The 72,089-nt window shown below is 47.6% G+C and overlaps 6 protein-coding genes across 6 annotated transcripts; 2 read left to right on the plus strand and 4 right to left on the minus strand.

The window, feature by feature from the left end:
* The first annotated feature begins 18,782 nt into the window (after positions 1-18,782).
* LOC141164282 (histone H3) lies at positions 18,783-19,216 on the plus strand. Its single transcript, XM_073649418.1, has one exon. It carries the CDS (start codon positions 18,806-18,808, stop codon positions 19,214-19,216), a length of 411 nt encoding a protein of 136 aa, XP_073505519.1. The 5' UTR covers positions 18,783-18,805.
* Positions 19,217-26,238: 7,022 nt separating this feature from the next.
* Positions 26,239-26,768, minus strand: LOC141164283 (histone H2A.J). Its single transcript, XM_073649419.1, has one exon. It carries the CDS (start codon positions 26,766-26,768, stop codon positions 26,364-26,366), a length of 405 nt encoding a protein of 134 aa, XP_073505520.1. The 3' UTR covers positions 26,239-26,363.
* A 303-nt stretch (positions 26,769-27,071) lies between these two features.
* Positions 27,072-28,510, plus strand: LOC141164284 (histone H2B-like). The gene has a single exon (XM_073649420.1). The coding sequence runs from the start codon at positions 27,101-27,103 to the stop codon at positions 27,479-27,481; it is 381 nt and encodes a 126-aa protein (XP_073505521.1). The 5' UTR covers positions 27,072-27,100; the 3' UTR covers positions 27,482-28,510.
* A 4,064-nt stretch (positions 28,511-32,574) lies between these two features.
* LOC141164285 (histone H4-like) lies at positions 32,575-33,254 on the minus strand. Its single transcript, XM_073649421.1, has one exon. It carries the CDS (start codon positions 33,149-33,151, stop codon positions 32,642-32,644), a length of 510 nt encoding a protein of 169 aa, XP_073505522.1. The 5' UTR covers positions 33,152-33,254; the 3' UTR covers positions 32,575-32,641.
* An 885-nt stretch (positions 33,255-34,139) lies between these two features.
* LOC141164286 (histone H2B 1.1-like) lies at positions 34,140-34,547 on the minus strand. The gene has a single exon (XM_073649423.1). It carries the CDS (start codon positions 34,518-34,520, stop codon positions 34,140-34,142), a length of 381 nt encoding a protein of 126 aa, XP_073505524.1. The 5' UTR covers positions 34,521-34,547.
* Positions 34,548-36,494: 1,947 nt separating this feature from the next.
* On the minus strand, positions 36,495-36,963 carry LOC141164287 (histone H3). Its single transcript, XM_073649424.1, has one exon. It carries the CDS (start codon positions 36,955-36,957, stop codon positions 36,547-36,549), a length of 411 nt encoding a protein of 136 aa, XP_073505525.1. The 5' UTR covers positions 36,958-36,963; the 3' UTR covers positions 36,495-36,546.
* Between the last annotated feature and the right edge of the window lie 35,126 nt (positions 36,964-72,089).

Below are 72,089 nucleotides of genomic sequence, written 5' to 3' on the forward strand. Positions count from 1 at the left end.
TCAGGGGCGGGGCGTGTCCTGGGCTTCGCGCGCTTCTAGCGGTTACGCCTCTCCGATTCCCGCGGTTACGCCCCTCTTCTTCCCGCGCGGCGACAGGAAAATGGAGGACAATGGCGGGAAATCACAGGAATGGCGGGAAACCTTCACCACAGTGAGTATTACAGTCTTTTAAGGTGCACAGTAACCGGTGGCAGCGGGCACGCAATCCTGTTCGTGACGCCAAAACTTGACTCGCACCCTGGGCCGTGGGGTACTCGGCAGCCGGGCCTCTGGTTGCTGGGGGGGATATCACGGTGGGTGGCCCGCTCCGTGACCCAGGGAGGTCAGTAAAAGGGGAATAGTTTATAGGGGATTTGGGAAAGTTCGGGACGCCACCTGTGGGATGCGGCCAAGGGGGCTGCTGCTGCGGAGCAGTCCTCTGGTGCTGGTGTTACGGCAGCAGGGATGGTGTGGCTCTCCACAGGTAAAGCTAGCTCCAGGGCACCGTGGGGGGTAATGAATGGTGGTGCAGGGGTGAGACGGCAGGACGGTCCCGGAGGAAAGACGGACACACACACGGGGGCAAGCTTCATTACCTTTACTAGTGATGTTGCAGGCACGATCCAGGGTACTCCAGGTGAAGGGCGCACTTTTGGACTCTCCCCAGTGAGCGTGTATAGGGCCTCTTGATCCGTGGCTTTACTCACTAAGCTTCTGGCCTGCCTGGAACTAGGCCTAGCTTGGTTACTGTCTCTCTTTGCACCTGCTGACCTGGTGGTAGTCAGGTAGTCAGCGTTTGGCAAACCTGGGACCTGTAGTCCTCCAGGGGTTCCTGTGGTTCCTCCTGGGTGTAAAGAGTCCCTGTAGGCATGGACCCGGTGTCCGGTATATATATCGGGGTGAGCCTGGTATGCTCCTCTGCCCCCTTGCTACTTCTTCCTTCTCCTCTCGCCTTCGGCCACACTCAGGCCCTCACTAGGCTTCCACACGTGCTGTAGGCCTTGGCTCACCTAAGCACAGCAGCCAGCTTGCTGCTCTCTTCACTGCTCTCTGAGCGTCAGCACGCTCTATGCTCAACTCTGAGCTGTGTTCCTCTCTGCCTCTGCAGGAACTCACTTCTCTCTTAACACTAAACTGAAACTTAACTGAGCTGCCTGGCTCCACCCTCCCTATATATATCCCTAACGGGCTCCCTCTGCTGGTCTGAGGTGGTAGGGTGGAGGTGTGTGAATGTGTGAGGGCCTCTTGTGGAAAAGTCCATCCATGCACCCTTCTGGGTTCTGTGGCACCAATGCGCAGCAGGGCGCCACAACATCGAGTTGGAGGGGGCGTAGATAAGCACACAGTGCACCTCAAAAGAGGGGAGAGTGACGGAGGGTGGCAGTGGGATTTGTCAGTTATCTGACACGAGAAAACCTCCTCCACCATGCTTGCCACTGGTACAGGGTGTGTGGGAAAGGTGCAATCTGCCGTACGAAAGTGCAGCTGGAGAGGCTGTGTCAGGTTTCGGTGATGCCGAGAAAGGAAAGTCAGTAATTTAAAAGATCATGGATGTAGGAAAGATTGTTGCAGACGGAGCGAGAGTTCCATAGAGCTCCTGTTAGAGGGACTGGGGAAGCGGGGGCTGGGTGAATGGGTATAAGGTTAGAAAGGTTGTGCGAGTTTGTTTGTGAGATCGTGTATGAGAGGTAGAAGTGACTGTAGGGATGTGGTGAGGAGGACCAGGATTTTGAGAGATATAGCTGGCAGTGAGGAGGAGCAGGGAAAGTGTTAGCACAGGTGAGAGCAGGACAAGGCATGAGGTGGCTGTCTGTGTTGGAGAGACAGGATTGTATGTTGAGGAATAGTTCTGGGGAGGAGGTGAGATGAATGGGGAGGATGGAGGGAGAGATGAAGAGTTCATTACTAGGTGTAGGGATTAAGGGGTTAGTAGAAATTGGAGGATTATTGGGGAGAGAGTGGAAACAAACAGAATTATTGTTTACTTTGCCTGGTTATCCAGTTTCCTTCTGTTCCCATTCCACATTATGTACATAAACTTCATGGGTGCCAATAACTATGAGCAGGACAGTAGTTGTTTTGTGTCTGAGAATCAGGAGGATTGGGTTACTTACTTACCTCTAGCTGAATTTGCAATGAATAACTGTTGTCATGAGTCTACTGGTTAGTCCCTGTTCTTCGGGGCTTACGGATTTCATCCTCAGTTCAGCTCTTTTAATAGGAATTGTTCTTCAGAAATACCTGAAGAGGAACGGTTTTCATCTTCTATTACTTTTGTTTGGTAAAGGGCTCTTAATAATTTGAAGAAGATGGGGTCCAAATATAAGTGTGTGGCTGATCGGAGACATTTGGTGGGTCCGGACCAGTGTGTTGGTGATTTAGTGTGTTTGTCCTCGAGGAACATTAAGTTGAAGGTTCCTTCTTGGAAACTGGGACCTAGGTTCATCGATTATTATAAGACTAGATGGTAGCCCGATTCTAATGCATCGGGTAATCTAGAATATGCATGCGGCCGACCGGGCGCGACTAAGCAGCGAAGCAGTGTTTAAATGGGTTGTGTACTACTTTAAATTAACTTCACAATGTATCCCCTCGGTGCCCCTAATGAATTTTGTCATTATGTCATGTTGTTAATCCTGCTTGTGACAACATCGATGACGACGCACAGCCAGCACGTAATTCTCCCGCCTGCAGCCGGATCTTGCTTCCGCTTACATCACGACTATTTGCGGCTGCAGCCAGGGGTCTGCTGTTCCGCGCACCACAGTGAATGACGGGCTGTGGCCGGGGTTATCCCTCATCGTGTCACATCCAGCATCCACAGCGCGGTCTGTCAATGTGGTTTGTATGGCTGCGTCATTCCTCTAATCCTGGTTTGTATGGCTCCCTTATCTTGGATTGTACGGCTTCCTCATCTTAGCTTGTATGGCCCCCTTATCCTGGTTTTGTATGACCTACTCATTCCCCCATCTCTACTGCACAGTTCAAAAACTAAACCCTAATCCTCCCCTTGTTTCCTTTCTCTGCTCCAGCGCTGTCTGTCCTGTTTTCAGCAGCTTCTCGCAGGATGTGAGGCACAGCGCGCGCTCTCAGATACTGCTGTGATTAGCTGCTGTCTGTAGATTCGCTGCTTTCCACGCCGGGACTGAGTGCGTGGAGAGGCACAAATCTGCATTCACTTTAGTAGCAGATGCTGCAGATGCCGCTATGAAGATTTAACAATAATACAATGAATACACAAAATAATACTTTATTAACTATTATTGGTTATAGAACTTAATACAACTGAACAAAATTATTAAACAGATGATCGAAATATATAAACTATTCCATGAATATCTAAATATATTTTAAAATAAATCATCGGACAAAAGAAGTACGACCCTAGAATATATTTCTTAACAATATCAACCTAAAATATTTTTGTACACAACATTTTTGGTGAATACTTTTGGACTATCTGTAAGCAACTTTCCTTGTAAATGGGTATCCAAAACTTGCACCTTGACATTGGATCTAATTTTAACTCTTGAAAATGCAACATAGAGTTGTCCATGACCAAAAACGGGCTCCGGTAAATATATGCCAACACGGTGTAGAGTTTGACCTTGTGACTTGTTTATTGTCATGGCAAATGCTGGTTTTACTGGAAACTGTCGACGTCGAAGCCTAAATGGAAGACCGGTGTCTGAAGGACATAAATCAATGCGTGGAATGAACACTTCCTCTCCTTTTGCAGATCCAGTGATCACTGTTGCTTGAATTATGTGGGAATGGAGTCCAGTAACAATAAGGCGAGTTCCATTACATAGACCATTTCTTGTATTTAGATTCCGAAGCAACATTACGATTGCTCCAACTTTAAGTTGTAGTCTGTGGGATGGCATTCCTGATGGCGTAACACTATTTAAAAATTCAACTGGATAATGCTCTCGTTCATCTTCATTGTCGACATCCACCGAATCATCACTTTTGTACAATTTATACTCTCCAGGCATTCTATCCATCACACGGGAATTTAGCAGAGCTACGTCATCGTTCTTGGGACAGAGAATTGCATAGGAAGAGGCCCTCTCAACACTGCTTTGGTCGTTCACATCTATTTCAACGCGTTGTCCAAAAACATCACTTACGATGCAGTCAGTGCACAACATGTCTTTTGGCATTTCAATAATGTCTTCTCCAAGGTTATATTGATTGCTAAGTTCACCATTACCAAGTTTAAGAAGCCAGTTCCTGTACTCTGGGTCAGAAGATCGCATGTTGTTAATTAGTTGCAGTTTATTAAACTCTTTCCAAAGGTCTGACATTTTTAAGGTTGACTCGATAATATTTGTTCTTGTTCCATTTGGTACAACTGGAAGGCATTGCCTAAAATCTCTGCCAAGGACAAAAACTTTACCTCCAAAAGGAATTTCATTTTTTTCAGCAATATTTGTAGTCATAACTTCATGCAGAAGTCTGTCAATTAAGCTCAAAGCATATTTGGGCACCATGGTGCACTCATCAAGTATCAAAAGATTTGCACTGTTCAACTGTTTTCCTGCAAATGTGTCTTGTTTGATTGTGGAAACGGAGATTTCATTGACCGGAACTGGTATCCCAAAGAGTGAATGCATAGTGCGACCTCCTCTTAAAAGGTTTGCTGCAATATCTGTTGTAGCCGATGGCAATACGACTTTTCCTAACCCTCTAACGTGATGCATTAAAACTTCATAGAGGTATGTTTTACCGCTGCCTCCAGGACCGTCAATAAAGAAACATTTTGCCGTTGGATCGGCTTGGTTTTCTACAGCGCTCACAATAGTGTCATATGCAATCCGCTGTTCTTTATTTAAGGAGTTTTTCTTCTCTGTTGCCAGCAATAATTCATAAGCTTCGTCATACTCTTGAATTTGTGCAACTTGACTTGCAGGCTGTGGCAAATTAAAGTCTGAAAACGTTTTTCCATGCAGTTGTAGGATATTTTGGACATCTTGCATGGCATAAGATTCGCAATTGTGACAATTTCCACTTTTGTTGTGAAGACGTAAGCAGTAATCTTCAATTATATGTTCTTTGAAATTTGTCCAAAGTTGATCCGGATTTGTAGGCGGTCCAAAGACACAAATGTAGGCAAACAATTCACGAAGTTTCTTAGGCATATGTAGGGTAACTGCGTCTTCTAAAGTAAGTGTCCACATAGTATCATCCAATAGAAGTCCTAAAGCCAAAGCTGCAGCTTTAAATGTATCGTGCAATACTCCATTAACTGTTTTCAAATCTTCGTAACTTCTAGCTCCTTTGACATGCAGTAGTAACAGCCGAAGGCAATATCTTTCTTGATCCTTGACACTAACAGTATACATGCGTCCAATTATTCTGCTAAGTCCTCGTTGTCTTGGCTTCCAAGTTTTATTCCAAACGTAATGCTCTGGAATCCCTCGATACAAATACTGCCTTGCGTTTTCGTCACGTTGGTTCAGCAAAAACCATTCCATTAATGTTGACGTTGTGCTTAAATTTTTGGAGACATCTTCGACTTGAGCATTTTCAAAGAATTAAAGCTGCTGTTGATTTGGTAAATGAATAGCTAAACATATAATGGCATGGGACTGTGAATGCATTGGAAATGCAAATATTCTCCAAGCAGCTTCTGGAGCACTGACATATCTTGAGTCAACAAATCGTGATGATTCATCGTGATTGACTGTTTTTTGTTGGATTTCGATGTTACCTTTGTCATGCCCCTTGTAGATGTACTTGAAAAGATATTTAACACTTTTTATTGAAGTGCAGATTTCCACGTTGATGTGACAGTTGTAGCGTTTTAATAAGTACGGGTTGTATGGAACTATCCATGAGTTATTTAGAATCTTTTTGTTGTGTACAATGTTATCAATCAGTTGTCTCCGGTAGGATGGGTAGCCTTCCAAATCTTTAACAGTGTGCTGTTTCAACTGCTTTGGAAACCCTTTTGTACACTTTCCGTTTTCCATGCATGGACTTTTTGGATTTGCTACACCGCATGGGCCATGAACCATATTACAGATTACAATATTATACAATTCAGGATACTTTTCTTGGTTAGGAATTTCAGCCCACACTATGTTGTCAATTTCGTCCTCCGTGCGAAACTTGGAATTCGCGTCTAAAATAATTAGTATATGCGCATGTGGGAGACCTCGTTTCTGAAACTCTATGACGTGTACCATTGCTACGACTGTTCCAAAAAGTCCTTTTGTGATGTCTTTAAAAAGGCTGCTGAGTTTTAATCGAAATACGCATGCAACTAAGTCCGGCCTGTGTTCAACTTGCTGCCAGGGTTGTAGATTTTCTGTAATTTCCGGCCATTTAGGATTACAGGTCATTATTAAAAAAATGTCAGGTCTCCATATGTGTTACTATTGCCATTGCATCTTGATAACGCTGTTGCATGCTGCGGGGGCTACCTTCAAAGGACGACGGGAGAATTACTGTTTTTCCAATTGGAATTCCTTTTTGAATGGATTGTTTTTGCAAATGTTCTTGAAGAACGCAGTAGTCTTCAACTTTAAGTTGTTTTTGGTTCCTTCGTATGAAATTGAGCCGATTTGCTTCAATTTTAACTTATGCGTCTACTAAGTACTGTTGTGTCAGTTTCCCACCGTTTAAAATAGGATTGAAGTAATTTCACACAGACAGAAGAAAACTGTAGTACTGTAGTTGTGTAATTCTTCTTGAAGTTCCTTGCTGGTGTAGGTTTTCATGCCACCCTTGATCACCACTTGGAAAGAATAGCAGATACAGAAGAGCATCAAGGTTGCTGTGCAAAATGCTAATCCGTTGTGTTTTAGGAACGAAAGGGTTGTTTTTGTCTGGCTTAAGATGGACTAATATATCTCTTTGAAAAGGAGGCTCTCCATCATCGTTTTGAAAAACAACTGCGACCTCACTTACACGTGGTTTGTTGTAACATCGGGGATCTTGTTGACATTCTTGTTTAATGGCCATGATAATAGAAGGCATTTCCGTCCCATTTTGTATAGCTCTCTGTTCCTCCTCAGCTTCAACGTCTTTTAGCATGCGATATGCGGCAGCAAATGGGCTGATTGTTTGTAAATGTACGGCAATTAGGTTCATCAGTTCGGCATTACACTTTTCATTTTCTTTTCGGTTCATCCTTTGTTCTGTAGCCTCATTTGGATCAAAGATGTATAATTGTGCAAATGTTGGTGGTTGTCCTAGTTCTGGGTGAAGTGTTCCAGTGCGGTGGTAGATCTGGCCATGAATTTGAAAACAATACGGTCCGAATCCAGGGGGCGGTGCAATGTTGGCACCAAATGAAGCAAACGCATGAGAACTGTTGATACTTCTGATATTTTCCATAAAATTTCTACTGTGTTCATGCGTTCCTTTCATCAACTGCTCAAACAGATCTGAGTAGTGACATCTTGGTAGCATCACTTTTCCTTTTTGGCTGCATTGAGTAAACTGATTGTCAGATGGTTTTTCCTCAATAAAATTCATAGATTCGCATTTGGAACAAACTACATTCATCTTCCCACAGTAGTGTTGAATAATGATAGTTTCATTGTCTGTTACGTAACGTGCAAGTTGTTGAATGTTCTGCTGGGTTTGCCTTAGTTGGTAGAGCATTCGGTTTTGATAAATTTGTCGATCGTGTTGTTCTCGGTTTGTCCTGGATTCTGGAGATTCATTCAGACGACATTGTCTATGGGATTCCGCATCGTGTTCCTGTCTAGCCGCAGTGTGTTGCGGTGTTTCCCGTTCCCGACGTTGTCTGTGAGATTCCGCATCCTGTGCTTGTCTGGCAGCAGTGTCTTGTGGTGTCTCCTGTTTCCGACGTTGTCTGTGTGATTCTGCATCCTGGGCTTGTCTGGCGGCAGTGTGTTGTGGTGTCTCTTGTTCCCAACGTTGTCTGTGACATTCGGCATCCTGGGCTTGTCTGGCGACAGTGTGTTGTGGTGTCTCCTGTTCCCGATGTTTTCTGTGAGATTCCGCATCCTGGGCTTGTCTGCCGGCAGTGTGTCGTGGTGTCTCCTGCTTCCGAATTTTTCTGTGAGCTTCCGCATCCTGGACTTGTCTGCTGGCAGTGTGTTGTGGTGTCTCCTGTTCCCGGCGTTTTTGGTGAGATTCCGAATCCTGGGCTTCTCTGGCGACAGTGTGTTGCGGTGTGTCCAGCTCCCGTCGTTTCTTGCGATATTCTGCATCCTTGGCTTGTCTGACGGCAGTGTGTTGCGGTGTCTCCTGTTCTCGGCGTTTTTGGTGAGATTCCGCATCCTGGGCTTGTCTGGCGACAGTGTGTTTCGGTTTCTCCTGTTCCCTGCGTTTTTGGTGAGCTTCCGCATCCTGGGCTTGTCTGGCGACAGTGTGTTTCGGTGTCTCCTGTTCCCGGCGTTTTTTTTGAGCTTCCGCATCCTGGGCTTGTATTGCAGTGTCTCCTGTTCCCGGCGTTTTTGGTGAGATTCGGCATCCTGGGCTTGTCTGGCGGCAGTGTGTTGCGGTGTCTCCTGTTCCCGGCGTTTTTTGTGGGATTCCGCATCCTGGGCTTGTCTGGCGGCAGTGTGTAGCGGTGTCTCCTGTTCCCGGCGTTTTTTGTGAGCTTCCGCATCCTGGGCTTGTCTGGCGGCAGTATGTTGTGCTGTCTGTTGCTCTCGACGTTATTGTTGTCTTGCTGCTTCTGCAGCTTTTCGGTCTTCCTCCGTGGCGTATTTTCGCTTACGACCCATTACAGGAAACGTAAAGAAGTATCTCTTCAGCGCGCTGTCACTGGCAGAACGTATTCAGTAAACCTGACAGAAGTCCCTCGCACAGTGTGAGTGAAGTCCCTCGCACAGTGTGAGTGAAGTCCCTCGCACAGTGTGACAGAAGTCCCTCGCACAGTGTGACAGAAGTCCCTCTCACAGTGTGACAGAAGTCCCTCGCACAGTCTGACTGAAGTCCCTCGCACAGTCTGACTGAAGTCCCTCGCACAGTGTGACAGAAGTCCCTCGCACAGTGTGACAGAAGTCCCTCGCACAGTGTGACAGAAGTCCCTCGCACAGTGTGACTGAGAAAACCTGCTCAGTACATTATGAGCATTTTGTGAGTCACATGACCACATGGGCGGAGTTAGCCGTGCTATCTCCCGAAGGTGGCGTAGATATTTGAAATGTTGCAGTAATTGGCCGGAGAGCATGTTTAAATTTGGCGCGAAAATCTGTGATTGGTCGCGGGCGGCGTCCGCGACCAATCAGAGAAGCGGGTTTTAAATCTCGCGCGCCGTGTTACTAAGCAGCGGACAGTGTGTTTGAATTCAGCGTTAAAATCTCTGATTGGTCGCGTCAGGAGGGCGCGACAAATCAGCGTATCGTATTGGTGAGGACCGGGGAGTGGCTGCCTGTGCGGCTACTTCCGCTCCGAGAAGCCGGAACATGAGCGACTGCTCGCAGCAGAAGTATCCGGACCCGCAGAGCCGCTCCCCGGTGCTCTCTTGACACCCTAGCAGCATGGATGTCAGCGCCGCTCCCCGGTCCTCCCTTCACACCCTAGCCGCATGGATGTCCTCACAGTATCCGCATGGTGTTACAAAGGTCCGGACATTTGTGATAAAAACCGCTGATTGGTCGCAGGCGCAGGCCGCGACCAATCACCGATCTTGGCGCCACATTTAAACACCGCTGTGCTGATTGGTCGCCGACGCTGGGTGCGACCAATCACCGATTTGGGCGCAACATTTAAATATCGGCCGCGACCAATCAAGGATCTTGGCTCCACATTTAAACACCGCTGTGCTGATTGGTCGCGGACGCTATTTAAATGTGGCGCCAAAATCGGTGATTGGTCGCGCCCAGCGTCGGCGACCAATCAGCACAGCGGTGTTTAAATGTGTAGCCAAGATCGGTGATTGGTCGCGGGCGATATTTAAATGTGGCGCCCAAATCGGTGATTGGTCGCGGGCAGCGTCCGCGACCAATCAGCGAACCGTGTTAGTGAGGAATGGAGAGCGTGTTTAAATTTGGCACCAATCAGCAGAGCGACCAATCAGCAGAGCGATGCAGAGCGGGGTTTAAATTTGGCGCCAAAATCGCTGATTGGTCGCCGGCCACGACCAATCAGCAGAGCGGTGTTTAAATTTGGCGCCAAAATCGCTGATTAGTCGCAGCTGACGGCCACGACCAATCAGTAGAGCGGTGTTTAAATTTAGCGCCAAAATCGCTGATTAGTCGCGGCTGACGGCCGCGACCAATCAGCAGAGCGTTGTTTCAATTTTGCGCCAATACTGCTGATTGATCGCGGCCAGCGACCGCGATCAATCAGTAGAGCGTTGTTTAAATTTGGCGCCAATCTCGCTGATTGGACGCGTCTGGCGTCCGCGACCAATCAGCAGAGCGTTGTTTAAATTTGGCGCCAAGCTCGCTGATTGGTCGCGGCTGGCGTCCGCGACCAATTAGCACAGCAGTGTTTAAAGGTGGTGACAAGATCGGTGATTGGTCGCGGCCGCTATTTAAATGTGGCGCCCAAATCGGTATTTGGTCGCGGGCAGCGCGACCAATCAGCGAATCGTATTGGTGAGGAGCGGGGAGCGGAATCGTATTAGTAAGGACCGGGGAGCGCCGCTGCCTGTGCGGCTACTTCCGCTGCGAGAACCCGGGACATGAGTGGGCGCTCGCAGCAGAAGTATCCCGACCCGCAGCGCCGCTCCCTGGTCCTCCCTTGACACCCTAGCCGCTGATGTCCCCACAGTATCCGCATGGTGTTACAAAGGTCCGGACATTTGTGTTAAAAATCGCTGATTGGTCGCTGGCGCTGCCCGCGACCAATCACCAATTTGGGCGCCAAATTTAATTATCGGACGCGACCAATCACCGATCTTGGCTCCAGATTTAAACACCGCTGTGCTGATTGGTCGCGGCCGATATTTAAATTTGGGGCCCAAATCGGTGATTGGTCGTGGGCAGCGCCAGCGACCAATCAGCGATTTTTAACACAAATGTCCAGATCTTTGTAACACCATGCAGATACTGTGGGGACATCAGCGGCTAGGGTGTGAAGGGAGGACCGGGGAGCGGCGCTGCGGGTCGGGATACTTCTGCTGCGAGCAGTCGCTCATCTCCAGGCTTCTCGCAGTGGAAGTATCCGCACAGACAAAGGCGCTCCCCGCTCCTCACCTATATGATTCGCTGATTGGTCGCGTGCGGAGAGCGCGACCAATCAGTGATCTTGGCGCTAAAGTTAAATACCGCTCTGCTGATTGGTCGCGGCCGCTGCCCGCGACCAATCACCGATTTGGGCGTCACATTTAAATAGCGGCCGCGACCAATCAGTACAGCGGTGTTTAAATGTGGAGCCAAGATCGGTGATTGGTCGCGGCCGATATTTAAATTTGGCGCCCAAATCGGTGATTGGTCGCGGGCACCGCCAGCGACCAATCAGTGATTTTTAACACAAATGTCCGGATCTTTGTAACACCATGCTGATACTGTGGGGACATCAGCGGCTAGGGTGTGAAGGGAGGACCGGGGAGCGGCGCTGCTGGTCCGGATACTTCTGCAGCGAGCGCCCGCTCCTGTCCCGGGTTCTCGCAGCGGAACTATCCGCACAGGCAGCGCCGCTGACATCCATGCGGCTAGGGCGTGAAGGGAGGACCGGGGAGCGGCGCTGACATCCAATTGGTCGCGGCCTCTATTTAAATGTGCCGCACAAATCGGTGATTGGTCGCGGTCATGGCCCGCGACCAATCACTGATCTTGTGGCTAAAGATAACCACTACTGTGCTGATTGGTCGCGGCCGATATTTAAATTTGGCGCCCAAATCGGTGATTGGTCGCGGGCAGCGTCCGCGACCAATCAGCACAGCGGTATTTAACTTTTGCGCTAAGATCAGTGATTGGTCGGGTCCGAAGACCGCGACCAATCATCGAATCGTCTTGGTGAGGACCGGGGAGCGGCAATGCCGGTGCGGCTACTTCCGCTGCGAGAACCCGGGACATGAGCGGGCGCTCGCAGCAGAAGTATCCCGACCCGCAGCGCCGCTCCCCGGTCCTCCCTTCCGCATGGATGTCAGCGACGCCGGCGGTCCTTCCGCTGCTACCGGCCCGGACATGAGCGCCTCGCGCCGCTCATCTTCCGGCTGCAACACCGCTGAGCTCCGTCCCGCAGATGAGCCGCTAACGGCCGCCATCTTTTTTCTGAATTCCCGCGGCGCTGATTGGCCACTGCCGGACCAATGAGCGACGCGGGATTTCCTGGACAGACAGACAGAAGGGATAAGACAATTATATAGTAGATATTAGATATGGTCAGGAGTGGGACCATGTGGATCTGTACTGGGAGCAGATGTGGGCGGAGCACTATAATGTTAGCAATTTTCTGTTTCTCCCACTTTTTCCTGTCATTATCCCATTTTTATCATGAGAAGGTTAGTCCCACCCTGCTGTATAACTCCATATAGTGCTATATACCCTCCATATCTCACTGGCTAGCACTGCAGCCTTGCATCCCTGGGGTCCAGGGTTCAAAGCCCACCAATGACACAAACTCCTTGCAGATGTTATGTTCTCACCTTGTTTGCGTGGGTTTCCTCTGTGTTCTCCTGTTTCCTCCCACACTCCAAAGACATATTGATAGGGGCTCACAATCTAGATTCCCCATCGGGACCATGATTATAATGTCTGTAAGGTGCTGTGGAATTGTATAAGGGGTATAAATCTCCTGCTATATACCCCATATAGTGTTATATATACCCCATATACTGCTGTATACCTCCATATAGTGTTATATATACCCCATATATTGCTGTATATACCCCATATAGTGTTATATATACTCCATATACTGCTGTATATACCCCATATAGTGTTATATATACTCCATATACTGCTGTATATACCCCATATAGTGTTATATATACTCCATATAGTATTGTATATACCCCATATACTGCTGTATACCCCATATAGTGTTATATTTACTCCATATACTGCTGTATATACCCCATATAGTGTTATATATACCCCATATACCGCTATATATACCCCATATACTGCTGTATATACCCCATATAGTGTTATATATACTCCATATACTGCTGTATATACCTCCATATAGTGTTATATATCCCCCATATACTGCTGTATATACCCCATATAGTGTTATATATACCCCATATACTGCTGTATATACCCCATATAGTGTTATATATACCCCATATACTGCTGTATACCTCCATATAGTGTTATATATACTCCATATACTGCTGTATACCTCCATATAGCGTTGTATATACCCCATATACTGCTGCATACCCCATATAGTGTTATATATACCCCATATACTGCTGTATATACCCCATATAGTGTTATATATACTCCATATACTGCTGTATATACCCCATATAGTGTTAGATATACTCCATTACTGCTGAATATACCCCATATAGTGTTATATATACCCCATATACTGCTGTATATCTCCATATAGTGTTATATATACTCCATATACTGCTGTATACCCCATATAGTGTTATATATACGCCATATACTGCTGTATACTCCATATAGTGTTATATATACCCCATATACTGCTGTATACCTCCATATAGTGTTATATATACTCCATATACTGCTGTATATACCCCATATAGTGTTATATATACCCCATATACTGCTGTATATCTCCATATAGTGTTATATATACTCCATATACTGCTGTATATACCCCATATAGTGTTATATATACTCCATATACTGCTGTATACCTCCATATAATGTTATATATACTCCATATACTGCTGTATACCTCCATATAGTGTAGTATATACCCCATATACTGCTGTATACCCCATATCGTGTTATATATACCCCATATACTGCTGTATATACCCCATATAGTGTTATATATACTCCATATACTGCTGTATACTCCATATAGTGTTATATATACCCCATATACTGCTGTATATACCCCATATAGTGTTATATATACTCCATATACTGCTGTGTACCTCCATATAGTGTTATATATCCCCCATATACTGCTGTATATACCCAATATAGTGTTATATATACCCCATATAGTGTTATATATACCCCATATACTGCTGTATATACCCCATATACTGCTGTATACCCCCATATAGTGTTATATATACCCCATATACTGCTGTATATACCCCATATAGTGTTCTATATACTCCATATACTGCTGTATATACCCCATATAGTGTTATATATACTCCATATACTGCTGTATACCTCCATATAGTGTTATATATACTCCATATACTGCTGTATACCTCCATATAGTGTTATATATCCCCCATATACTGCTGTATATATCCAATATAGTGTTATATATACCCCATATAGTGTTATATATACCCCATATACTGCTGTATATACCCCATATAGTGTTATATATACCCCATATACTGCTGTATATACCCCATATAGTGTTATATATACCCCATATACTGCTGTATACCCCCATATAGTGTTGTATATACCCCATATACTGCTGTATACCTCCATATAGTGTTATATATACTCCATATACTGCTGTATACCCCCATATAGTGTTATATATACCCCATATAGTGTTATATATACTCCATATACTGCTGTATACCCCCATATAGTGTTGTATATACCCCATATACTGCTGTATACCTCCATATAGTGTTATATATACCCCATATACTGCTGTATATACCCCATATAGTGTTCTATATACTCCATATACTGCTGTATATACCCCATATAGTGTTATATATACTCCATATACTGCTGTATACCTCCATATAGTGTTATATATACTCCATATACTGCTGTATACCCCCATATAGTGTTATATATACCCCATATAGTGTTATATATACCCCATATACTGCTGTATATACCCCATATAGTGTTATATATACCCCATATACTGCTGTATATACCCCATATAGTGTTATATATACCCCATATACTGCTGTATACCTCCATATAGTGTTATATATACTCCATATACTGCTGTATACCCCATATAGTGTTATATATACTCCATATACTGTTGTATATACCCCATATAGTGTTATATATACTCCATATACTGCTGTATACCTCCATATAGTGTTATATATACTCCATATACTGCTGTATACCCCCATATAGTGTTATATATACCCCATATAGTGTTATATATACCCCATATACTGCAGTATATACCCCATATAGTGTTATATATACCCCATATACTGCTGTATACCTCCATATAGTGTTATATATACTCCATATACTGCAGTATACCTCCATACAGCTTTTCCCTCTGTACATCAGGTGATCCATCTGTCGGGTTGAGAGCAGTGTGGCCCAGAATGATCTGTTTGGACTAATCTCCAATATCTTTATTAATGACCATGTGGATGGAAGGAGGAAGGTTTCATTCTACAGACAAGGACTTGTGTGTTCTGGTTGCAGGGACTCAGACACTGACTACTCAGGCAAAACAATCCTGTGCCTCCAGTGTATTTGTATCCTGACCAGTTATTTATAGAGGGGTAACATCTAACATATGGGGTCCAGTTTGGGGCTCCACATTTTAGAAAATATTAGGACATTAAAGGCAGCAACTAGATTCCATTAACCTGGGCTGGAGGCCTCATGTCCACTCACCTCCTCCTTACTGACCCCATTCTCTTTGAGCACTGGGTCCTAGTGCCCTCTGCCTCCAGTGTTCTCTGCTGGTAGAAGGAGCAGATGGGCTGTTAACTCTTTCAGTGCTCAGCTGTGTTTTCAGCAGTTGCTCCATGCTCTGATCACAGCTCTCTGCTCTTCCTTGGTTACACACTCTTTGCTCCCCAAACCTGTGGAGGCACCTGATCGATGAGCTCCCAAAAAGTGATCTATTTCTAGGTCTGAATCTCATTGTCATTAATGAAGTTAATGGGGTTTATGGCACCACATGAAGGAACACAGTAGTATATTCAGTGTATATGGGAGTAGATGGCTCTATATGGAGGTTAAACATCAGTATTGTGGGGTGAAACGGACGGTATATAACACTATATAAGGGTATACAGCGCTATATGGAGGGTAATAGCGTCATGTGACCGTATACAGCGCTATATGGAGGGTAATAACATCATGTGGCCGTATACAGCGCTATATGGAGGGTAATAACATCATGTGGCCGTATACAGCGCTATATGGAGGGTAATAACATCGTGTGGCCGTATACAGCGCTATATGGAGGGTAATAACATCGTGTGGCCGTATACAGCACTATATGGAGGGTAATAACATCATGTGGCCGTATACAGCGCTATATGGAGGGTAATAACATCGTGTGGCCGTATACAGCGCTATATGGAGGGTAATAACATCATGTGGCCGTATACAGCGCTATATGGAGGGTAATAACATCATGTGGCCGTATACAGCGCTATATGGAGAGTAATAACATCATGTGGCCGTATACAGCGCTATATGGAGGGTAATAACATCGTGTGGCCGTATACAGCGCTATATGGAGGGTAATAACATCATGTGGCCGTATACAGCGCTATATGGAGGGTAATAACATCATGTGGCCGTATACAGCGCTATATGGAGAGTAATAACATCATGTGGCCGTATACAGCGCTATATGGAGGGTAATAACATCATGTGGCCGTATACAGCGCTATATGGAGAGTAATAACATCATGTGGCCGTATACAGCGCTATATGGAGGGTAATAACATCGTGTGGCCGTATACAGCGCTATATGGAGGGTAATAACATCATGTGGCCGTATACAGCGCTATATGGAGGGTAATAACATCGTGTGGCCGTATACAGCGCTATATGGAGGGTAATAACATCATGTGGCCGTATACAGCGCTATATGGAGGGTAATAACATCGTGTGGCCGTATACAGCGCTATATGGAGGGTAATAACATCATGTGGCCGTATACAGCGCTATATGGAGGGTAATAACATCGTGTGGCCGTATACAGCGCTATATGGAGGGTAATAACATCATGTGGCCGTATACAGCGCTATATGGAGAGTAATAACATCATGTGGCCGTATACAGCGCTATATGGAGGGTAATAACATCATGTGGCCGTATACAGCGCTATATGGAGGGTAATAATATCATGTGGCCGTATACAGCGCTATATGGAGGGTAATAACATCATGTGGCCGTATACAGCGCTATATGGAGGGTAATAACATCATGTGGCTGTATACAGCGCTATATGGAGGGTAATAACATCATGTGGCCGTATACAGCGCTATATGGAGAGTAATAACATCATGTGGCCGTATACAGCGCTATATGGAGGGTGATAACATCGTGTGGCCGTATACAGCGCTATATGGAGAGTAATAACATCATGTGGCCGTATACAGCGCTATATGGAGAGTAATAACATCATGTGGCCGTATACAGCGCTATATGGAGGGTAATAACATCATGTGGCCGTATACAGCGCTATATGGAGAGTAATAACATCATGTGGCCGTATACAGCGCTATATGGAGGGTAATAACATCGTGTGGCCGTATACAGCGCTATATGGAGGGTAATAACATCATGTGGCCGTATACAGCGCTATATGGAGGGTAATAACATCATGTGGCCGTATACAGCGCTATATGGAGAGTAATAACATCATGTGGCCGTATACAGCGCTATATGGAGGGTAATAACATCATGTGGCCGTATACAGCGCTATATGGAGGGTAATAACATCGTGTGGCCGTATACAGCGCTATATGGAGGGTAATAACATCATGTGGCCGTATACAGCGCTATATGGAGGGTAATAACATCATGTGGCCGTATACAGCGCTATATGGAGGGTAATAACATCATGTGGCCGTATACAGCGCTATATGGAGGGTAATAACATCATGTGGCCGTATACAGCGCTATATGGAGAGTAATAACATCATGTGGCCGTATACAGCGCTATATGGAGGGTAATAACATCATGTGGCCGTATACAGCGCTATATGGAGGGTAATAACATCGTGTGGCCGTATACAGCGCTATATGGAGGGTAATAACATCATGTGGCCGTATACAGCGCTATATGGAGGGTAATAACATCATGTGGCCGTATACAGCGCTATATGGAGGGTAATAACATCATGTGGCCGTATACAGAGCTATATGGAGGGTAATAACATCATGTGGCCGTATACAGCGCTATATGGAGGGTAATAACATCATGTGGCCGTATACAGCGCTATATGGAGGGTAATAACATCGTGTGGCCGTATACAGCGCTATATGGAGGTGTTATATAGCGGTATATGGAGGGTAATGTCAGTACTTGGCCATAGACAGCATCATCTGGAGGAATACAGCGCTATACTGAGTGTATACAGTATTGTATCATAGTATATAGCCCCATATGGATTTATACTGTACTATAGTGACACTATGTCCAGCACACTATGGCAGTATACCGCAGGCTGGGGCCATGTACAGAACATATGTGTGATCAGTGTCCGAGTTTCCCCTCTGCTTCCGTCAGCAGCGCCATTATAGCAGTGTACGGGGATATGGAAGCACAATGACATCGGAGGCCGCAACTGCAGAAGACTCTTGTAGACATGATGTGACCCTTTCATGCGTTAGCGCAGCCTGTAACCAGTGTGAACTGCGGACACCCAGCAGCACTTCATGGAGGAGAGAACCATGAGATTACTATGAGTTGTGCGGAGCTCACTTTGCATAATGATTGGTCACAGACATCAGGGGTTGAAGCAGCCAATGGAGTGTAGGGGGCGTGTTTCATGTGAACCAATGAGCACGCGCACACTGTATAAATACCCTGCTCCCGCCGCTCCGCTCATCACTTCTGTACTCGTCTATACAGAGCTATGGCCAGAACTAAGCAGACCGCCCGTAAATCCACCGGAGGGAAAGCTCCCCGCAAGCAGCTAGCCACTAAGGCCGCCAGGAAGAGCGCTCCTGCCACTGGCGGAGTGAAGAAGCCGCATCGTTACCGGCCAGGAACAGTCGCTCTACGTGAGATCCGCCGCTACCAGAAGTCCACCGAGCTGCTGATCCGTAAGCTTCCCTTCCAGCGCCTGGTGAGGGAGATCGCCCAGGACTTCAAGACCGATCTGCGCTTCCAGAGCTCAGCCGTCATGGCCCTGCAGGAGGCCAGCGAGGCTTATCTGGTGGGACTCTTCGAGGACACCAACCTGTGCGCCATCCATGCCAAGAGGGTCACCATCATGCCTAAAGACATCCAGCTGGCCCGCAGGATCCGTGGGGAGAGGGCTTAGATCTGCCCTGGGCAGCAAAGACAACACAAAGGCTCTTCTCAGAGCCACCAAATCCTTCCACTAACGAGCCAATTCCTAAACTCCAGATCCTTCTGCCGCCTGGCTCCAGTGTTCTGCTGGTAATAGGTGGAGATGGTCCATCAACTCCTTCAGTTATGTGAGATTCATTCCTGGAAATCGAGTGGTCTCATAGGCGGAAATGGTTAATGTGACAAATACAAATCGCAGGGATGTCATTGTCTTGTATTAGACATTTTTCAGGGGATGCAGCTGCCCAGGAACTTTTTACATCCAGAGCTCCCCACTCCGTGATGACCCGTAGCGGTCGCCTGTCCTGACACCACGTGCCACATGGATGAAGGGGTTACTGCCTAACTAATCTGGTGCTGACTGGGCGGAGCCATAGCCCTGCTTAGTGCTGATTGGCTGCCAATGAATATGGAGTTCCTGTTACAGATAGTTCCTCCCGCTCTTTGTTCTCAGTGTAACATGTGGCGCAGAGCGCTATATGGAGGGTAATAACATCATGTGGCCGTATACAGCGCTATATGGAGGGTAATAACATCATGTGGCCGTATACAGCGCTATATGGAGGGTAATAACATCATGTGGCCGTATACAGCGCTATATGGAGGGTAATAACATCATGTGGCCGTATACAGCGCTATATGGAGGGTAATAACATCATGTGGCCGTATACAGCGCTATATGGAGGGTAATAACATCATGTGGCCGTATACAGCGCTATATGGAGGGTAATAACATCATGTGGCCGTATACAGCACTATATGGAGGGTAATAACATCATGTGGCCGTATACAGCGCTATAAGGAGGGTAATAACATCATGTGGCCGTATACAGCGCTATATGGAGGGTAATAACATCATGTGGCCGTATACAGCGCTATATGGAGGGTAATAACATCATGTGGCCGTATACAGCGCTATATGGAGGGTAATAACATCATGTGGCCGTATACAGCGCTATAAGGAGGGTAATAACATCATGTGGCCGTATACAGCGCTATATGGAGGGTAATAACATCATGTGGCCGTATACAGCGCTATATGGAGGGTAATAACATCATGTGGCCGTATACAGCGCTATATGGAGGGTAATAACATCATGTGGCCGTATACAGCGCTATATGGAGGGTAATAACATCATGTGGCCGTATACAGCGCTATATGGAGGGTAATAACATCATGTGGCCGTATACAGCGCTATATGGAGGGTAATAACATCATGTGGCCGTATACAGCGCTATATGGAGGGTAATAACATCATGTGGCCGTATACAGCGCTATATGGAGGGTAATAACATCATGTGGCCGTATACAGCGCTATAAGGAGGGTAATAACATCATGTGGCCGTATACAGCGCTATATGGAGGGTAATAACATCATGTGGCCGTATACAGCGCTATATGGAGGGTAATAACATCATGTGGCCGTATACAGCGCTATAAGGAGGGTAATAACATCATGTGGCCGTATACAGCGCTATATGGAGGGTAATAACATCATGTGGCCGTATACAGCGCTATATGGAGGGTAATAACATCATGTGGCCGTATACAGCGCTATAAGGAGGGTAATAACATCATGTGGCCGTATACAGCGCTATATGGAGGGTAATAACATCATGTGGCCGTATACAGCGCTATAAGGAGGGTAATAACATCATGTGGCCGTATACAGCGCTATATGGAGAGTAATAACATCATGTGGCCGTATACAGCGCTATATGGAGGGTAATAACATCATGTGGCCGTATACAGCGCTATAAGGAGGGTAATAACATCATGTGGCCGTATACAGCGCTATATGGAGGGTAATAACATCATGTGGCCGTATACAGCGCTATATGGAGGGTAATAACATCATGTGGCCGTATACAGCGCTATAAGGAGGGTAATAACATCATGTGGCCGTATACAGCGCTATATGGAGGGTAATAACATCATGTGGCCGTATCCAGCGCTATATGGAGGGTAATAACATCATGTGGCCGTATACAGCGCTATATGGAGGGTAATAACATCATGTGGAGGTATACAGCGCTATATAGAGGGTAATATCATGTGGCCGTATACAGCGCTATATGGAGGGTAATAACATCATGTGGAGGTATACAGCGCTATATGGAGGGTAATAACATCATGTGGAGGTATACAGCGCTATATGGAGGGTAATAACATCATGTGGCCGTACACAGCGCTATATGGAGGGTAATAACATCATGTGGAGGTATACAGCGCTATATAGAGGGTAATATCATGTGGCCGTATACAGCGCTATATGGAGGGTAATAACATCATGTGGCCGTATACAGCGCTATATGGAGGGTAATAACATCATGTGGAGGTATACAGCGCTATATGGAGGGTAATAACATCATGTGGCCGTACACAGCGCTATATGGAGGGTAATAACATCATGTGGCCGTATACAGCGCTATATGGAGGGTAATAACATCGTGTGGCCGTATACAGCGCTATAAGGAGGGTAATAACATCGTGTGGCCGTATACAGCGCTATATGGAGGGTAATAACATCGTGTGGCCGTATACAGCGCTATATGGAGGGTAATAACATTGTGTGGCCGTATACAGGGCTATATGGAGGGTAATATCATCATGTGGCCGTATACAGCGCTATATGGAGGGTAATAACATCATGTGGCCGTATACAGCGCTATATGGAGGGTAATAACATCATGTGGCCGTATACAGCGCTATATGGAGGGTAATAATATCGTGTGGCCGTATACAGCGGTATATGGAGGGTAATAACATCATGTGGCCGTATACAGCGCTATATGGAGGGTAATAACATCGTGTGGCCGTATACAGCGCTATATGGAGGGTAATAGCATCATGTGGCCGTATACAGCGCTATATGGAGGGTAATAACATCATGTGGCCGTATACAGCGCTATATGGAGGGTAATAACATCATGTGGCCGTATACAGCGCTATATGGAGGCTAATAACATGTGGCCGTATACAGCGCTATATGGAGGGTAATAACATCATGTGGCCGTATACAGCGCTATATGGAGGCTAATAACATGTGGCCGTATACAGCGCTATATGGAGGGTAATAACATCATGTGGCCGTATACAGCGCTATATGGAGGGTAATAACATCATGTGGCCGTATACAGCGCTATATGGAGGCTAATAACATGTGGCCGTATACAGCGCTATATGGAGGGTAATAACATCATGTGGCCGTATACAGCGCTATATGGAGGCTAATAACATGTGGCCGTATACAGTGCTATATGGAGGGTAATAACATCATGTGGCCGTATACAGTGCTACAGTATATGGAGGGTAATAACATCATGGAGTCTTTATGGCATTATTTGGGCACAGACAGCATATTCTGGAGGAATACAGCACTATACTGATCCAGAGAAGAGGATATGGAGCGTTTTCAGTCAGGCGTGGAGGGTATATTCCAGGAGAACAGCAGTGTCTATATACCTAAATTGAAGTTTTTGTTTCCAACATATTTATATTGAAGTAAACATTACTGTTCTCCTGTCTCCTAAAGTTTTTTTTTCCTCATATATAAGGGTGTTACCGCCACTGTGCATTAATTCTCAAGATACCCCATAGATATTATCTGAAAAAGATTTGTCTGATATTGTGACAAGTATTGACAGCCATATACAGCCGTAGCGCCCTCTAGAGGCATTTTTTTTTTTAATTGAAAATAAAGTTTTCATGCATTAATGCGAATATGACTTGAAATATACATGACAAGGCTGTTATAAGGAGGTAAATAGCAGAATGTACATTCCAAGCATGGTTCCATCAAGTCAAAAGACAAACCAAAAACTAGCAGGGAGGGGAGGAAAGAGAATGCCTAAAAGAGGTACTTGTTTAATTTTTATTTTTTATGATCATATTTTGTGATCATTTTCCAATTTTTAAAATTGTTCGAATAAAGATTAATTATTCTTGAATTTCTAGGTCTATGGATGTCTTCATTTTTTCAGGGGTTCCTTTTTGCACTGGAAAAGGTTTATATATTGTATTGAGAAGTGCCATATTTATATTTTTTTGGTGGACACGTTTATAACTATACTGAGTGTATAAGACATTATATCATGGTATACAACACCACAAGGGGGTTAACACTATAAGGAGGAACACTGTACTATATTGACAATAAGTACAGCAGTCTATGGTGATATATAGCACAATATGGCAGTATGCTGCATACTGAGGACATATACAAGACTATATCGAGTGTATATAGCACTATATAGGGGTATCCGGCTCTATATTTTGTGAATACAGCACTGTTAGTATACCCATTAGTATATAGCACTGCATGGAGGGTTTTCTGAACTATATGTATGTATATGGCGGTATACAGAAAGTATATAGCACAATATGGGGGTACACAGCACTATATGGGGGGTAAATGAAATATAGCAGTGGGATTAGGTTACTTGGATTTATAGCTGAATAATGGAAGATAGTGTTTCCTGTGACCCCTGATGTGTACACTGTCCCCATACTCTGCACACCCCGGATATAACAATATATGGATGGTTAATGCACTACATGGAATGAGTCCATACAGCACTAAATACAGATACACTGCACTATATAGGGGGAATACAGCTGTATATAGAACATATACAGCTCAAGAGTTACGATCACTAGAAAGTGTTACACGCCACTATATGGATCACAGAACTGTATGGCAGTATACAGCACTATATGGATGTTGGTATATAGTGCTATGCGGATGAGGAGTATGGAGCATAATGAGTGTTCACCGAACTATATGAGGAGTATATAGGGAGTATAAAGCTATGAGGGTTATGTGGAGAGTATACAGCTTTACAAGTAAAGAATATTGCACTTTACCATAATAGTAATAACCATCTATAGCGCCAACATATTAGGTGTTCCGCACTCTGATTTTATTGGAAGTTATCAGACTTTTCTTCACAATGAATTACATCAGGTCCATCAGTGAAAATATAACCAGGGATCATCAGGTTAGAAAGACGTAATGCCCCCCACCCACCCACCCACTTCATCACATTCCTCTGATCGCAGCCTCACTCATAAAAGGTTTCATCAACTTTGAATAAAGAAATTTGATTTTCTCGAGAGCTATAACACTAATCTGTGAATCGCTCCTGTTTCTTATGGCCAATACATGGGTGGGCTGAATTGATCTCTTTCTACAACTATATTAGTGATGGGTAGCTCCTGAACGAGCCGGCTCTTTATAGTGAATGATATGAGTCGTCTCCTGGCAGGGAGCCAATTGAAATTTAAACGGCTCTTTGCCAGTTCACGTTCCACAGTCAGTCCCATCTGGCCCCGCCCCGCCCCTCCCCTCTGGCCCCGCCCCTCCCCTCTGGCCCCGCCCCTCCGGCCCCTCCCTCCCGGCAGTAGTCCCTCTGATCCTGAGAATGCCTGCTCCTCCTGCTGCCGCACATAGCACTGACTCACAGCCCCGCCCCCTCCAATTTGTGACAAGCAGCAGTCAGGCACTTTATTAAAGGAACACTGACATCTGGATTTAGCCTGATTATAGTTATTTACCGCCAGCTTGTAAATCCTCGCTGAGCGAGGGAGAAACAGCGGATGTAAATGTGCGTCCCTTGTTCTCTCTCATTCACTTGAATGGAAGAGAACAAATGATCCAGCGATGCATATGGGCAGGGCAGATAAGGATCTCCTCTGCAGACATACCATCACTGGATGGAGCATCACTGGATCGCAGGCTCGGGTGCTGCATGGTCCATGCGGTCAGTCAGCGAGCGCTGCCCGACAACATGGTCGCATCCTGTGTGTCTTTTGCTGAATAGGGCTCCGGCACAGGACAACTTCCATGGAAACAGTTCCATAGGTTTTTATGGAATACCAGCAGGATTGAAGCAGAATTTTTAAAATAAGTCTATGGAGAATATACCTATTGTAAAAAGTTCTCTTCAATTAATGGCACTAATGCCCATGTGATCCAACCCCTTTAATGACATATTAGTGATGGCAAAAGACATTGGTCCTTGATGGGACACCAAAAAAACAGTCTTTTCCAAAACAGATAATAACAGAAGAAATAAACTGAATCAGTCCATCCAAGCTATGGCACTTAGTTTATCTATCCAATGGGCCCTAAAGACAATTTTAGGCTGCCTTCACACTTTGTGGATTTGCAGCGGAGTTTCCATGCAGATCATCAGCGTGGAAATTCCATGGCATTTACAGAAGCCAACAGTGGCAATGGTTTTTAGCCAAAACACATTCTCACTTCGTGAAAAAATTCAGAATCTGACATGAGGTGTGAAATTGGCTTCAGCAGCAGCATGTGAATATGTGCCGAATATCCGATATGCGAAATTCATTGCAGTCAATGGACGGGTGAATTCCGCAGCAAATTCCTTATCTAAATCCGCCTGGATGCAGATGCCACATTTGACACTGCAGTTTTGCTGCAGACTGTTTGCAGCAGAGAGCCCACAGCGAACTCGCCAAGTGTGAAGGTAGCTTTAAAATGTGGCACTGATAATTAGTATCTTGTTGGTATTTTGCATGTTCATTTTGTGTTAAAGTTTTTACAGCAAATATAAAATCTGGTTATTCTGGAAACTATTCTGTTTTATGTCATAAATTGGCACATGTGTAGATTTTTACTAAAAGGTATACAATCATGGGTTAAAACATACCAGAATTTGGCTTCAAATTTAAAGCCAAAGGTAATAGGAAATGAAGAGCCATTTTCGGAGCCAAAAGAGACGGCTCACCAAAAAAATTGCATTTTACTCACTAGCATATATAGCAGTATATGGGGAGCATCCAACAGTGTATGGATGGAGGATATACAGTACTATATGGGTGGTATACAGCACTTTTAATTTCCAGCTTATTGTGGGTGGAGAGTATAAGCACTATATGAGTTTACAGCACAATAGAGTATATATTTGGATAATTCATTTCCCCTAGTGCTGTTCTCCTCAGGGGCACACAGTGATGGCATTTCTTATATACTAGTATGTTGTGAAAGAGCACACCCAAGATCAGCGGCGCCAGCTCTTGTGGTGACGGTGTGGGTGGCTCTTAGAAGAGCCTTTGGGTTGTGTGGATGATACAGGATCAGCGGCGCTCACTTGCTCTTGCCTGACTTGCTGCTCACCTTGCTGCTCTCGGTCTTCTTGGGCAGCAGCACGGCCTGGATGTTGGGCAGGACACCCCCCTGGGCGATGGTCACCCCACCCAGCAGCCTGTTCAGCTCCTCGTCATTGCGCACAGCCAGCTGCAGGTGGCGGGGGATGATGCGGGTCTTCTTGTTGTCCCGGGCGGCATTGCCGGCCAATTCCAGGATCTCAGCGGTCAGATACTCCAGCACAGCAGCCAGATAGACCGGAGCGCCGGCGCCCACCCTCTCAGCATAGTTACCCTTGCGGAGAAGCCTGTGCACACGACCGACCGGGAACTGCAGTCCTGCCCGGGATGAGCGGGTCTTGGCTTTAGCACGGACCTTCCCTCCTTGTTTGCCGCGTCCAGACATCACTGTGCTCACAATTATCAGCAGATAAGAGAAGTCTCTTGTGTGAGAAGTATGAAGCCTCCTGCGCCTTTTATAAGCTGCTGCTGCCCCGCCCTCCTCTCCTGCCATTGGCTTGATCTCAAGTCACCAATGCAAACAGGATTTGTGGAAACACCAATGAGTTGCAGTGGGTGGAGATCATTATGTGATCATTGGTCACATGACTTTCTCATCCAATGGAACAGTGATCTGCCAGCATTGCTCATTTGCATGGCCGGTCTATAAATACGGCCGCTCTGGGAGGAGCAGGATCATTATTCTCTCTCCAGTGAAGAGAACATTCTGCTATCATCATGCCTGATCCTGCCAAGTCGGCACCAGCAGCCAAGAAGGGCTCCAAGAAAGCTGTGACCAAGACTCAGAAGAAGGACGGCAAGAAGCGGAAGAAGAGCAGGAAGGAGAGCTATGCCATCTATGTGTACAAGGTGCTGAAGCAGGTCCACCCTGACACCGGCATCTCCTCCAAGGCCATGGGCATCATGAACTCCTTTGTCAATGACATCTTTGAGCGCATTGCAGGGGAAGCCTCCCGCCTGGCTCACTACAACAAGCGCTCCACCATCACCTCCCGGGAGATCCAGACCGCTGTGCGCCTGCTGCTGCCCGGAGAGCTGGCCAAGCATGCCGTGTCCGAGGGCACCAAGGCCGTCACCAAGTACACCAGCGCCAAGTGATCTGCTCCAAGCTCTGCTCCACCAACCCAAAGGCTCTTCTAAGAGCCACCCACCCCGTCTACATCAGAGCTGTGGCTAATTGCCTGTATCCAGCTGCACTAACTGACAGATTACCTGCCCAATATATTGCAAAAGCTAATCTAGCTGACCATCAGCATACATTCATGAAAGAGGAGTAATGCCTAACCCACATGTTGGGTTTCTATGAGAAATTAAGTGCAAATCTCGATGTTGGTAATGTAGCCCATGTAATCTGGACTGATACTGAACCACACAACAGCGTTGTATAGATGCTCCAGAAGCTGAGGCTAAAGACAGTATATACAGCTGGGTAAAGAACTGGTTAAAAAGACCTGAAACAAAGGTGTTGTACATGGCACATTCTCTAAATTCCGTATGGTCCAGTGAGGACCACAAGGACCTGTACTGGGAGTAATGGGAACCACAAGGACCTGTAATGGGAACCACGAGGACCTGTACTGGGAGTAATGGGAACCACAAGGACCTGTAATGGGAACCACGAGGATCTGTACTGGGAGTAATGGGAACCACAAGGACCTGTACTGGGAGTAATGGGAACCACAAGGATCTGTAATGGGAACCACGAGGACCTGTACTGGGAGTAATGGGAACCACGAGGATCTGTAATGGGAACCACGAGGACCTGTACTGGGAGTAATGGGAACCACGAGGATCTGTAATGGGAACCACGAGGACCTGTACTGGGAGTAATGGGAACCACAAGGACCTGTACTGGGAGTAATGGGAACCACAAGGACCTGTAATGGGAACCACGAGGATCTGTACTGGGAGTAATGGGAACCACGAGGACCTGTACTGGGAGTAATGGGAACCACAAGGATCTGTTTATTAATGACCTTGATAGGATTACTGTACACTTTATTCTCAATCCTATCGCTGCATATACATTTCATGGGAGTATAATCTGGACTACAGGAGAAAGATGGGGGATTCTGGTTACAAGTAAGCTGAACAGCAGTTCTCAGTTTCAGGTGGCAGCTGCAAAAGCAAAAAAGATTTTTTGGTGTATACAAAGAGAAAATCTTGTGCTCTATAGAGGGGTAACATAAGATACAGCTGTATATTGAGGTATATAACACTATATAGGGGTACACTGCAAGATATGGAGGGTATACAGCTCTATATGGAGGGTATACAGCTCTATATGGAGGGTATACAGCGCTATATGGGGGTATACAGCAGGATATGGAGGGTATATAGCACTATATGGAGGTATACAGCACTATAGACCTGTCAGTGACCCGAGCAGCAGTCACCGGGGAGGAGTCGGCTCTGTGACCGGATGTAACATCCTCGCGATAAAAGCGGGAAAATGACAGGAAAAAGGGCGGGAAATTCAACCTCCCCAACAGTTCTGTGCTCCGCCCACATCTGAGGAGAAGCCGCAGCTCCTGCTGCTGGGGGAGGGGCTGCTGACCGCCCTGTGCCCGGATGGCTGCAGTCTGCTCTGCGGGGACTGGGAACATCGGCCACTAAAGGGTTAACACCAAGTGTCTGCGGGGAGGAGCTGATCCTGTGCTGCCTGTGGGCGGAGCCATAGCCCTACTGAGCGCTGATTGGCTGAGCGCTGAATATGAAATCCCCGCACAACGGCTGATAGTTCCTCCCGCTCTTTGTTCTCCTCAGTGTAACACGTGGTGCAGAGCGCTATATGGAGGGTAATAACATCATGTGGCCGTATACAGCGCTATATGGAGGGTAATAACATCATGTGGCCGTATACAGCGCTATATGGAGGGTAATAACATCATGTGGCCGTATACAGCGCTATATGGAGGGTAATAACATCATGTGGCCGTATACAGCGCTATATGGAATGTAATAACATCGTGTGGCCGTATACAGCGCTATATGGAGGGTAATAACATCATGTGGCCGTATACAGCGCTATATGGAGGGTAATAACATCATGTGGCCGTATACAGCGCTATATGGAGGGTAATAACATCATGTGGCCGTATACAGCGCTATATAGAGGGTAATAACATCATGTGGCCGTATACAGCGCTATATGGAGGGTAATAACATCATGTGGCCGTATACAGCGCTATATGGAGGGTAATAACATCATGTGGCCGTATACAGCGCTATATGGAGGGTAATAACATCATGTGGCCGTATACAGCGCTATATGGAGGGTAATAACATCATGTGGCCGTATACAGCGCTATATGGAGGATAATAACATCATGTGGCCGTATACAGCGCTATATGGAGGGTAATAACATTGTGTGGCCGTATACAGCGCTATATGGAGGATAATAACAACATGTGGCCGTATACAGCGCTATATGGAGGGTAATAACATCATGTGGCCGTATACAGCGCTATATGGAGGGTAATAACATCGTGTGGCCGTATACAGCGCTATACGGAGGGTAATAACATCATGTGGCCGTATACAGCGCTATATGGAGGGTAATAACATCATGTGGCCGTATACAGCGCTATATGGAGGGTGATAACATCATGTGGCCATATACAGCGCTATATGGAGGGTAATAACATCACGTGGCCGTATACAGCGCTATATGGAGGGTAATAACATCGTGTGGCCGTATACAGCGCTATATGGAGGGTAATAACATCGTGTGGCCGTATACAGCGCTATATGGAGGGTAATAACATCACGTGGCCGTATACAGCGCTATATGGAGGGTAATAACATCGTGTGGCCGTATACAGCGCTATATGGAGGGTTGGTCGCGGCCGCTATTTAAATGTGGCGCCCAAATCGGTCGCGACCAGTCAGCACAGCGGTGTTTAACTTTTGAGCCAAGATCACTGATTGGTCGCGGCCGGAGAGCGTGACCAATCATCGAATCGTATTGGTGAGGACCGGGGAGCGGAATCGTATTAGTGAGGACCGGGGAGCGCCGCTGCTTGTGCGGCTACTTCCGCTGCGAGAAGCCGGGAGATGAGCGACTGCTCGCAGCAGAAGTATCCCGACCCGCAGCGCCGCTCCCCGGTCCTCCCTTGACACCCTAGCCGCATGGATGTCAGCGCTGCTGCCTGTGCAGCTACTTACGCTGCAAGAAGCCGGGAGATGAGCGGCTGCTCGCAGCAGAAGTATCCCGACCCGCAGCGCCGCTCCCCGGTCCTCCCTTGACACACTAGCCGCATGGAGGTCAGCGGCGCCGGCGGTCGAGGTCCTTCTGCTGCTACCGGCCGGGAGATGAGCGCCTCGCGCCGGTCATCTCCCGGCTGCATCTCCGTCCCATTTTTTCTGAAATCCCGCGTCTCTGATTTGCCGCTGGCGGACCAATGAGCGAGGCGGGATTTCCTGGACAGAAAGACAGACAGACGGGATAAGACGATTATATATATAGACTAGATGGTGGCCCGATTCTAACGCATCGGGTATTCTAGAATAGGTATGCGGCCGACAGGGCGCAATTAGCAGAGCGGTATTTAAATTTGGCGCCAAAATCGCTGATTGGTCGAGGCCGGCAACCGTGACCAATCACCAAAGCGGTATTAAAATTTGGCGGCTATATCGCAGATTGGGCACGGCCGGCGGTCGCGACCAATCAGCAGAGCGGGGTTTAAATTTGGCGCCAATATCTCTGATTGGTCACCGCCGGTGGTTGCGACTAATCAGCAGAGCGGGGTTTAAATTTTGTGCCAATACTGCTGATTGGTCGCGGCGGCTGAACGCAATCAATCAGCAGAGCGTTGTTTAAATTTGGCGCCAATCTCACTGATTGCTGGCCGCGACCAATCAGCACAGCAGTGTTTAAATGTGGCGTCAACATCGGTGATTGGTCGCCGACGATGCCCGCGACCAATCAGCACAGCGGGGTTTAAATGTCTCTGCAAGATCGGTGATTGGTCGCGGCTGCTATTTAAATGTGGCGCACAAATCGGTGATTGGTCGCGGTCTTCGGCCGCGACCAATCACTGATCTTGCAGCAAAAGTTAAACACTGCTGTGCTGATTGGTCACGGACGCTGCCCGTGACCAATCACCGATTTGGGCGACACATTTAAATAGCGGCCGTGACCAATCACCGATCTTGCAGACACATTTAAACACCGCTGATTGCTGGCCGTGACCAATCAGCACAGCAGTGTTTAAATGTGGCGTCAACATCGGTGATTGGTCGCGGGCGCTATTTAAATGTGGCGCCCAAATCGGTGATTGGTCGTGGACAGCGCCCGCGACCAATCAGCGATTTTGAACACAAATGTCTGGACCTTATTAACACCATGCGGCTAGTGTCGGGAGATCAGTGGCTAGGGTGAGCGGCGCTGCGGGTCGGGATACTTCTGCTGCGAGCAGTCGCTCATATCCCGGCTTCTCGCAGCGGAAGTAGCCGCACAGGCAGCGGCGCTCCCCGGTCCTCACCAATACGATTCGCTGATTGGTCGGGTGCGGAGACCGCGACCAATCAGTGATCTTGGCGTCATATTTAAACAATGCTCTGCTGATTGGTCGCGGCCAGCAATCAGCGAGCTTGGTGCCAAATGTAAACAGCGCTCTGCTGATGGTTTTTAACACTATTATTTTGCAGATAACTGTATACAGAATGCAAATTTCTCACAGGTTTATATAGACAGGAAACAAAGGAATTGCAAGTATTCAGGGTGGTCCTGACATGCACAATGGAGATGACCTGCAGTCTTGTATTTAAGGTTGAGGTGGGAGGGGTCCAAGTACTTGGGTAATTCAGGGAACAAGATGGAATATACAGAAAACAAGTTTCCTTCATACCATTCATCTAGTGCTGTATACACTCAGTGGGCGGTAGATGCCCATACTGTACTGTACACCCTCCACAGTGCGGAGTAACCAGATGTGAGATATTCAGTCACCCGGCAACCGCCGCCATCCTGACACCACATGTTACACAGAGAACACAGAGCAGAAGAGATCAGCCTCAGTGCAGGAATCACACACTCAGTGCTCAGCCAATCAGCGCTCAGCAGGGCTATGGCTCCGCCCACAGGCAGCTCCTCAGTGTTAACCCATTAGCACCTGCGATGTCTCCAGCCGCCCCTGGAGCAGCAGCCTGCAGTCACCCCAGCACAGGGGGTCTCCAGCCCCTCGCCCTCCCCAGCAGCAGGAGCTCCTCCTCAGAAGATGTGGGCGGCTCTGAGAAGAGCCTTTGTGTTGTTATTAACCCCCGAAGCCGTAGAGAGTGCGGCCCTGGCGCTTGAGCGCGTACACCACGTCCATGGCGGTGACGGTCTTCCTCTTGGCGTGCTCGGTGTAGGTGACGGCGTCACGGATCACGTTCTCCAGGAAGACTTTCAGGACGCCGCGAGTCTCCTCATAGATGAGGCCAGAGATGCGTTTGACTCCTCCTCTGCGGGCGAGACGGCGGATGGCAGGCTTGGTGATGCCCTGGATGTTATCACGGAGAACCTTCCTGTGCCGCTTGGCACCGCCCTTCCCCAGACCTTTCCCTCCTTTGCCGCGACCAGACATCTTCCAAGCAGTCAGCAGAAAGCTATGACTGACAGTGCGCAGTCCTCCTTTATATAGAGCGTGAGGGGACCAGAAAGAGGACTGCAGAGGTGACGCGCTTCCAGGGCGGGGATGGAAAGGAATTTGCATTATCAGCTCCGCCCCTTCCTCTGATTGGCCGAGCACAGAGCTGTTAGTGATTTTGAATTTCCCGCTCATTGTCCTGGTATTTTCCTGCTTCTACTGTGATGGTGGAAATAGTCACAGCCCTGATTCCTCTCTGGTGACATCCTGCTCGGAGGAATTACACTGTGACACCTGGAAATAACTCACTGTGAGGTCTATAGAGTTATATACTCTCCTCCATCCAGCGATGTATAAGCTCCATATCCTGCTGTATACCCCTATATAGCGCTGTATAAACTCCATGTACAGTTTCCCCATATCCTGCTGTATACCCCTATATACCCTCCATATAGTGCAGTGTACACTCTATACCCTGTTGTATACCCTCTATTCCTCCATATAGTGCTGTATACCCTCCATATTGTGCTTTGCACATTTACCTGTTTCAGCTCCTGCTGCGATAAACAAGTGATCGGCTTCTCCATTAATCACAATGTGAGATTCAGACCTATATCGATCAATCTTTAGGAGCTTATTGACCAGGTGCCTTCACCAGTCTGCGGAGTAAAGGTGTGTAACATCAGAGGAGGATCAGCGAGAAAGTGCAGAGAGCTCTGATCACAACGAGGAGCTGCTGGAACAGTATCTGAACACTGAAAGGGTTAACTGCTCATCTTCACCCATTGCCAGCAGAACAATGGAAACAGAGGGCACTAGGACCCAGTGTCCAGGGAGAGAAAAGGATTCAGTGAGTGAAGGGTAATGGAGTATTTATGGCTGCCTGCATCTGACCTTTTATTGTCTGACTGGATGCGGAATATCCTACATCTCACTGCTACTAACCTCATCACTCTCCCCAACTTCATCTCCTTCCTCTAATCCTCCCCTTCTGCCCAGCGCTTTATGGCCAGATCTGTGCAGCCAAATGTCCCCTGGAAAGAGGAGCAGAACATTATTATTGCAGGTCATCTCTTCTGCAGGTTGGTGCAGCAGGACAGACAAGCAGCCACAGCTCTGATGTAGACGGGGTGGGTGGCTCTTAGAAGAGCCTTTGGGTTGTGGGTGTAGAGCTTGGAGCAGATCACTTGGCGCTGGTGTACTTGGTGACGGCCTTGGTGCCCTCGGACACGGCGTGCTTGGCCAGCTCTCCGGGCAGCAGCAGGCGCACAGCGGTCTGGATCTCCCGGGAGGTGATGGTGGAGCGCTTGTTGTAGTGAGCCAGGCGGGAGGCTTCCCCTGCAATGCGCTCAAAGATGTCATTGACAAAGGAGTTCATGATGCCCATGGCCTTGGAGGAGATGCCGGTGTCAGGGTGGACCTGCTTCAGCACCTTGTACACATAGATGGCATAGCTCTCCTTCCTGCTCTTCCTCCGCTTCTTGCCGTCCTTCTTCTGAGTCTTGGTCACAGCTTTCTTGGAGCCCTTCTTGGCTGCTGGTGCAGACTTGGCAGGTTCAGGCATGATGACAGCAGAATATTCTCTTCACTGGAGAGAGAGAGAATAATGATCCTGCTCCTCCCAGAGCGGCCGTATTTATAGCCTGGCCATGCAAATGAGCAATGCTGTCAGATCACTGTACTATTGGGTGAGAAAGTCATGTGATCATTGCACATTCAATAGTCTCCGCCCACTGCAGCTCATTGGTGTTTCCACAAGTCTTGTTTCCATTGGTGACTTTATATCCAGCCAATGGTAGGAGAGGAGGCGGGGCAGCAGCAGGTTATACAAGGCGCAGGAAACCTTGTATAAGAGAGTTCTCTGTCACCACAAGAGCTGGCGCCGCTGATCTCTGGTGTGAACATTGACAAAATACTAGTGAATGATGGGAAATTACCAACACTCGTGTCCCCAAAGAGCAGAGCACTAGGGGCATGAATTATCCCACTATGTACACTATATTGTGCAATAAATGTCATATGCTGTATAGTGTATATGCCCTCCATTCTGATAAAGCTGTAAACTAAGAAATAGTGCAGTATACCACCCATACACTGCTGAATGCTCCCCCATTTAGTGCTGTATATCCTCCGTATATATTGTATACCCCCTATATAGTACTGTGTCCACATTCACAGTGGATTAAACCTTGTACATGAGTGAGAATATGATCAGAGGAAGGTGATGAATTGGGGGTGTGGGGCGGACATTGTACGTTTCTAATCTGATGTGCTCTAGTTCTTAATCATATTATCACTGCTAGACAAGATATAGCGCTATATACTGCCATATAGTGCTGTACGCCGTGATGTAGTGCTCTCTACCACCCATGCACTGTCGGATACTTTGTCTATTACCTTACCCATGCTCTCCATTTTACAATAGCCTTCATAATCTGAATTTCCCACTCTCTCATCCAGGACTTCTCTTGTGCTGCACCAGGTTTCTGGAATGCTCTGATCACCATGCTTCATTAATCTAACGCTCCCCCTCTGATATTTCCTTAGAATCTGTCGCTCTTATTCATCTGTCTCCACAGCCTCCATGCACCCAATAGCACTGGGTATCTGGATGAAGTCCGGATCATGCAGCTTTATATGAAAAGCCTTGTGATGGCTGGACCGTACATGACAAGCACACTCTACCTATTGTGACCCCCCTATTCCCTGTAATCTTGTGAGCAGCAGGACCCTCACTCCTCTCACGTTGTCTTTACAATTGAGGTGAACATGTACAATGCTGCTGAATATGTTGGTGCTATAGAAATAATTGGATACCTCCATACAGCGCTTTATTGCCTCATTCCATGTAGTGCATTAATCATCCATATTGTTGTATACACCCCATATAAAGCTTTATACGCAAATTTATTACTGTATACCTCCATATAGATCTCTACAGCAATATGATGCGGTTTACCCTTAAAACTGTGTAGTACATGGTGATATAGTGCTGAATATATTATATATCAAATATTCACTCACAGCCTGAGAGCCGCCATCTTGACACCACGTGTTACACTGAGAACAAAGGAGAGTAACCATCAACCATAATGCGGGAATTCCATATTCATTGGCAGCCAATCAGCACTAAGCAGGGCTATGGCTCCGCCCACAGTCAGCACCAGATTAGTGTTAGGCAGTAACCCCTTCATCCATGTGGCACGTGGTGTCAGGACAGGCGACCACTACAGGTCATCAGAGTGGGGAGCTCTGGATGTAACAAGTCCCTGGGCAGCTGCATCCCCTGAAAAATGTCTAATACAAGACAATGACATCCCTGCACTCTGATTTGTATTGATTTTCTATTAACCATTATCACTCCTGAAACCAATGGAGGCGCATGATAGATTATAAACTAAATTGTTAAACTATAACCAGAAATGAATCTCACATAACTGAAGGAGTTGATGGACCATCTCCACCTCTTACCAGCAGAACACTGGAGCCAGGCGGCAGAAGGATCTGGAGTTTAGGAATTGGCTCGTTAGTGGAAGGATTTGGTGGCTCTGAGAAGAGCCTTTGTGTTGTCTTTGGTGCCCAGGGCAGATCTAAGCCCTCTCCCCACGGATCCTGCGGGCCAGCTGGATGTCTTTAGGCATGATGGTGACCCTCTTGGCATGGATGGCGCACAGGTTGGTGTCCTCGAAGAGTCCCACCAGATAAGCCTCGCTGGCCTCCTGCAGGGCCATGACGGCTGAGCTCTGGAAGCGCAGATCGGTCTTGAAGTCCTGGGCGATCTCCCTCACCAGGCGCTGGAAGGGAAGCTTACGGATCAGCAGCTCGGTGGACTTCTGGTAGCGGCGGATCTCACGTAGAGCGACTGTTCCTGGCCGGTAACGATGCGGCTTCTTCACTCCGCCAGTGGCAGGAGCGCTCTTCCTGGCGGCCTTAGTGGCTAGCTGCTTGCGAGGAGCTTTCCCTCCAGTGGATTTACGGGCGGTCTGCTTAGTTCTGGCCATAGCTCTGTATAGACGAGTACACAAGTGATGAGCGGAGCGGCGGGAGCAGGGTATTTATACAGTGTGCGCGTGCTCATTGGTTCACATGAAACACGCCCCCTACACTCCATTGGCTGGTTCAAACACGCCCCCTACACTCCATTGGCTACTTCAACCCCTGATGTCTGTGACCAATCATTATGCAAAGTGAGCTCCGCACAACTCATAGTAATCTCATGGTTCACTCCTCCATGAAGTGCTGCTGGGTGTCCGCAGTTCACACTGGTTACAGGCTGCGCTAACGCATGAAAGGGTCACATCATGTCTACACGAGTCTTCTGCAGTTGCGGCCTCCGATGTCATTGTGCTTCCATATCCCCGTACACTGCTATAATGGCGCTGCTGACGGAAGCAGAGGGGAAACTCGGACACTGATCACACATATGGTCTGTACATGGCCCCAGCCTGCGGTATACTGCCATAGTGTGCTGGACATAGTGTCACTATAGTACAGTATAAATCCATATGGGGCTATATACTATGATACAATACTGTATACACTCAGTATAGCGCTGTATTCCTCCAGATGATGCTGTCTATGGCCAAGTACTGACATTACCCTCCATATACCGCTATATAACACCTCCATATAGCGCTGTATACGGCCACATGATGTTATTACCCTCCATATAGCGCTGTATACGGCCACATGATGTTATTACCCTCCATATAGCGCTGTATACGGCCACATGATGTTATTACCCTCCATATAGCGCTGTATACGGCCACATGATGTTATTACCCTCCATATAGCGCTGTATACGGCCACACGATGTTATTACCCTCCATATAGCGCTGTATACGGCCACACTATGTTATTACCCTCCATATAGCGCTGTATACGGCCACATGATGTTATTACCCTCCATACAGCGCTGTATACGGCCACATGATGTTATTACCCTCCATATAGCGCTGCATACGGCCACATGACGTTAGTACCCTCCAAATAGCGCTGTATACGGCCACATGATGTTATTACCCTCCATATAGCGCTGTATACGGCCACACGATGTTATTACCCTCCATATAGCGCTGTATACGGCCACATGATGTTATTACCCTCCATATAGCGCTGTATACGGCCACACGATGTTGTTATCCTCCATATAGCGCTGTATACGGCCACATGATGTTATTACCCTCCATATAGCGCTGTATACGGCCACACGATGTTGTTATCCTCCATATAGCGCTGTATACGGCCACATGATGTTGTTATCCACCATATAGCGCTGTATACGGCCACATGATGTTATTACCCTCCATATAGCGCTGTATACGGCCACACGATGTTGTTATCCTCCATATAGCGCTGTATACGGCCACATGATGTTGTTATCCACCATATAGCGCTGTATACGGCCACACGATGTTATTACCCTCCATATAGCGCTGTATACGGCCACACGATGTTGTTATCCTCCATATAGCGCTGTATACGGCCACATGATGTTGTTATCCACCATATAGCGCTGTATACGGCCACATGATGTTATTACCCTCCATATAGCGCTGTATACGGCCACATGATGTTGTTATCCACCATATAGCGCTGTATACGGCCACATGATGTTATTACACTCCATATAGCGCTGTATACGGCCACATGATGTTATTACCCTCCATATAGCTCTGTATACGGCCACACGATGTTATTACCCTCCATATAGCGCTGTATACGGCCACAGGATGTTATTACCCTCCATATAGCGCTGCATACGGCCACATGATGTTATTACCCTCCATATAGCGCTGTATACGGCCACATGATGTTATCACCCTCCATATAGCGCTGTATACGGCCACATGATGTTATTACCCTCCATATAGCGCTGTATACGGCCACATGATGTTATTACCCTCCATATAGCGCTGTATACGGCCATAGGATGTTATTACCCTCCATATAGCGCTGTATACGGCCACATGATGTTATCACCCTCCATATAGTGCTGTATACGGCCACATGATGTTATCACCCTCCATATAGCGCTGTATACGGCCACATGATGTTATTACCCTCCATATAGCGCTGTATACGGCCACATGATGTTATCACCCTCCATATAGCGCTGTATACGGCCACATGATGTTATTACCCTCCATATAGCGCTGTATACGGCCACATGATGTTATTACCCTCCATATAGCGCTGTATACGGCCACATGATGTTATTACCCTCCATATAGCGCTGTATACGGCCACATGATGTTATTATCCTCCATATAGCGCTGTATACGGCCACATGATGTTATTACACTCCATATAGCGCTGTATACGGCCACATGATGTTATTACCCTCCATATAGCGCTGTATACGGCCACATGATGTTATATATCCTCCATATAGCGCTGTATACGGCCACATGATGTTATTACCCTCCATATAGCGCTGTATACGGCCACATGATGTTATTACCCTCCATATAGCGCTGTATACGGCCACACGATGTTATTACCCTCCATATAGCGCTGTATACGGCCACATGATGTTATTACTCTCCATATAGCGCTGTATACGGCCACATGATGTTATTACCCTCCATATAGCGCTGTATACGGCCACACGATGTTATTACCCTCCATATAGCGCTGTATACGGCCACATGATGTTATTACTCTCCATATAGCGCTGTATACGGCCACATGATGTTATTACCCTCCATATAGCGCTGTATACGGCCACACGATGTTATTACCCTCCATATAGCGCTGTATACGGCCACATGATGTTATTACTCTCCATATAGCGCTGTATACGGCCACACGATGTTATTACCCTCCATATAGCGCTGTATACGGCCACATGATGTTATTACCCTCCATATAGCGCTGTATACGGCCACATGATGTTATTACCCTCCGTATAGCGCTGTATACGGCCACATGATGTTATTACCCTCCATATAGCGCTGTATACGGCCACATGATGTTATTACCCTCCATATAGCGCTGTATACGGTCACACGATGTTATTACCCTCCATATAGCGCTGTATACGGCCACATGATGTTATTACCCTCCATATAGCGCTGTATACGGCCACATGATGTTATTACCCTCCATATAGCGCTGTATACGGCCACATGATGTTATTACCCTCCATATAGCGCTGTATACGGCCACATGATGTTATCACCCTCCATATAGCGCTGTATACGGCCACATGATGTTATTACCCTCCATATAGCGCTGTATACGGCCACATGATGTTATTACCCTCCATATAGCGCTGTATACGGCCACATGATGTTATTACCCTCCATATAGCGCTCTGCACCACGTGTTACACTGAGGAGAACAAAGAGCGGGAGGAACTATCAGCCGTTGTGTGGGGATTTCATATTCCGCGCTCAGCCAATCAGCGCTCAGTAGGGCTATGGCTCCGCCCACAGGCAGCACAGGATCAGCTCCTCCCCGCAGACACTTGGTGTTAACCCTTTAGTGGCCGATGTTCCCAGTGCCCGCAGAGCAGACTGCAGCCATCCGGGCACAGGGCGGTCAGCAGCCCCTCCCCCAGCAGCAGGAGCTGCGGCTTCTCCTCAGATGTGGGCGGAGCACAGAACTGTTGGGGAGGTTGAATTTCCCGCCCTTTTTCCTGTCATTTTCCCGCTTTTATCGCGAGGATGTTACATCCGGTCACAGAGCTGACTCCTCCCCGGTGACTGCTGCTCGGGTCACTGACAGGTCTATAGTGCTGTATACCTCCATATAGTGCTATATACCCTCCATATCCTGCTGTATACCCCATATAGTGCTATATACCCTCCATATCTTTCTGTATACCCTCCATATCCTGCTATATACCCCATATAGTGCTATATATCCTCAATATCTTTCTGTATACCCTCCATATCCTGCTGTATACCTCATATAGTGCTATATACCCTCCATATCATGCTGTATACCCAACATATCCTGCTGTATACCCCATATAGTGCTATATATCCTCCATATCCTTCTGTATACCCCCCATTACCTGCAGTATACCCCATATAGTGTTATATACCCTCCATATACATAGTGCTGTGTACCCTCACTATATCACATTATATACAGAGCTCCTGTGTATAGTGTCAGTGTACAGATAATACAGGGATCACTAGTGACATTATACACAGGAGCACTATATATATAGTGTACAGATAATACAGGGATCACCAGTGACATTATATACAGAAGCTCTGTATATAGTGTAAAGGAAATACAGTGATCACTAGTGACATTATGCACAGGAGCTCTGTGGTCCGAGCCCCTCCTCTTTGCTTCTTCTCACCGGGCCCCATACACTAGTAAGGGCAGTAACGCACTGATGGCGGCCCTTCATGTGAACACGACCTCAGCGTTACAATTTATTAAATTTTTTATGGGTTTAATAGAGGAAAAATATCAATCACGTTGGTTTTTTAAGCCAATTTACTGATCCCCGTACATAATTTGATCGCTGTGTTGTGTTGCTGGTCGCTAGGATTACAGAGACACCAAATATGTCTGTTATTTGCTTGTTTGTGATGTTTATTATTTTTTAACAAAGCAAATTACCATATTTTTCGGACTATAAGACGCACTTTATTCCTCCAAAATTTTGGAGGAAAGTGGGGGATGTGTCTTATAGTCCAAAGGTACTGATGCTGTGGATGGTGGGAGGAGTGGGGGGAGCGGCGTAGGAGCCATCTGCTGCAGCCAACACTGTTCCCCGCTATAAAAGAAAATGAATATTCACTGCTGCTGTGGCACCCCAGGTCTGGTCGCCACAGTGGCAGCAATGTCATGTCTGAGAGCAGGTGGGAGGTTCCCTGGTTGGGGACAATTAGCATGCAGCACCTCCTGTCTCATTCCAGGGAGGGGAGAAACCTGCCCTTTATAAACTGGATCTGGGGCGGGGTTAGTCAGTCCAGCCAGAGAGAATTTCCAGACAAGTCGCAGATAGGGACAGGTCAGCAGCAGGCTGAGGAGTCCCTGTAGGCAGAGGAGGAACACGAGGCCAGGAGGGGAGCTAGCAGAGCTCGTCCGGCCTAGAGACTTACAAAGCCGGACACTGGAGTCCGAGGCTGTGAGGGTTATAAGCTCAGCAGCAGAAAACCACCACGCAGGGGACTTCAAGTCCTCTGGCCCAAGGAAGCCCAGAGGCTCAGCCACACGAGAGGGACCACTACTACCCCGGAGGGGTGAGAAGTACGGAAGGCCCGAGTCGCCAGTCATACGGGTGATAACAACACGGTACACTCAGAGACGTGGGCTACCACTACACTACAGCAGGATAGCCAAGAAAGAGTGAAGTCAGCACGGTAGGCCTACAAACTCCCTCTGACCAGCAGGATTTCCCAGTTGCTCTCAGACTGACGAGGCCTCCATTGTTAACCTGTATTCCGGACGGGTCCCTTAATACCACCAACAGTAAAGACCCTGAATTGCATGATAGACTCCGTGTGGTTACTGCTTCTCCCACGCACCATCACCACCAACATCCCTATTTACTGCCTTGAGGCTATACTCCTCCCGTGGGGAGTTATACTATCTTCTGCTGCACCCACAACACCAGCCTCAGCGGTCTGCCCTGCAGCGGCGGTTCACTCTGACCACAATCCACGGGTGGCGTAATCGGACATTTAATATCACAAAATCCTATATCCCCACATTCACACAGCCCAGGGGGCGCGTCAACTTTTGGCGTAGTCGGCAGGATTTTGTGCCCGCCACCAATGGGTACTGCGTGCCTGAAGAAAGACTGTAAAACTTACGTTGGTGGAGTTTCCCGCCATCCGCAGCCGTTTCCCGCTATCCCCGGATATTTTCACTGCGCAAGGTCCTGAAAGGAGCCGAGCGGACGCTGACGTCACCAGGACGCGATGCAAGGTCCTCAACCCCGACGATCGCCTGCAGAGCCGCGGCCTACAGAAGGAAAGCAATGGAAGGTAGGCCACGGTTGACTAGGGGGGAAGAGGATGACGGAAGCAGAGGGAACTGTCACCGCCAGCGCGGCTGCTGCCGCAGTAATGCCGTTCACGATGCCTTATATCCCCGGAGCGGCCTGGTTGCCCCAGTACTCAGGGGAGTCGCATGCCCTGAGCGACTTTAAAGAGAGACTATATAGCCTATTCAAGGTGTACCCCCAGACGGAGGAGCAAAAAGTGACCATACTGATAGGCCAGTTAACCGGCGCGGCCCAACATGAAGTAAAGTCCTGGTCAGTCAAGGACAACGGGACAGTGAAGTAGATTTTGGCCCGTCTAAAGGACACTTTTGATACCCGCACCACAGCAGAGATCAAAATGAGATTTTATGGGTGCAAGCAGCGGGCAAAAGACAGTATAAGAGACTATGCTTTGAACTTGCAAGAGGCTCTGAGAGCCATCAAGCAGGCAGACCCTGACAGTGTGAGGAATGCAGATAAACTGCTGACTGAACAATTCATTGAGGGTCTGCAGTCCAGCGCCCACCGAACTCAGTTACGCCTGATGACCCTGCAGAACCCTGAGCTAGACTCTGAACAGTTTAAGGACAGAGCCATCCGTGTACTCCGACAACCCGCACCCGGTGGCGTTGCGGCCTCCAGGCGCCCTGCTATCACTTATCACCAGGAGGCGGCGCCCCAGTCTACAGAATCTGCAGGAGCCAACACACAGACCATGAATAGTACCCCATCTACAGACCTGCACCATCAGGTCCAAGAACTGACTAAAAGCGTTGCCGCACTAACCAGGACTGTGCAGTCGTTGCAGGTATCCTCTCCAGGAAAGATCCAGCTGGCTACCAGTCCGGAGGATGTCCCATGGCGCCGACAGAAGAGGATCCCACCGTCCAGAGGGAAGCCAATGAACCGCTACGACCAGGTTGGACAACCCATCTGCAGCCAGCCAGGACATATTGCGAGGCACTGTAATTTAAACGGGCCCAACCTGGGGCAGAGGGCTAACCCCCAGGCGTAAGATCATCAGGCCCGTCAAACTGGCGTGACAAGTATGTGGGGGGACGACCGGTCTTGCCTGTGGTACTGGATGGCATTCCCATGAGTGCACTGTTGGACACCGGGTCACAGGTAACCACCATCCCCTATATACTTTTCAAGCGGTACTGGGATGACACGGATATTACCCGCTACCCAGATAATGACTTGAGCATCATCGCCAGCAATGGTCAGCCCGTGCCGCAGGTGAGGTTCAAGGAGGTGACCATAAAGATTGGTAAAGTTGAACTGCCGGCGCAGGGACTGATTATTGTGGACATTGACCGTAGTGAAAGTCACCCTAAAATAACCTTGGGTACTAACGTAATTGAAAATTGTCTTTCAGAGATAATTGTTATATTACAGCAGGCCGCAATGAATGCCAGCTCCAGCCAGCAGCGTGTCTTACAAAAGGAGATCAGAGCCCTGATGAAGCGGCAACAGGTAGAACTGTCTGGTGGTGAGATTGGAAGCGTTAGAAGCCATGCCCCCAAAAAGTGAAATGATGATCTGGTGCCGGTCTGCAATCGGGTTAAGAGGTAGAGACTACAAAACTATGGTAGAACCCATTTACTCAGACTGTAGGCCCACCATTTTGACAGCACGGGGGGTGGTTGATGTCCGCCATGGGAGGGTATATAGTTACATAGTTACATAGTTAGTAAAGCCGAATAAAGACTTACGTCCATCAAGTTCGACCTGTTAGTTCTGTAATTGCTAAAGTTGATCCAGAGGAGGGCAAAAACCCCAAATGATTTAGCCAATCTTCACCTGAGGAAAAATTCCCTCCCGACTCTGAAACCAGCAGTCAGAATAAATCCCTGTATCAACCTACTATTTTATTCTATTTTTAAGTATATGCTGAAATCTGCCTGGTATCTAGAAAAGCATCCAGTCCCCGCTTGAACTGGTTTAGTGAATCCGACATTACCGTCTCCTCACTCAGTGAATTCCATATTCTCACTGCTCTTACCGTAAAGAACCCCTTCCTATGCTGGTGCTGAAACCTTTTCTCTTCCAGTCTTAGTGAATGCCCTCTTGTTACTGTCATATCCCTCCTTTTGAACAAATCCCGGGCAAGGTCTCTATACTGTCCCCTAACATATTTGTACACATTTATTATGTCCCCCCTCAACCTTCTCTTTTCCAGGCTGAATAGTCCTAGTTTTGCCAACCTCTCTGGGTATTGCAGTCCCTCCATTCCCCTTATTAATTTTGTTGCCCTCCTTTGTACCTTTTCAAGCTCATTTATATCCTTTCTATATATTGGGGCCCATAACTGAGCACAGTATTCCAAGTGTGGTCTGACCAGTGCTTTGTACAGTGGAAGAACAATGTTCTCCTCCTTTGCAGCTATACCTCTTCTGATACATCCCATTACCCTGTTTGCCCTTACAGCAGCCGCCTGACTTTGGGCACTCCAATTTAGTTTGCTATCAATCAAGATGCCCAAGTCCTTCTCCATCTCTGAATTCCCCAATGGTTTCCCATTCAGTGAGTACTGGTGACTTCCATTTTTCCTTCCCATATGTATGACCTTACATTTCTCCTCGTTAAACCTCATTTGCCATTTAATGCTCCACCTACCCAGCTTATCCAAATCCCTCTGTAGGTCTTCACTATCCTCTTTTGTATTAATTGTTTTACATAACTTTGTGTCATCTGCAAATATTGATATTTTACTATTTATCCCGTTGACTATGTCGTTAATAAAGATATTAAAAAACATTGGGCCTAGTACAGACCCCTGTGGTACCCCACTAGTGACGCTTACCCAATCTGAGTATATTCCATTTATAACCACCCTCTGCCTTCTATCCTTTAGCCAGTTAGCTACCCACTTGCAGACATTTTCCCCCAGCCCCATCATTCTCATTTTGTATACCAACCTATTATGTGGCACGCTATCGAACGCTTTTGAGAAGTCGAGATACACGACATCCACTGGTTCCCCCTGATCTACTCGAGAGCTAACCTCCTCGTAGAAGTCAATCAGGTTTGTTTGGCAGGAGCGATTCCTCATGAATCCATGTTGGTTCGGGGTTAATAGATTATTAGCATCAAGATGCTCCGTAATTGCCTCATTAATAAAGCCTTCAAAAATTTTGCCCACAACGGACGTCAGACTCACCGGCCGATAGTTTCCAGTGTTACTTTTTGCTCCCTTTTTGAATATTGTCACTACATTCGCCTGTCGCCAATCAAGTGGCACAGACCCAGTCTCAATAGAGTCCTTCAATATAAGATATAATGGTCTGTCTATCACATTACTTAGTTCCCTTAGTACCCGTGGGTGTATGCCATCAGGTCCTGGTGATTTGTTTATTTTAATGTTACTGAGGCGTTTCTGTACCCCAGCTTGGGTTAGATTTGTCATACTTAGTGGAGGATTAAGCTTGTCACTTCTCATTTCGCCTGTTAGTTCTTTTTCCTTTGTGAAAGTTGACGAAAAAAATGTATTTAATAGATTAGCTTTATCCTCATCTTTCTCTATGATTTTGCCTTCATCACTTTTTATCGGTCCAATATTATTCGATTTAATCCTTTTACTATTTATATACGTAAAGAACAGTTTGGGATTTGATCTACTTTCCCTAGCAATACGTCTCTCTGTTTCCTCCTTTGCTATTTTTATTTGTTTTTTGCAGGTTCTCGTTTTTTCCTTGTAACACATTAGTGCCTCCTTACTGTTTTCCTGTTTTAATCTCTTGAATGCCTCTTTTTTGCTATTTAACGCCCCTTTTACGTTACCAGTCCGCATCCTAAATATTGGGGAAAGAGAAGTACACTTGCCCCGGTATGCCACTCTGGCCAAATTGTTCACCATTAACCAAAACTCTGTAAAGGCCGTGGAACCCTTGCCTCCATCTCCCCCAGAGGAAGGTAACGGCTCTAAAAGACAAATGGAGGACTGGTGCCAGAAGCTGCACGTGGGCACAGACTCCACTTCCCCACACCAGAAACAGGGAGTCTACTGGGTGGTTCAGGAGTACGAAAGAGTCTTTAGCAAACACCCGCTAGACTTTGGGCAAGTAAAGGGGGTAGAACACCAAATCCCCACAGGAGACTATCCACCCATAAAAGAGAGATACCGGCCTGTACCCCCTGCACACTATCAGAATGCCAAGGGTATGTTGCGAGAGATGAAGGAGGCTGGGGTGATCAGGGATAGCTGTAGCCCCTGGGCAGCTCCTCTAGTTCTTGTAAAAAAGAAGGATGGCATGATGAGGATGTGTGTAGATTATAGAAAGGTCAACAGAATAACACACAAAGATGCGTACCCGTTACCTAGGATAGAGGAGTCTTTAGCTGCACTAAAATCTGCTAACTTCTTCTCTACTTTGGATCTCACTAGCGGGTATTGGCAGGTTCCTGTAGCAGAGTCAGACAAGGAGAAGGCCGCCTTCACCACCCCGATGGGTCTCAGTGAATTCAACTGTATGCCGTTCATACTCTGCAACGTACCAGGGACCTTCCAGAGGCTGATGGAGTGCTGTCTGGGGCACAGGAATTTAGAGACGGTCCTACTCTACCTGGATGATGTCATCGTATATTCCAAGACCTATGAGGACCATCTAAAGCACCTGGCAGAGGTGTTCGATGCCCTGGCAGGCTTTGGCCTAAAGGTGAAACCCTCCAAGTGTCATCTACTGAACCCAAAAGTACAGTACCTGGGACACGTGGTGAGTGCTGACGGAGTAGCCCCAGACCCTGACAAGATCACGGTGATTAAGGACTGGCCAAGACCCTCCAGCATAAAGGAAGTGTGGCAGTTCCTCGGGTTGGTAGGCTATTACCGAAGATTCATCTCCGGATTCACCAAAATGGCAGCCCCTATGCAGGACCTCCTGTTAGGTCAGTCAAAGACTAAAAGTCAGAAGCCGCCCTTTAAGTGGGACAAGCTGGAGGAGGAGTCTTTCCACCAGCTGAAGATGGCCCTCACGGGGGATGAGATCCTGGCCTACCCTGATTACGGCCAGCCTTTTATCCTCCACACCGACGCCAGTAACGTGGGGCTAGGATCCGTACTGTCCAAGATCCAGCAGGGCAGAGAACGGGTAATTGCTTATGCTAGCAGAAAGCTGAGACCCACAGAGAGAAACCCTGAGAATTATAGCTCCTTCAAGCTAGAGTTCCTGGCAGTGGTGTGGGCAGTCACCGAACGCTTCAAGCATTACCTGGCATCTTCTAAGTTCACTGTGTACACGGACAACAACCCGTTGACACACCTGGACACTGCAAGACTTGGTGCCCTAGAGCAGAGATGGATGGCCCGGCTGTCCAATTACGAATTTACTATCAAATACCGGACAGGGCGCGCTAATGCCAACGCAGATGCATTGTCCAGAATGCCTCACTTGCAGGACGGGGGAGAAGATCCAGAAGAACTGGAAGAAATTGAACTCCCTGAATTCCACCATCATGGGATCGCCCAGTGTTCCCACTGCGTAAAGGAGAGGTGCTCTGCTACCACTACGTTCAATCCCTTACCCCACCACGGCTGGGCCAAGAAGCAAGATAGTGACCCCGCAGTCTGCCTGGTGAAAGAGATGCTGACCCAGGCTGATGCCCACCTTGATCCGGATGCTCCAGAAGAGGCCAAATAGCTGTGGAAGGAGAGAAGCAAGCTGTTTCTCTACGAGGGGAGGCTGTGCCGCAGGACCGTCAACTCTCGAACACATGAGCTGATCTGGCAGGTAGTGGTCCCAAGGCAGGATGCGGCTATGGTCCTAGAAACATACCATGACGGCGCAGGGCACTTTGGATGGAAGAAGCTGGAGTTCCTGTTGCGTGAGCGGTTCTTCTGGGTAGGCATGAGAGGGGCTATAGAGAGATGGTGAAGAGACTGTGGCCCGTGCAACCTTAGGAGGAAGGACCGCGCCAGCCAGAAGACTCCCCTGCGGCCCATCATCACAAAGCAGCCCCTTGAGCTGGTGGCCCTGGACCACGTAAAGCTGGCTCCAAGCAGATCGGGATACGTCTACGCCCTCACAATCGTAGATCACTACTCCCGGTTCCTAGTGGTGGTCCCTGTCAAAGACTTAACAGTTCAGACGGCCGCCAGAGCCTTTCAGCAGCATTTCTGCCGTCCACACGGGTATCCAGAGCAAGTGTTGACTGATCAAGGTCCAGCGTTCGAGGCTGAAGTCTTTCAGGAATTCTGCAACCTGTATGGCTGCAAGAAGATAAGGACAACGCCTTACCACCCCCAAACCAACGGGATGTGTGAGAAAATGAACCAGGTAGTAATAGACCTGCTCAAGACGTTGCCCCTGGAGGAACGCAGCCTGTGGCCTGAGAAACTGCCGGATCTGGTGGACTTGTATAACCATATCCCAGTGGGTTCTACCAATTCTCCCCCGGCTTACCTAATGAGGGCAAGACCTGGTAAGCTGCTAATTGACCTGGAGATGGGAGTCCTGACACCTGAGGACACCTCACCAGAAGCAGACTGGGACACAGAACGACAGCAGCAGTACCGGAAAGTACAGGAGAGCGTGGAGCGAAGTCTGTCTCAAGCAAGAGAGGAACTACAACCAGCATACTCCTGCTGCTCCCCTGGCACCTGGAGAGCAGGTCTTGAAGAGGAAGAGACGGCTCCACAAGTTGGATGACCAGTGGGAGAAAGACCCGTACACCGTACTGCCGTCAAGCCATGAAGACCCAAAGGTGTGTGTTATCAGTAAGGATGGAGGAGAGACCACAGCCACTGTCTCCGGAGACCACCTGAAAAAGTGTCCCGAGCAGCTGCAAAGTGCTGATGAAGACCAAGATAGCCCTCAACCCGCAGAGGAAAGGGAGGAAATGGTCAGTACAATGCTCGGAGAATTTTCCCGGTCCTGGACACAAATCAACAACGCCATAGTGGTACCCGTCCTTACCTTCCTCCAACCAGCCCCTCAAGAGCCTGCAGAAGAGCAAGTGGTGTTGGAAGAGCAAGTGGCCCCGGAGGCAGAAGAGTACATACCAGCAGCCCAGGAGAATCAACCCTCTGCTAGTAGTGAACCTGCCATGCCCGTGGTGAGCCAAAGAGTACGCAGAAAGCTGCCCAACCTACCCGCAACATCTGCAAACACCTCTAGTGCAGACATGAGCACACCCAGTACACAGGGGGTGGAAACAGGGTACCCGAGTAGAGTACCACCAGACAGTGGGTTACGTAGGTCCACCAGGAGCACTAAAGGCCAGGTACCCGCTCGCTGGAGAATCTAAATGCAATGTATATATACCTGTAAATTGCAAATGTTAAAATGTTTGTTGCTTGCATACTAATTATGTTTCTCTAGTTACCCGACAGGGTTCATGGACTAACAGGTTATGGACAATGAATAACCGGAACTGTACCTTGTACATAGTTGCACCTGATAAGGTGCCCTCTTTTGAAGACGACCACAGAACACAAAACCCGTAGAGGTGGCTGAAGACGTGGTCCATCTCCGGATCATCAAAGCCCTGTAGCCACCCCAGGGCCTACGTGGAGGGTTTGGGACGGGTCCCTCAAACTGCATCATGGGTGACAAGGACACCTGGTTACGGGAGTGCCGTGACCTAAAAAAAGACTAAACTTCTTGTAAATATGTTACTGTATTGTTATTACTTGTTGTGTTTTTGCAAAATGTTTAGTCCCAGAGTACTAAATTTCACTAAGGGAGAATGTGACAACCCAGGTCTGGTCGCCACAGTGAGAGCAATGTCATGTCTAAGAGCAGGTGGGAGGTTCCCTGGTTGGGGACAATTAGCAAGCAGCACCTCATGCCTCAGTCCAGGGAGGGGAGAAACCTGCCCTTTATAAACTGGATCTGGGGCGGGGTTAATCAGTCCAGCCAGAGAGAAGTTCCAGACAAGTCGCAGATAGGGACAGGTCAGCAGCAGGCTGAGGAGTCCCTGTAGGCAGAGGAGGAACACGAGGCCAGGAGGGGAGCTAGCAGAGCTCGTCCGGCCTAGAGACTTACAAAGCCGGACACTGGAGTCCGAGGCTGTGAGGGTTATAAGCTCAGCAGCAGAAAACCACCACGCAGGGGACTTCAAGTCCTCTGGCCCAAGGAAGCCCGGAGGCTCAGCCACACGAGAGGGACCACTACTACCCCGGAGGGGTGAGCAGTACGGAAGGCCCGAGTCGCCAGTCATACGGGTGAGAACAACACGGTACACTCAGAGACGTGGGCTACCACTACACTACAGCAGGATAGCCAAGAAAGAGTGAAGTCAGCATGGTAGGCCTACAAACTCCCCCTGACCAGCAGGATTTCCCAGTTGCTCTCAGACTGACCAGGTCTCCATTGTTAACCTGTATTCCGGACGGGTCCCTTAATACCACCAACAGTAAAGACCCTGAATTGCATGACAGACTCCGTGTGGTTACTGCTACTCCCGCGCACCATCACCACCAACATCCCTATTTACTGCCTTGAGGCTATACTCCTCCCGTGGGGAGTTATACTATCTTCTGCTGCACCCACAACACCAGCCTCAGCGGTCTGTCCTGCAGCGGCGGTTCACTCTGACCGCAATCCACGGGTGGCGTAGTCGGACATTTAATATCACAAAACCCTATAAATAGACTGCCATTTGGGTTGACCACCCTGAGCTACGGGACCGGGTCCCCGCCACACGAGGACTACAACCCCCAGCATCCGCAATGGGTCCGGTTCCGGGTATCCCCACACTCAAACGGCCCAGGGGGCGCGTCACCGGCGCGAGGCGCTCATCTCCCGGCCGGTAGCAGCGGAAGGACCGCCGGCGTCGCTGACCTCCATGTGGAAGGGAGGACCGGGGAGCGGCGCTGCGGGTCGGGATACTTCTGCTGCGAGCGCCCGCTCATATCCCGGGTTCTCGCTGCGGAAGTACCCGCACAGGCAGCACCGCTCCCCGGTAGTCACCAAGACGATTCGACCAATCAGCGATTTTTAACACAAATGTCCGGACCTTTGTAACACCATGCGGATACTGTTTGGACATCAGCGGCTAGGGTGTGAAGGGAGTATCGGGGAGCGGCGCTGACATCCAATTGGTCGCGGCCGCTACACTGTGTTCCAAATTATTATGCAAATAATATTTTCTCAGATTTTCCCAAATTACCTATATGAATTGCAGTCATTGTAATTTTCCAGTTAAATAACTATTAGAGTACGATTGAAAGGTTTTTGTATAAGCTGCCTATGATAACAGTATATTTTTAAAAAAATAAAAAACTCAAACTGCACTCAAAATGCATGTTCCAAATTATTATGCACACCAGAGTTTTCAACCTTTTCATTTTAATAAAGAACAAAAAAATGGTCATTTTTGAAATTCCCCGTTCCTCAACAATACAATTCGCTGATTGGTCGCGCTCTCCGCACGCGACCAATCAGTGATCTTGGTGCTAAAGTTAAACACCGCTCTGCTGATTGGTCGCGGCCGCTGCCCGCGACCAATCACCGATTTGGGTGCCACATTTAAATAGCGGCCGCGACCAATCACCGATCTTGCCGCAACATTTAAAAACTGCTGTGCTGATTGGTCACGGACTCCAGCCGCGACCAATCACCAAGATTGGCGCCAAATTTAAACCCCTCTCTGCTAATTGGTCGCTGATGTCGGCCGCGACAAATCAGCATTATTGGAGCCAAATTTAAACACCGCTCTGCTGATTGATCGTGGTCGCTGACCGCGACCAATCAGCAGTATTGGCGCCAAATTTAAACCCCGCTCTGCTGATTGGTCGCGGTTGCCGGCCGCGACCAATCAGCAGTATTGGCGCCAAATTTAAACACTGCTCTGCTGATTGGTCGCGGTAGCCAGCCGTGACCAATCAGCGATTTTGGCGCCAAATTTAAACACCGCTCTGCTGATTGGTCGCAGCCGGCGATTGCGACCAATCAGCATTATTGACGCCAAATTGAAACCCCGCTCTGCTGATTGGTCGCGGTTGCCGGACGTGACTAATCAGCATTGTTGGCGCCAAATTGCCGGCCGCTACTAATCAGCATTATTGCCGCCAAATTTAAACACCGCTCTGCTGAATGGTCGCGGCCGTGACCAATCACCATTATCGGCGCCAAATTTAAACACCGCTTTGCTGATTGGTCGCGACCGCCGGCCGCAACCAATCAGCATTGGCGCAAAATTTAAACCCCGCTCTGCTGATTGGTCACGTTCGCTGGCCGCGACCAATCAGCATTATTGGCGCAAAATTTAAACCCCGCTCTGCTGATTAGTCGCGACTGCCGGCCGTGACCAATCAGGGATATAGTCGGCAAATTTCAACACCGCTTAGCTGATTGGTCGCGGTTGCCGGCCGCGACCAATCAGCGATTTTGGCGCCAAATTTAAACACCGCTCTGCTGATTGCGCCCAGTCTGCCGCATACATATTCTAGAATACCCGATGCGTTAGAATCGGGCCACCATCTATATATATAATTGTCTTATCCCATCTGTCTGTCTGTCTGTCTATCTGTCTGTCTGTCCAGGAAATCCCGCGTCGCTCATTGGTCAGCCAGCGGCCAATCAGCGCCGCGGGATTTCTGAAAAAAGATGGCGGCCGTTAGCTGCTCATCTGCGGCACGGAGCTCAGCGGCGATGCAGCCGGGAGATGACCGGCGCGAGGCGCTCATCTCCCGGCCGGTAACAGCAGAAGGACCCCGACCGCCGGACCCATCTGTGGGACGGAGATGCAGCCGGGAGATGAGTGGCGCGAGGCGCTCATCTCCCGGCCGGTAGCAGAGGAAGGACCGCCGGCGCCGCTGACCTCCATGCGGAAGGGAGGACCGGGGAGCGGCGCTGCGGGTCGGGATACTTCTGCTGCCAGCGCCCGCTCATGTCCCGGGTTCTCGCAGCGGAAGTACCCACACAGGCAGCGCTGCTCCCCGGTCCTCACCAAGACGATTCGATGATTGGTCGCGGTCTTCGGACCCGACCAATCACTCATCTTACCGCAAAAGTTAAACACCGCTGTGCTGATTGGTCGCGGATGACGACCGCGACCAATCACCGATTGTATTTAACTTTGGCGGCAAGATCAGTGATTGGTCGCGGGCCAAGACAGCGACCAATCACCGATTTGTGCGGCAGATTTAAATAGCGGCCGCGACCAATTGGATGTCAGCGCTGCTCTCCGGTCCTCCCTTCACACCCTAGCCGCATGGATGTCAGCGGCGCTGCCTGTGCAGATACTTCCGCTCCGAGAACCCGGGACAGAAGCGGGCGCTCGGAGCAGAAGTATCCCGACCCGCAGCGCCGCTCCCCTGTCCTCCCTTCACACCCTAGCCGCTGATGTCCCCACAGTACCCGTATGGTGTTACAAAGGTCCGGACATTTGTGTTAAAAATCACAGGCAGCAGCGCTCCCCGGGACTCACCAATACGATTCGATGATTGGTCGCGGTCTTCGAAGACCGCGACCTATCACTGATCTTGCCACCGCTGTGCTGATTGGTCGCGGACGCTGCCCGCGACCAATCACCGATTTGGGCAGTACATTTAAATAGCGCCCGCGACCAATCACCGATCTTCCACACACATATAAACACCGCTGTGCTGGTTGGTCGCGGACACGATTGAAATGTGGCGCCCAAATCGGTGATTGGTCGCGGGCAGCGTCCGCGACCAATCAGCACAGCAGTGTTTAAATGTGGCGCCCAAATCGGTGATTGGTCGCGGGCAGCGAACGCGACAAATCAGCACAGCGGAGTTTAAATTTTGCGGCAAGATCAGTGATTGGCCACGGCCGAAGACCGCGACCAATCACCGATTTGTGCGCCACATTTAAATAGAGGCCGCGACCTATCACTGATCTTGCAGACACATATAAACATAGCTGTGCTGATTGGTTGCGGACGCGATTTAAATGTTGCGCCCAAATCGGTGATTGGTCGCGGGCAGCGTCCGCCACCAATCAGCACAGCGGTGTTTAAATTTGGCGCCAAGATTGGTGATTGGTCGCGGCCGATATTTAAATGTGGCGCCCAAACCGGTTATTGGTCGCGGGCAGCGCCGCGAACAATCAGCGATTTTGAACAAAAATGTCCGGACCTTAGTAACACCATGCGGCTACTGTTGGGAGATCAGCGGCTAGCGTGTGAAGGGAGGACCGGGGAGCGGCGCTGCGGGTCGGGATACTTCTGCTGCGAGCAGACGCTCATGTCCCGGCTTCTCAGAGCGGAAGTATCCGCACAGGCAGCGGCGCTGACCTCCATGCGGAAGGGAGGACCGGGGAGCGGCGCTGCGAGTCGGGATGCTTCTGCTGCGAGCGACCGCTCATATCCCGGCTTCTCGGAGCGGAAGTATCCGCACAGGCTGCTGCGCTGACCTCCAAGCGAAAGGGAGGACTGGGGAGCGGAGCTGCAGCTCCGGATACTTCTGCTGCAAGCATTCGCTCATCTCCCGGCTTCTCGCAGCGGAAGTAGCCGCACAGGCAGCCGCTCCCCGGTCCTCACCAATACGATTCGCTGATTGGTCGCGGCAGGAGGGCGCGACCAATCAGAGATTTGAACGCTAAATTCAAACACACTCCTTAGTAAGATGGCGCGCCAGATTTAAAACCCACTCCTATGATTGGTCGCGGTTGCCGCCCGCGATCAATCACAGATTTTCACGCCAAATTTAAACACGCTCTCCGGCCAATTACCGCAACATTTCAAATAGCTACGCCACCTTCGGGAGATAGCAGGGCTAACTCCGCCCATGTGGTCATGTGACTCACAAGCTGCTTATAACGGACTGAGCAGGTTTTCTCAGTCAGACTGTGCGAGGGACTTCAGTCAGACTGTGCGAGGGACTTCAGTCAGACTGTGCGAGGGACTTCAGTCAGACTGTGCGAGGGACTTCAGTCACACTGTGCGAGGGACTTCAGTCACACTGTGCGAGGGACTTCTCTCACACTGTGCGAGGGACTTCTCTCACACTGTGCAAGGGACATCTCTCACACTGTGCGAGGGACTTCACTCACACTGTGCGAGGGACTTCACTCACACTGTGCGAGGGACTTCACTCACACTGTGCGAGGGACTTCACTCACACTGTGCGAGGGACTTCACTCACACTGTGCGAGGGACTTCACTCACACTGTGCGAGGGACTTCACTCACACTGTGCGAGGGACTTCACTCACACTGTGCGAGGGACTTCACTCACACTGTGCGAGGGACTTCACTCACACTGTGCGAGGGACTTCACTCACACTGTGCGAGGGACTTCACTCACACTGTGCGAGGGACTTCACTCACACTGTGCGAGGGACTTCACTCACACTGTGCGAGGGACTTCACTCACACTGTGCGAGGGACTTCACTCACACTGTGCGAGGGACTTCACTCACACTGTGCAAGGGACTTCACTCACACTGTGCGAGGGACTTCACTCACACTGTGCAAGGGACTTCAGTCAGGTTTACTGAACACGTTCTGCCAGTGACAGCGCGCTGAAGAGATACTTCTTTACGCTTCCTGTTTTATAATGGGTCCTAAGCGAAAATATGCCACGGAGGAAGACAGAAAAGCAGCAGAAGCAGCAAGAAAACGACAACGTCGAGAGCAACAGACACCACAACATACTGCCACCAGACAAGTCGAGGATGCGGAATCTCACCAAAAACGCCGGGAACAGGAGACACCGCAACACACTGCCGCCAGACAAGTCCAGGATGCGGAATCTCACCAAAAACGCCGGGAACAGGAGACACCGCAACACACTGCCGCCAGACAAGCCCAGGATGCGGAATCTCACCAAAAACGCCGGGATCAGGAGACACCGCAACACACTGCCGCCAGACAAGCCTAGGATGCGGAAGCTCAACAAAAACGCCGGGAACAGGAGACACCACAACACACTGCTGCCAGACAAGCCCAGGATGCGGAAGCTCACCAAAAACGCCAGGAACAGGAGACACCACAACACACTGCCGGCAAACAAGCCCAGGATGCGGAAGCTCACAGAAAACTTCGGAAGCAGGAGACAACACCACACACTGCCGCCAGACAAGCGCAGGATGCGGAAGCTCACAGAAAAATTCGGCAACAGGAGACACCACGACACACTGCCGGCAGACAAGCCCAGGATGCGGAAGCTCACAGAAAACTTCGGGACCAGGAGACACCCCAACACACTGCCGGCAGACCAGCCCAGGATGCGGAATCTCACAGAAAACGTCGGGAACAGGAGACTCCACAACACACTGTCGCCAGACAAGCCCAGGATGCCGAATGTCACCAAAAACGCCGGGAACAAGAGACACCACAACACACTGTCGCCAGACAAGCCCAGGATGCGGAATCTCACAGACAACGTCGGAAACAGGAGACACCACAACACACTGCCGCCAGACAAGCCTAGGATGCGGAATCTCACAGACAACGTCGGGAACGGGAAACACCACAACACACTGCGGCTAGACAGGAACATGATGCGGAATCCCATAGACAATGTCGGCTGAATGAATCTCCAGAATTCAGGACTAACCGAGAACATCACGATCGACAAATTTATCAAAAACGAATGCTCTACCAACTAAGGCAAACCCAGCAGAACATTCAACAACTTGCATGTTACGTAACAGACAATGAAACTATAATTATTCAACACTACTGTGGGAAGATGAATGTAGTTTGTTCAAAATGCGACTCTCTAAATTTCATCGAGGAAAAACCATCTGACAATCAGTTTACTCACTGCAGCCAAAAAGGAAAAGTGATGCTACCAAGATATCACTACTAGTGTTAAGCCACCCCCGTAGTGTTCGAGTTCGGTTCGGTTGGTCGAACACCCGTGTGTTCGTCGAACTGTTCGTCGAACACGGATAAAACCAATGGCAGGCAAACAAAAACACATAGAAACACATAGAAAACACCTTCAAAGGTGTCCAAAAGCTGACAAACTGCTCAGAAGACATAACTAACACATGGAAAAGTGACAAGTACATATAGTCATGCGAAAAGAAAAGAGGTGGAGGAGTAAAAGGAGGGGGAGACACAGATATAGGCATGTCATGCCCTTCTAAAATCCAAAAAGTGAGAAGCCGACACGGCCAGTCCGCTCCTGCCCGTGCCACCTCCGTGTCGCCGGGTTTGTGCCAGAGCCGCGGTGAACCCTGACAGCCAGCCCCCCTCTCCCAATACTGGTGCCTGTCCGCTGGTGGGTCGAGCGAGCCCCCCTGTGGTGGAGGCAGCTCTAAGCTTTTTAATTTAAATTGTCTCTCTAATTTGAATGAATACACTTTAAATCCATTTACAAGGATCTATTGGAGGGCAAGTCTCATGCCAGCAGCCGCGTAATTCCAGCTCCAGTAGCGTCCACTAAAGCTGCTGCAGTTAAAAAGCTTTTATAAGGATCGAGCTCGGCTGTCCACCGCAAGGCATCCTACTGCCAGTCCCAGCCCCTATGCCTTGGGGTGCCTCCTGATGCTCTTCAATGAGTATCCCGTGGTCCCGAAGCATTTCCTTTGAAAAAATTAAGTGTCCAAACTACAGGTGGTGTAGCTTGCTTAACAGCCGGGATAATCCGCTGACTAGCAGACACTGCTACTAGGCACAAAGTATTTCCTGGGCTAGATGCAGTTAAAAATTTGTAATTAGATACTCTCGTTGAATGCTGAGAAAGCATTCCATAGAGTCTCCTGGCACGCCATATATTATTCTCTTAAAAAGTTTGGGGTAGGGGTCTAGGGGACCCTTTTATAGCCAAAATCACGTCCCTGTATCGCAATACGTCACCTAGGCTGAAGATAAATGGAACTGTAGCACCCTGAGGGCTCGGTTGCTACAGAGGTATTGCACCTCACCCAGAGGTGTGATATCTCACTCTCAGGTAAGGATGGAGTGTGGATCAGGACCCGACACCAGCATGCATTACACCACATTGCCGTGGGGCAGGGCGACCAATATGCCCCTGAGATGGGCACGACAGTCCCTGTCCCTGGCTGGAGCGGGGGGAGGGAACACTGAGGAAGGGGAACCCTGTAGTGCAGGAGCAGGGAGGAAGCAGTTCCTGGGTGCATTGAGAAGGGAGTATAAAAGGTGGGCACCATCTTAGTTCAGTGCAGAGAAGTCTGAGCAGAAGTGACAGGGAGCAGGGGCTCTGCATGAGCTCTGCTCCGGAGGAGGGCCTAGTAACAGAGGCCAAGGCCTGGAAGAGGGAGAAGGAAGGAAGAGGAGCGGAGAAGGCTCCAGGAACGAGAAATGAAGGGATCCCAGGGGTGCGGACGGGCGAGTCGCCACCGCACGCCCGAATCCACCTGTGTGGAGGGGTCAGGCCAAAGGGGGAGACCGGTCCCCGAAACTAGTGGAGGCAGGAAACGACCTTCAGCTAGAAACCGGAGGCTGTGACATTTTATGTGGCGCAGCCCCTCGCTACACCCGCTAGGAAGGCACCACATAGGGTCAGGGAAACTGGCGCCTAGTTTACCAAGAGGAGGCCCGAGGCAGCCGGACAGAAGGGTTGGTAAGAAAGGCCAGACAAAGGACACACAAAGGGGGTCCTGTGAAGCGCTCCAAAGTTATCTGGGAGTTGTCTGAGCCCCTCACCTGGTGAGCACAGTACGACGTGGGCAGCCGTTACCTGCAGAGGTGGTCTGGATAATAAGAACTGTGAGTAAAGGCCCTGGACTGCATCACTGACTCCGTGTCGTTACTGCTGCTGCCCTGCACCATCACCCCCATCCTCCGCATACACTGCCCTGAGGCTATACTCCTCCCGTGGGGAGTTATGCTACGCTCTGCTGCACCCACAACACCAGCCTCAGCGGTCTGCCCTGCAGCGGCGGTTCACTCTGACCGCAATCCACGGGTGGCGTAGTCGGACATTTAAACATCAAAACCACATAAATAGTTCCGCCACTGGTTTGACCGCCCTGAGCCACGGAACCGGGTCGCCGCCACGGAGACTACAACCACCAGCATCCACCAAAAAGGGTCCGGCTCCGGGTGTCCCAAGGCCCAGGGGGTGCGTCAGAACATTTTCATCACCTTTCACAATCACCAATGGGACAAGGCAGGGATGTCCTCTGTCCCCTCTCTTATACATCCTAGTGACGGAGCACCTGCTCTCATCAATTCGCCATAACCCCAATATTAGGTGGATTGAGGTGGGAGGCACCGAGTACAAGTGCTCTCTATTTGCTGATGATGTCCTAGTATATATCACTCAATCACATATATCCATCCCTGCTGTTATGGCTGAAATAGATCACTTTGTTACATGGTCAAATTTTAAAATCAATGCAGCGAAGTCTGAGGCCCTCGATGTCTCCCTCCCCAAATCCATACAGGATTCCATCCAGTCCAACTTTCCCTTTGCCTGGCCCTCACAGGGTATTAAATACTTAGGAATTCCTATTCATAGAGACCTCTCCCATCTATGTTATCTTAATTTTGGGCCCTTTATTGAACAACTCCATACAGACCACGGTTGGCAAGTTAGAACTGTAAGATTCACTATGTGAACCACTGGTGTTTTGTGGAAAAGCACATGTACACTGTGTTCCAAATTATTATGCAAAAAGTGTTTAGGAGTGATAAGGGAAGAATTTTTTTGTTTGTCAGTTAAACTCATTGATGGTGATGTGTGTCAGGGCTCTTTATATCACTGTAAGCAATTGCAGACACCTGTGCTAATTAGTTTGGCAGGTGTGTCCAATGAAAGGCAAGACTACTTAAGAAGGCTGTCTCACATTATTAAGCAGCCTACATTTTCTGCCAAAATGGGAAAGAAAAAGGATTTGTCGGCTGCTGAGAAGCAACAAATTGTGGAGTGTTTAGGTCAAGGCATGACTACAATCAACATTGTGCGATGATCAGGATGAAGTGTATTGGCAATCAAGAAGTATGTAGCTGATTCACAGTACACACGTGTGCGTGCTGATAAGGGCAAATTGAGGACTCTTTCCTACAGGCAATTACGTCAGGTTAAAAGAGCAGCGGCAAAAAAGCCTTGTCATAGCAGCAGACAAGTTTGTGAAGCTGCTGGTGCCTCCAACGTCCCCAGAACAACAAGATGCAGGGTCCTTCAGAGGTTTGCAGCTGTCCATACGCCATCCTGTCGACCTCCTCTATCCACTTCACACAAGCAGAAACGGCTCCAGTGGGCCAAACATTACATGAAGACTGATTTCAAAACTGTTCTGTACACGGATGAGTGCCGTGCAACGCTCGATGGTCCAGATGGATGGAGTGGAGGATGGCTGGTTGATGGACACCCCACGCAAACACGGCTACAGCGCCAACAAGGAGGAGGTGGAGTAATGTTTGGGGCTGGAATCATGGGGAGAGAGATTGTCGGCCCCTTTAGGATCCCTGAAGGGGTAAAGATGAACTCCATAATGTTTGTGGAGTTTCTCAAACAGCACTTCCTGCCATGGTTCAAGAAGAAGAACCGTGTATTCCGCAGCAAGATCATTTTTATGCATGATAATGCACCGTCTCATGCTGCACATAACACATCTGCATCTCTGGCTGATATGGGCATAAAAGGGGACAAACTTATGGTGTGACCCCCATGCTCCCCTGACCTCTACCCCATTCAGAACCTCTGGAGCATCATCAAAAGGAGTGTCTATGATGGCGGGAGGCAGTTCACATCTAAGCAACAGCTCTGGGAGGGTATTCTGTCCTCATGCAAAACAATTGAAGCAGAAACCATCCAAAACCTGACAAATTCAATGGACGAGAGAGTTCAGAAGCTCCTTTCGAACAAGGGGTCCTATGTGCAAATGTAACATCACCTAGAATAAAGTTTTGAGTTGAAAACTGTTTGATTTCAGTTTCTAACAACCTGCTAATGCTTATAATTTCAAAAATAATCATTTTTTTGTTCTTTATTAAAATGAAAAGGTTGATCGAAGAGTGTGGGGGATCTAAGAGTGTGGCAACCCAGTAGTCAGGATTACTTCGAATTCTGACAATCTGAGGGTCATGTTGCAGGTAGTGCAGCAAGAAGGCACTTCTGTGTCTTGCGCATCTCGGAGCCCCAAAATTATTTTCCGGGCTAGATGCAGCTAAAAATTATTATTAATTTTAAATCTGGTGGAGCTTAGTATAGATGGCCTAATAGAATCAGTACTGCACACTGCTACAAAGCCCAAATTATTTTCCAGCCAAGATACAGATAAACATGATTAGTAATTTGAAAGCTTAAAATGGTTGGTGAGGTGATTTTAACCAATCATCAAGCTTTTACTCTCCCCAGGATGACACAGGGGTAGAAAAGTCGTTTCGGATCCATGATTTGTTCATCTTTATAAACGTGAGTCTGTCTACATTATCAGTGGAGAGCCGCGTGCGCTTATCTGTCAGCACACCACCAGCAGCGCTGAACACACGTTCAGACAGAACGCTGGCTGCGGGGCATGGCAAGATCTCCAAGGCGTAAGTGGCGAGCTCCGGCCATTTATCAAGATTGGAAGCCCAAAAAGAGCAAGGGTCCAGTGACACAGTCATGGCTTCAATGTTTACTTGGAGATACTCCTGTACCATCGTCTCTAGGCGTTGACTATGTGTCAGACTTCATGTCTCCTGTGGCCTTGCAAAGGATGGGCTAAAAAAGTGGTGAAATGATTCCGCAAAATTGATGTTACCAGCAGATACTGTGTTTCTGTTACGGTTTGAGTGCTGAACACTCGACGGTCCCACGGTTGGCAAGTTGGAACTGTGAGATTCAGTACGTGCACCACTGGTGTTTTGTGGAAAAGCACATGTAAGATTCTGCAACAGTCTCTGCTGATACTCCTGCATGCGTGCATCCCTTTCTATGGCAGGAATAATTTCTGCAAATTTACTTTTGTACCAGGGATCTAACAGTGTGGCAACCCAGTAGTCAGGATTATTTCAAATTCTCACAATTCGAGGGTCATGTTGCAGGTAGTGCAGCAAGAAGGTACTCATGTGTGTTGCGCATCCAGGAGCACCAAGTCCCTGTTGTGTTGGTGGCGAGGTAACAATCATGCTTCCTTCCTCTGTCCTCTCCCCCCAACCTCGCACAACAGAAATGTGATCAAGGTCTCCCTCATCTGATGAGTCTTCCATCAGTTCGTCCTCCACTTCTTCCTGGGCTCCTGCACCTTCCTCACTAGTTTGGCTGCTACCATGCGTCCTGGTAAAACCATCTCCCCCACCCTCACATGCCTGCCGCCTTGGTGCTGCCGACCGTCTGGACCTTGCAGATGATAGCCCTTCCGCATACAACTCCTCCTCCTCTACTTCCTCCACCTCCTCTTGTGCCACAACCTGACTCCGAATTCTGTTTAACATGTGCTCCAGCATGTAAATCACCAGAATAGTCATGCTGATAATGGCATCGTCAGCACTAAACATCTTCGTCGCCATTTCAAAACTGTGCAGAAGGATGCATAGGTCCCTGATCTGAGACCACTCCTCCAGCGAGATTTGCCCCACCTCTGGATCTCGTTGGCCCAGGCTATACGTCAGAACGTATTGCACCAGGGCTTGTCGGTGCTGCCACAGTCGCTGCAACATGTGCAGAGTTGAATTCCACTGGGTAGGCACATCGCATTTTAGCCGGTGAAGTGGCAGGCCCAACGACTTCTGTAGAGATGCAAGTCGCTGAGCTGCGGGATGCGAACGGCGGAAGTGAGCACACAGCGACCGTGCCCTCTGCAGAAGGCCATCTAGTCTGGGATAGTGGGCTAAAAATTGCTGGACAATCAGGTTCAACACGTGAGCCATACAAGGCACGTGTGTGACATTGCTCCGGCGTAGGGCCGCACCCAGGTTTGCAGCATTGTCGCACACGGCCTTCCCTGGTTTCAGGTCCAGTGGAGACAACTATTCATGAAATTGGTTCTCCAGAGCTGACCACAACTCCTCAGCTGTGTGACTCACATTTCCCAGACATTTCAAAGTAAAAACCGCCTGATGACGTTGAGCCCTACTGCCAGCATAGTAAGGAGGTGTGCAGGATCCCTTCTGCGCAGTTAGAAAGCTTGTGGCATGACCAGACAGGCTTTGGGTGCAGGTTCAGGACCGAGAGGAGGTTGAGGAGGCAGAAGCAGTGGAGGAACTTTGAGATAAAGAGGATTGACGTACAACTCGTGGGGACGGCAAGACTTGGACAGCAGCCCCTTGTCCTGCTGTCACCATAGTTACCCAGTGCCCAGTCAGCGACATGTAACGCCCCTGTTCATGCCTACTCGTCCAAGTGTCTGTGGTGAAATGCACCCTGTCACACACAGAGTTTCTCAAAGAAGCGGTGATGTTGTGTGCGACATGCTGGTGGAGCGCAGGCACACCTTTCTTTGAGAAGTAGTGCCGACTGGGCATCTGGTACTGGGGCACTGCGACGGACATAAGGTCTCGAAAATCCTCTGTGTCCACCAGGCGGAAAGGCAGCATTTCTGTAGCCAAGAGCTTGCAGATGGTGAAATTCAACCTCTTAGCTTTCTCATGGCTAGGAGGAAATGGTCTTTTACTTGTCCACATCTGAGGGACCGAGGGCTGGCTATTGAGCTTAGACGGGGTTGATAAGGGTGTCACCGGCAAACTGCCGGTCTGTGAGGAAGATGCAGGCGGACATGTTAGGTTGCCTTGATGCAAAGGTGGTGCTATCGATGTCGGACAGCGCTCAACACCAGCTGGTGTTACCACCTCCAAAGAAAATGATGACCTGCCAATCACGCTGGCTGTTGCGGGTAAAGAGGTGGCAGGTCTGCGTCCCAAAACAGGTGTGACTGCTGTCCCCCCAGTCACAGAGGATGAAGAGGCCGCGGATGCACAAGATATGGCAGACGGTGGTTGGCCCGGCCGGCTAGGCCGCATTGTAACACAGTGAGCTTCCCACTGCAACTTATGCTTCATGTCCATGTGCCGGTTCATGCATGAAGTACTCAAACTATGTATTTTTTGACCTCTACTTAGCTTTTGCTGACAAATGTTACAGATAACACGAGTTGGGTCATCTTTATCGATCTGAAAAAATGCCCAGGCTATGCAAGGCTTAGCACCCATGCGACCTGAAGAGCCACCACGACTTGTGGTGAGAGGTAGAGTTGTGTTTGAGGATGCAGTTGTTGACATGCTTCCAGTACTACGTCTCTGTCCAGGAAGGCGCAACCTGACCTCGTCGTCACTAGCATTCTCCTCCACCTCCTCTGCTGACCTCATCTCTTGGCTGACTGTGGGTTGACAGTAAGTGGGATCTCCAACCTCATCATCATCACCCTGTGCGTTATCACACCCGTCGTCCTCAGAGCCAACCTGTTCTTGCTCTGACAAAAAACTAAAGTTGTCGCTCCAATCAGGTATTTGAGTCTCATCATCGTCTTCCTCATTGTCTCCACCAACAGGAGTTACAGTTTGGGAATGAGGGTCTACATTATGGTCAGAACCTTCAGCGTCTGGTCCTGGATCCGACTCATAAAGATTCTGGGCATCAGTGCAGATCATTTCCTCGTCTGGATTCACAGAAGCGCTGGAGTCGACCTCTGATTCTCAGGCTATAGTATGAGTAAACAGCTCTGCAGACTCAACCATCTGTTCTACCCCAAACTCAGACGGGCAGCTGGAGATTTGGGAGCTGTGAGGAAGCAAGTGCGATTGGGGTGACACCTTTGAGGACTGGAGTATTTGTGATGTTGAAGTTGATGTGGAGGAGAGCCCACTTAAAGGAACACTTGATATCCGTTGAAGCACCTGCTGTTTTTGTGCCTCATCTGGAATTTGTAGCGATTGGCGTGGTCGTAAGAAAGGGATCTTATCACATTGTCCGCTAAAAGAAGTAGACATTTTAGTTTGGCTGGAAGATGGTCTTTCTTCTGCAGATGTTACTGTTGCTTTAACACCTACCCCACGGACAGAACCTTTTTTCCCCTTCCCAACACGCCTATTCCCCTTTCCACCAGCAGCAGGCCTTTTTCCACTCATTTTGGTGGTTAACTAATTCACAACTCTGGAGTTGTTTGCACAAAAAAACAATGGATGGGAACCGAGCAGAGCTGAGTGGCCAAACTGTGGTATTAGGCCAAAACTATTGGCTGGGTTAGATGCAGAAAAAAATTATATTCAATTTGCAACCTGATGGAGGTCAGTATAGATGGACTAATAGACCAAGTCCCACACACTGCTAGAAGCCCAAATATTTTTTCAGAGCTAGATGCAGAAAAAAATTATAATCAATTTGAAACCTGATGGAGTTCAGTATAGATGGACTAATAGAACAAGTCCCACACACTGCTAGAAGGCAAAATATTTTTTCAGAGCTAGATGCAGAAAAAAATTATATTCAGTTTGCAACCTGATGGAGGTCAGTATAGATGGACTAGTAGAACAAGTCCCACACATTGCTAGAAGGACTAATATTTTTTCAGAGCTAGATGCAGATAAAAATTATTTTTAATTTGCAACCTGATGGAGGTCAGTATAGATGGACTAGTAGAACAAGTCCCACACACTGCTAGAAGGACAAATATTTTTTCAGAGGTAGATGCAGAAAAAAATTATATTCAATTTGCAACCTGATGGAGGTCAGTATAGATGGACTAATAGAATAAGTCCCACACACATCTAGAAGGCCAAATATTTTTTCAGAGGTAGATGCAGAAAAAAATTATATTCAATTTACAACCTGATGGAGGTCAGTATAGATGGACTAATAGAACAAGTCCCACACACTGCTAGAAGGACAAATATTTTTTCAAAGCTAGATGCAAAAAAAAATTATATTCAATTTGCAACCTGATGGAGGTCAGTATAGATGGACTAATAGAACAAGTCCCACACACAGCTAGAAGGCCAAATATTTTTTCAGAGCTAGATGCAGACAAAAAATTATTTTTAATTTGCAACCTGATGGAGGTCAGTATAGATGGACTAATAGAACAAGTCCCACACACTGCTAGAAGGCCAAATATTTTTTCAGAGCTAGATGCAGACAAAAAATTATTTTGAATTTGCAACCTGATGGAGGTCAGTATAGATGGACTAGTAGAACAAGTCCCACACACTGCTAGAAGGCCAAATATTTTTTCAGAGCTAGATGCAGACAAAAAATTATTTTTAATTTGCAACCTGATGGAGGTCAGTATAGATGGAATAATAGAGAAAGTCCCACACACTGCTAGAAGCCCAAATATTTTTTCAGAGCTAGATGCAGAAAAAAATTATATTCAATTTGCAACCTTATGGAGGTCAGTATAGATGGACTAATAGACCAAGTCCCACACACTGCTAGAAGTCCAAATATTTTTTCAGGGGTAGATGCAGATAAAAATTATTTTTAATTTGCAACCTGATGGAGGTCAGTATAGATGGACTAATAGACCAAGTCCCACACACTGCTAGAAGCCCAAATATTTTTTCAGAGCTAGATGCAGATAAAAATTATTTTTAATTTGCAACCTGATGGAGGTCAGTATAGATGGACTAATAGACCAAGTCCCACACACTGCTAGAAGGCCAAATATTTTTTCAGAGCTAGATGCAGACAAAAAAATATTTTTAATTTTCAACCTGATGGAGATCAGTATAGATGGACTAGTAGAACAAGTCCCACACACTGCTAGAAGGACAAATATTTTTTTCAGAGCTAGATGCAGAAAAAAATTATATTCAATTTGCAACCTTATGGAGGTCAGTATAGATGGACTAATAGAATGATGCTATGCCCAAAAGGTTTTACTTCACTAGGTGCAGTAAAAAAATTGGTATTCTATACACAGGTGGTATATCTTGCAACACAGATAAGCTACTCCACTGACTAACACACTCTGCAATAGGCCAAAAAGGATTAGCTTTGCTAGATTCAGCCAAATGCTGTGAAAAAAACTTGCACAGCACTGGCACAGACCTGCCTGGCAAAAACTGATAGGAACTGATGTAACTTAGTCCTGAAAAGGACTGCAATTACAATTAGTCTTTACTCCCACAACCTATCTATTTAATAGCACAGACCAGCCTGATAAAAGTCGTAGGAAATGCTGTAACCTAGTCCTTAAAAGGACTGCAATCACAACTATTCCCTACTCCCAAGCTATCTGTAGATTTGTGCGAAAATTGGCTTGAAATTAACAAGGTATAGCGCACACAGCAACAGCGGTGCCGTCTAACACGCAGCTGCAGCAGTGAGAAAATGGTGGCGATGGGGAAAATGGCTGGGTCTTATAGGGCAAGGACATGTGACATACACTGCCAATGACACATGCCCTTGCTTGTGTGAAAAAAAGCACTTCGCTCCGTGTGTGCGCTGCTGATAGGCTGACAGATTGCACCTCCCCACTGTAAATGTGGGAAAGAGAAAAAAATATGGAGATCTTCATTATTCCTGCAGAGATCCATCCCCTTCCCCGCTGTACACTCAAACTGCGTATTAACATTAATTTTCATCATTACTGAGAAAAAATCCAGTTATGATTTTGATGCACGAACAGTTATCGAACATAACCTCGAACAGCCGAATTTTTCTCAAATCGTTCGTGCTCGCCGAACGGCTCGAACACCGCCCAAAACAGCTCGAATTTGAGATTGGCGAACAGTTCGAGTCGAACAACGCTCATCTCTAATCACTACTCAAATCTGTTTGAGCAATTGATGAGAGGAACGCATGAACACAGTAGAAATTTTATGGAAAATATCAGAAGTATCAACAGTTCTCATGCGTTTGCTTCATTTGGTGCCAACATTGCACCGCCCCCTGGATTCGGACCGTATTGTTTTAAAATTCATGGCCAGATCTACCACCGCACTGGAACACTTCACCCAGAACTAGGACAACCACCAACATTTGCACAATTATACATCTTTGATCCAAATGAGGCTACAGAACAAAGGATGAACCGAAAAGAAAATGAAAAGTGTAATGCAGAACTGATGAACCTAATTGCCGTACATTTACAAACAATCAGCCCATTTGCTGCCGCATATCGCATGCTAAAAGATGTTGAAGCTGAGGAGGAACAGAGAGCTATACAAAATGGGATGGAAATGTCTTCTATTATCATGGCCATTAAACAAGAACATCAACAAGATCCCCGATGTTACAACAAACCACGTGTAAGTGAGGTCGCAGTTGTTTTTCAAAACGATGATGGAGAGCCTCCTTTTCAAAGGGATATATTAGTCCATCTTAAGCCAGACAAAAACAACCCTTTCGTTCCTAAAACACAACGTATTAGCATTTTGCACAGCAACCTTGATGCTCTTCTGTATCCACTTTTCTTTCCAAGCGGTGATCAAGGGTGGCATGAAAACCTACACCAGCAAGGAACTTCAAGAAGAATTACACAACTACAGTACTACAGTTTTCTTCTGTCTGTGCAAAATTACTTCAATCCTATTTTAAACGGTGGGAAACTGACACAACAGTACTTAGTCGATGCATACGTTAAAATTGAAGCGAATCGGCTCAATTTCATGCGAATGAACCAAAAAGAACTTAAAGTTGAAGACTACTGCGTTCTTCAAGAACATTTGCAAAAACAATCCATTCAAAAAGGAATTCCAATTGGAAAAACAGTAATTCTCCCGTCATCCTTTGAAGGTAGCCCCCGCAACATGCAACAGCGTTATCAAGATGCAATGGCAATAGTAACAAAGTATGGAAGACCTGACATTTTTTTAACAATGACCTGTAATCCTAAATGGCCGGAAATTACCGAACATCTACAACCCTGGCAGCAAGTTGAACACAGACCGGACTTAGTTGCACGCGTATTTCGACTAAAACTCAGCAGCCTTTTTAAAGACATGAAAAATGGGCTTTTTGGAACAGTCATAGCAATGGTACACGTCATAGAGTTTCAGAAACGAGGTCTCCCACATGCGCATATACTAATTATTTTAGACGCGGATTCCAAGTTTCGCACGGAGGACGAAATTGACAACATAGTGTGGGCTGAAATTCCTAGCCAAGAAAAGTATCCTGAATTGTATAATATTGTAATCTGTAATATGGTTCATGGCCCATGCGGTGTAGCAAATCCAAAAAGTCCATGCATGGAAAACGGAAAGTGTACAAAAGGTTTTCCAAAGCAGTTGAAACAGCACACTGTTAAAGATTTGGACGGCTACCCATCCTACCGGAGACAACTGATTGATAACATTGTACACAACAAAAAGATTATAAATAACTCATGGATAGTTCCATACAACCCGTACTTATTAAAACGCTACAACTGTCACATCAACGTTGAAATCTGCGCTTCAATAAAAAGTGTTAAATATCTTTTCAAGTACATCTACAAGGGGCATGACAAAGCTAATGTCGAAATACAACAAAAAACAGTCAATAACGATGAATCATCACGGTTTGTTGTCTCAAGATATGTCAGTGCTCCAGAAGCTGCTTGGAGAATATTTGCATTTCCAATGCATTCGCAGTCCCATGCCATTATACGTTTAGCTATTCATTTACCAAATCAACAGCAGCTTTATTTCTTTGAAAATGCTCAAGTCGAAGATGTCTCCAAAAATTTAAGTACAACGTCAACATTAATGGAATGGTTTTTGCTGAACCAACGTGACGAAAACGCAAGGCAGTATTTGTATCGAGAGATTCCAGAGCATTACGTTTGGAATAAAACTTGGAAGCCAAGACAACGAGGACTTAACAGAATAATTGGACGCATGTAAACTGTTAGTGTCAAGGATCAAGAAAGATATTGCCTTCGGCTGTTACTACTGCATATCAAAGGAGCTAGTAGTTACGAAGATTTGAAAACAGTTAATGGAGTATTGCACGATACATTTAAAGCTGCAGCTTTGGCTTTAGGACTTCTATTGGATGATACTATGTGGACACTTACTTTAGAAGACGCAGTTACCCTACATATGCCTAAGAAACTTCGTGAATTGTTTGCCTACATTTGTGTCTTTGGACCGCCTACAAATCCGGATCAACTTTGGACAAATTTCAAAGAACATATAATTGAAGATTACTGCTTACGTCTTCACAACAAAAGTGGAAATTGTCAAAATTGCGAATCTTATGTCATGCAAGATGTCCAAAATATCCTACTACTGCATGGAAAAACGTTTTCAGACTTTAATTTGCCACAGCCTGCAAGTCAAGTTGCACAAATTCAAGAGTATGACGAAGCTTATGAATTATTGTTGGCAACAGAGAAGAAAAACTCCTTAAATCAAGAACAAATGATTGCATATGACACTATTGTGAGCGCTGTACAAAACCAAGCCGATCCAACGCCAAAATGGTTCTTTATTGACGGTCATGGAGGCAGCGGTAAAACATACCTCTATGAAGTTTTAATGCATCACGTTAGAGGGTTAGGAAAAGTCGTATTGCCATCGGCTACAACAGGGATTGCAGCAAACCTTTTAAGAGGAGGTCGCACTATGCATTCACTCTTTGTGATACCAGTTCCAGTCAATGAAATCTCCGTTTCCAGAATCAAACAAGACACATTTGCAGGAAAACAGATGAACAGTGCAAATCTTTTGATACTTGATGAGTGCACCATGGCACCCAAATATGCTTTGAGCTTAATTGACAGACTTCGGCGTGAAGTTATGACTACAAATATTGCTGAAAAAAATGAAATTCCTTTTGGAGGTAAAGTTTTTGTCCTTGGCGGAGATTTTAGGCAATGCCTTCCAGTTGTACCAAATGGAACAAGAACAAATATTATTGAGTCAACCTTAAAAATGTCAGACCTTTGGAAAGAGTTTAATAAACTCCAACTAATTAACAACATGCGATCTTCTGACCCAGAGAACAGCAACTGGCTTCTTAAACTTGGTAATGGTGAACTTACCAATGAATATAACCTTGGAGAAGACATTATTGAAATACCAGAAGACATGTTGTGCACTGACTGCATCGTAAGTGATGTTTTTGGACAACGCGTTGAAATAGATGTGAACTAACAAAGCAGTGTTGAGAGGGCCTCTTCCTATGCAATTCTCTGTCCCAAGAACGATGACGTAGCTTTGCTAAATTCCCATGTGATGGATAGAATGCCTGGAGAGTATAAATTGTACAAAAGTGATGATTCGGTGGATGTCGACAATGAAGATGAACGAGAGCATTATCCAGTTGAATTTTTAAATAGTGTTACGCCATCAGGAATGCCATCCCACAGACTACAACTTAAAGTTGGAGCAATCGTAATGTTGCTGCGGAATCTAAATACAAGAAATGGTCTATGTAATGGAACTCGCCTTATTGTTACTGGACTCCATTCCCACATAATTCAAGCAACAGTGATCA

Source organism: Phyllobates terribilis, unplaced genomic scaffold (genome assembly GCF_046119375.1).
Source record: "Phyllobates terribilis strain yellow unplaced genomic scaffold, ASM4611937v1 Scaffold_10__3_contigs__length_209671492, whole genome shotgun sequence".
In the NCBI taxonomy this organism is placed as follows: Eukaryota; Metazoa; Chordata; class Amphibia; order Anura; family Dendrobatidae; genus Phyllobates; species Phyllobates terribilis.

Bases quoted from the DNA above. Each gene is read 5' to 3' on its own strand.
- LOC141164282 (XM_073649418.1), top strand. From the start codon at position 18,806: ATGGCCAGAACTAAGCAGACCGCCCGTAAATCCACCGGAGGGAAAGCT.
- LOC141164283 (XM_073649419.1), bottom strand. From the start codon at position 26,768: ATGTCTGGACGCGGCAAACAAGGAGGGAAGGTCCGTGCTAAAGCCAAG.
- LOC141164284 (XM_073649420.1), top strand. From the start codon at position 27,101: ATGCCTGATCCTGCCAAGTCGGCACCAGCAGCCAAGAAGGGCTCCAAG.
- LOC141164285 (XM_073649421.1), bottom strand. From the start codon at position 33,151: ATGAGCGGGAAATTCAAAATCACTAACAGCTCTGTGCTCGGCCAATCA.
- LOC141164286 (XM_073649423.1), bottom strand. From the start codon at position 34,520: ATGCCTGAACCTGCCAAGTCTGCACCAGCAGCCAAGAAGGGCTCCAAG.
- LOC141164287 (XM_073649424.1), bottom strand. From the start codon at position 36,957: ATGGCCAGAACTAAGCAGACCGCCCGTAAATCCACTGGAGGGAAAGCT.